Below are 63,080 nucleotides of genomic sequence, written 5' to 3' on the forward strand. Positions count from 1 at the left end.
CATGATATTTGGCTTCTTCCTACTAAAATTATTTTGATAATTGCTCTTAACTTCATTGGCACAATGCTTTGAAAGGCAGATCTAAGTGTATACACCGAAGAGGCAAACAGAGACACTAAAGAGCTGAAAATCTCAGCAGCTGCTAGGTGTGTAAGTATTTCAGCTACCAATGAGCCATTCTGCAGGGCCAGGTGAGTGCTGCAGCCCCCTTAAAACCTGCAAGCTGCCCTCCCTCAGAGGGGGACCCCACCACTGTAAGGAACAATTGCAGGTGCAGCACAATAGCTCATCACAAAAGGTTTTTGAACAGTGCTTTGCTGCCAAAATGTAGGTACCTCTTGTTTAGAAGAAGGAATCGAGAAAAGCAATTCCTAGTGGGGAAGGGAGAAGAGTGCTGAGGGTTAAAGTTTCCATGTGCACATGGAGAGCCCCGCTCTGACTGCTCCAGCGAGGGTTACAGACACCCTGGGGATGGACAGATGCCATCCACCACAGCTCCCCAGGGACACTGTCTGTGCCCCCATCACCTCGCTGTGCTGCCGTTCGGCTGTTCGATGTGTGCCCCTCTCACCTGCCCGGTGTCAGCAGGGACCGGAGGTGTCCCGGGACACAAAGGTGAGTGCCAGCCTGCGGCGCAGGGAGGAGCGCTTCCTGCGGGCTGCAGCAGGTGAGCGGGGAGATGTCCCGCCGAGCTCCCATTGTTCCACAGCCCGCCTTCAGCCAGGGCTGCTGTGTTTGTCTGTTCTTCCCCTAAATGCTCACTTGGGAGCCGTCAAATAAAATCTCAATTAGCTGGCTTAGGAGGCGGTGTGGGATGTGCTGGCTGGCAGGCAGCCTCCCTGGCAGCAGCGCTCCTCGCTCCTCGCTCCTCGCCGGGGAGGCGGGAGGGCGATGTGGGACCTGCTGCTCGCACACAGCCCGGCCCAGCATCGCCGCTGCCCCGGCGGGTTCCCGGCACCAGGCTGGGACACCGCCAGTGTACCCCGGCTGGATCTGACCCGGGAGCATCTCAAAACAGCTTGTGTCCAACACTCGGGCTTTTTGGAGCTTTTATCTCACGTGCAGCACAGGGCAGGTGCTGCAGTAATCGCCAGTCACAACAGGTGTTGTAGCAGTGCTCTGAACCACCTTGAGAGCATCCACGGGAGAGGTTTTGTTCCTGTTTCACTGCCAGGCAGTTACCAGCTGTCTGGCAGCAGATAGATGTCTGTCTGTGTTTTTTAACATCAGCTTTTCCAAGCCGTGGCAAGTGCCTGCCCCCTCTCCTCCCAGGCCCTCAATTCCCATTCCGTGTCGTACTTCCCAGCCTGGCTCTGCTGCCTGTGCTGGAAACCTTTCAGACAAGGTTTGTTTCAGCTCCCCCAGCAGGTTGCCCAAACAGGGGTAACAATTGGCATAGGAAGATGCAGAGTGATGGGTTAAGGATCATCTGTTCTGGCAGCAGCCTTGATTTGGATCCATCGCTGTGATCACCAATCTCATGTCCAGTGGTGATGCTGCAGAAGCTGAGACCCAAACCAGCCCTCCCTGGCCCATTGTTTAGCTTGACTGGTGTTGAAAAAAGAGAGCTTGCCACCCAAACCTTTCCTCCCTTCCAGAAGCTGTTCTGAATATTCTAGTCAGAGGCATCGTGACTAAGCCATTAAGCTTCTCACTGTATGCAAAAAGTCAAAATATTTTTTTTTTTACAAATACTAGTAAAATAGAAAAAAAATTTCTTTAAGTCTGATTATTTCCAGGACCAGAGCATGGGGCACAGGACAAACTTTTGACAGTGACTGGGACTAGAGCAGCTAAAAGAGTAACTCTTGTGGGTCACAGCACTAAACTGTCCTCAAATACAAGAGCATGACATGGCCAAAAGCCAGGGACAGTGGAAAAATAATTCCCCAGGAAGAGCAGCTCTGTTTGCCCAGAGTGTATGTATGAATCCCAACACTCATGGGCACCACTGAGCTGTTAGGGGCTTCTGAGCAAGCCCCACAATGTGTGCCTGCTGGTGAATGATGCTCAGCAGCTTTTATCCCTGCACACTTCACTTATGTGGGAGCAAGGAATGTGGTGATAAAAAGGCTGGAACGATTTCAGTGCTGGAGAGTTTCCATTAATGTATTTCTCGTTATACAACGCTGCCATGGCAGTACAAAATCCAGTTACTAGGTTCCTTAGGAAGGTGGAACTTTTCTCCATAGCTGCAATCAGGGAAGTGGGGCTGTAGAGCAGGCTGGGCTTTCATCAGACAATTTTTAATTGCACCGGATGTGTTTGGGCTATTGCATGGTATAAATTTTTTTGCCTTTAGGTTACAAGGCACCTTATAAATTAAAAGGTTGATGTTGTCAAATGCACGCCATTAACACTCCAAGCAGATAATCCTTCCCGTGGCCTCATCAGAGTCTATCTCAGAGCCTGTCTCCAGATAATGGCCTGGAAGAAGAACAATGGTGCTCCCAGCTCCCAGGGGCCTCCACTCTTCTGTTCTGTGCTTCAGAGAAGAAAAATTATCATTATCTGCATGGCTCAAGCTCTCTTTGAAATGCAGTTATTTTTTACTCATACGCTCCCAAGTATTTTTTACGTGATATCAGTGAGAAACTTGAAACCCCCTTTGAGAAGAGAAAGATTTCCTGCAGCCCTACTACTAAAGAAAATGGATAGATCAAGTAGTAAAGTTCAATGACTTACTTAGCGTTAAGTAAGAAAGAGAATAATGAATTGGATTTTGTGTGCCTGGTTTTCCTCTGCAGGGAGCAGTCAGGCTAATGGATTTTCATTGCCTTGTGCTTCTGTTCATCAGCCTAGGTGAGTTCAAAACACTCTTGCCTTTTTATGTTCTCCTTTCCCTGCGCACTTGTCACAGCTTCAAGTATTTGGAGATCAGCAAACACATAGATTTGCTGCCATCAGCACCATCTTGACAGGGGAGGAAAACACAGGGTTAACCCCCTGCACCCAGTGATGACTTTTGGCTGCATGGGCATCTGTATTTTATGCCTGGTAGCTGCAAGTAGACAATTCCTTACCTAGGGTGGACACTGATTTCCTACTATTATGAATTCAGGCTGTAACGTCCTTCAAAAAAGACATTATTTCCCCACTGGGTTCACCAAATATTTGTTGGGTCTCCAAACCCTCCTCTTTGTTTAGAGGATTTGCCAAACATGCCGTAGGGCTTTTATTGGGGAAGGAAGGGAGGTGGCGGAGGAGGAAACTATTACAAAGCAATTTAACATAAACAACTTTCTCCTGTAAACTCCAGACACAGCCTGGCACAGAAGAGGTTAAAGCTAGGGGGTGGATGGGGAGACAAAGTAATAAATGGCAAATTGAAAAGCCCAGGGAGGGACGCAGGGGAAGAGATGAGCTGACCCTACATGGGACCCTGCAGGGACTCTGGCTTGCTGGAAGCCCTCTCCTGCTCTGACCTCGGGGTTTGGACCTGGTTCCTCCCTCAGCATGCCAAAGCTGGGGGATGCTCAGACAGAAATCCTGCAGAACTGATTGGGAGTCATATTTCAAAGGTGAACCTGAAAGGTTTCTACAGAGCCAGAAATTGCAACTTCCTGCCCCAAACCTTTGCTGGGCCTGCCAGCGCTGCCCAGAGCCAGGGAGCTGCTCTCTGCCCACTTGGAGCAGGATTTCCGTTTTCCTACCAGCCTTGGTGCCTCAGGCTTTGAGGTCTGTTTTTGTCTGAGTGGGAAATGCATAATGACAAACAGTTTAAACAACTTATGGTACAAGGAAACTCGCTGGAGTAAAGCACAGGACTCCAGTTTGTTTCCAAGGAAGTGATGCACCCTCCAAAAGCACTCCACTCAAGCCCTGATATTCCGAGTGCAGGGTAATTGTGGCCATCCTCAGTGCTGCCCTCAGCCCTCAGCTGGGCTGGTGCTCAGGCACAGCTGAATGCCTGAGGTTCAGGGAAGGTCTGGCTGTGGGAGCTGTCCTGACTCTTGGTTTGCTCCTGTGGGTAATTCTGGTCATCCTGGTGCTGGGGAAGGAAAGCCCAGGAGCCACAAAAGCCACAGAAGAATTCTCTTGTTCTATTTCCAGCCCTGCTTTTTAAGACACAAAGGTTTTCAGAGCAGAAGCTTATCTGTGTGAATATTTGACTGCTTATCCAAGCAGAACAAAAACCTTCAAACCTTCTGAGGTCCATCCATCAAGAACCTTATCTCCCCATGTCACAATTTGTCTCCTGGCTGCTGCTGCTCGGAGCCTCCTCCTTGGAGCTTCCCATCTTCCCTCTCTGTGCTGCTCCACAGCATTCTCCACAGCCACCCTGTGGTCACAGACTGCCTGCCACTTCAGTGATGGCCTCTGCACTGCATGCAGGAGCTCTGCAGCCAGCCAGCATCCTGACAGGCTGCATTTGTGCATGTCTGCATCCCCCCCCCACACAGAGCCTGGGATGTGGCCAGAGCAGAGCACACTGCCTCTGCCTGGCCCCAAGAATGAGGAACATTTGCCTTTTTTTATGGGATATTGATGCAGCTTGGATACAGGAATGCTGTCTCCTCTATCTGAGGTTCCAAGACTGAGATATCCAAGGAGAATACTTCTGATCCTCTCCCACCTGGAAGCTGCTGCTCCTCTCTGGCAGAGGCACCACTGGCGTGGGGCTGCTTAGAGATCTCAAGGAGCCCCTTAAAAACCCAGGCAAGCTCTCCTCTTGTAGCTGAGTGTGGTACCTGAGCCCCTGGGAAGCACCAGGACCACGGCAGGAACACAGGAGAGCCACCAGCATCATCCATGTGGGAATTCCTGGCCAAGTAAAACAGCTGCACAGTCAGACTCCGTGCCCAGTCTGTACCCTGTGTTACTGGGCTGTGCCAGGAGAGTCTCTGCAGTGCCTGGGCACCAGGGCCACAGGACTTTCATTGCTTTGAAGCTGAGCTGGCACGAGAAGTTGTCTGCAGCCATCCTGTCAAAGCCATGGCCAAAAACAACAGGGTGAAGGCTTTGGAAAGAGCCACCCGTGCATAGAGTCACTGATTTAACTGGGGACCTGGCTGGCCCAGGGCTTGAGAACAGCTTTCATGCAGGTCAGAGGCTGAGATCCTGGGCACCACAGTGGGGATCAGAGACCTCTGCTGCTTGGTGCTGCCTGGACTCAGCCCAGATCCAGACAAGCTTTTCCACCAGGGACCATTTTCCTTTTCACAGGAGACTCTGATGTGTGGGCTGGTTTTGCTCCCCTCCATGTGGTTTGAATTTTTTTCTCTGTTTTGTTGGTCAGCGGGGTAAAGCTAACTCCCATCTCATATAAAACAATGAATTAGTCTCAATAACAAGAGGCTAAATGTACTTTTAATACTGTGGTGTATGATAAGCTATTTATAAATTTCATATCACTGCTGGATCGTAGTCAGGGTTTAAAATAAAGTTTTAATTTAACCATAGTTTTCCAGTGCTGACAGATATGATAAATACATTTTTTCTCTATAGAACCTAATTTCAGCAGTGTTTTGCAAAAATCATTAGAAGCTAAGGATAATTTCTGTGGGTTTTTTTCCTTTGTTTTTCTCCATGTTCCAGTGTTTAGTTTAATGTTACATTCCATTATAGAAAAAAAAAAGTCCCTGTGGTAATTTGTTCTCCAAGGCCTCTGCTTAAGAGATGGAAGGATTTTGCTTGAGAAGACCAATGGAAAGAGGTGTCAGCTCGTGTCACAGAGGCCTTGGGGCAGTTGCAGCACCCCTCTGAGGTAGAGCCAGCCCTCAGGGCACTGCTGCAAAGCCCACTGGCAATTTCACAGTGAGTGAGCAAATCTTGGTATCTCAGGTGACCCCACAGGAGAGCCAAGAGGGCACAGTGGGGCAGGTTTCACATCTGCAAGGCGAGTTTGAGACCCAAGCCCTCCATCTATGAGAGCGTTGCATTCCTGTTGCATCCACCCTTGAGCTGAGTCCCTTCAGAATTTTTCTGGACCCTCTCCAGATTTCCTGCTTGCCCATGTAAACAGCTTTGAGGAAGATGCCTCTTTCTGCAATCAATCATTTCCATTCTGCAGTAAATAGCTCTTACATCAGCTACCATTGTGTTGTTGGTGTAAAGGCAGCACAACAGAGCCCTACCGTGTTGTGAGGTGAGTGGGTCAGACACTGTGCTGGAGCAACAAAAAACCAGGGAATGTTGAGCAGGAAAAAAAGCTTGTTTTTAAAGTGTTTTAAAGCTGCTGTCTGTCTTCTCAGCCCTGCAGTTTACAGCCCATACTTCTCACACTGCCTCCCTGACAGACAAACAAGAGATGAAGCTATTTGGAGAGCAAGTGTGTGCTCTGCAGACGTGGAAACACTGACACTTGTATCTAAATGGGCTGGCCTTTGTCTGTGAGGAGCTTCCAGAAGCTGAAAATACCCAGGAAAGGGGCGTGCAGAAGGGGAGAGAGGTCTCTTCTGGTGGGCTGCCATGACACCCAGGCTGCTTTCATGGTGATACCCAGGGGATGTCATTGATGCAGCCAGCTATGATAATCCCTTCAGTGGGAACAGGTGCTGGGGGATAATCCTGCTGTTTTTCTTGGTTATGGTTCTCTTCAGTCACTAAGACAGAGCAAACAGGATTATCACAGCGGTGATTCAGGAGGTGAAGGTTTTGGGGCTGCGTGCCTGGGCTCTGGGGACATTTGTTTCCCAGGGAGGTGCTGGCTCTGCAGAGCTGCCTGTCCTGCTGGGGGCAGCCAGGTGGGCTTGGCTGGCTGCTCCCGAGGCTCTCACTCAGACTGGCCCTCAGGGATGAGGGCTGGATCCCAGATGGAAAACTCCTGCTCTCTACAGCTCTCCCAGGAAGATGCCTGTCCCAGAATCCCAGACAAAGTGGGATGGAGACTGCCCAGCTGTGCCTGGGCTGCCAGATTTACCCTAGTCAGGAAGGTTGGAGGCACTACAGACAGGGACCCAGAGACCCAGGTTCACAGGGACCCAGCCTGTCCTGACCCTGTGAAATTCCAGAGCAACTCTGCTTGAAGCTGTAAGTGCAGGCTCATCCTCCAGCAGACTCAAATGTATTGTCAGGTTTTGTTTCAAATCCCTGGAGTGCTGCACCCATCCACCCCCTCTCAGCCCAGCTCCACTGCTCTCAGCCCAGCCTGCAGCCTGGTGACTGTCCTTGCCATGCAAAGCCAATGCCTCTCTGCTCCTATTTCCCCACCTTTTGCCCTGCTGATAACAACCTCTGACCCCCCCCTATGATTCCCTTCTCCAGCAGCAGAGGAAGGGCACGTGAGGTTCTTGGAATCAGCCTTCCCAGCCTCTGTGCACAAACAGCTGCTCCCCACTGCTGGCTGGTTTCAGGGCTTCCCTGACCCCTGATTTCAGTATCAGCACAGCAATTGATCTTGGCTTCAGGGTTCTGTGGCAATCTGGGCCCAAGGCTATTTTAAATGGGAAGCTACAAAATAAACTCATGTGTACAGCATATAGACACTAACTGCAGGAGGAACCAGGGACGTGCAGGGTTGTCAAAGCTCCAGCTTGCAGTTGTGCTGATAAGGCAGTTTCCAAGAAATTGCCCAGCCCTTAAATTCTAGAAGCTCTCTCTTCCCAGGTCAACAACCCTCTGTGGACTGAATGCTGGTGTCACTCTACAAGCAAACACGGGCCAGGCTGGACCTTCTGCAGATGGTACAAAAAAGAAAACCTGTGCTGCTAAGAAGGGGTCCAGGCACCCTCTGGCATAGGAAACCAAAACACACAGTGAGAAGCACGTTGGTAACTCTGGTAGTTTGGGAAAACATAAGAAAATGTTCTTCAACTTCATTCTTGCTTAGCCAAGCCTCCTCCTTGCCTGAGAGGGATGAAGGTGGTGCTGGCTGAGCTGCTGCTCTCCCTGGGCCAGCAGTGGGCTGCAGTGCTGCCACACTTGGGCTCCCCCCAAGGTCTCCCCTCTTCTGGGGGAGCACTCCACCAGCTCTGCACCCAGCCTGCTCCAGCTCCTGCTCCCCTGCAGCTCCACACCCTGCTTTGGGCCAGCCTTAACTTCAGACAGGAGCAAAGGCTCTTTGGAGAGCAGATTTTCCACAGCATCCCACAGCTCCATGAGCAAAAATGTTCAGTGTGGCTCTAGTGGGAGCACAGGCAGGGCTGACTGGAGCCAGCTGTTTGGCTCCCTCCTTTCACAGGGATAATTTAAAATATCTTATGCAGGTGCAGGAGTTGACACAACAGAGCATGCACCGTGTTAGAGTCTGTCCAGCTTGTGTGTAAACACCACCAGTCCCCTTTTCAAACTCTTAGCAGCTGTTTCATAAACACAAAGTGCTTCACCTAATTTCCAGACCAGGTGGGGTTTCCTCAGCAGGGCTGGCGGTGGAGGACACAGCACCAGCCCCAGAGCTGGCAGCAGAGCCAGGCAGAGGGTACCACCTGCTGGGGCATCCTCTGTGAGCGCTGCTCAGCCCCTCTGCACCGTGCTGCTGGCAGGGGCACTGTGTGCATGGCACAAACCCTGGCAGGAGCACTGTGTGCATGGCACAAACCCCCCCTGTGCCACCAACAGCCCTGGGCATGTAAGCCTTGTCCCCAGGCAGGATGCTTACTCAGCAGCTTTGGGCACCTGACCTGTTTCTTGCTCATTTTATGTCTTCCAGAGTGTGTTTCTCTTCCTTGCTGACCCCACAGAACAGGGTCATCTTTCTGAGCTGAAGCAAATTGCTAAAATTTTGCTGAATTGGGGAACCTGTTATTTCCCCATCGAAACTTGCTCCTACCAAAAACCAAAATGACTCTTCCAGCAGTCCACAGAAAGGGGGAATGAAATTCATGTTTATGGGATGGGCACGTGCCAGAGTTTGTGTGGGATCCCACACTTGCATTGGGAGTCTGGAAATCTTCATGGGGAGCACCCTTGCACGTTCAGGGATGGTGGCAGCACGTGGCCTCAGCTCTGCTGTGCAGTGTCACCTGCAGTGTCACCATACAGTGTCACCCTGCAGTGTCACCTGCAGTGTTATCATTCAATGTCACCGTGCAGTGTCACCCTGCAGTGCCACCATGCAGTGTCACCATACAGTGTCACCCTGTAGTGTCACCATGCAGTGCCACTGTGCAGTGTCACCATACAGTGTCACTGTGCAGTGCCACCCTGCAGTGTCACCCTGCAGTGCCACCATTTAGGCAGCACTCAGGAGCAGCCAGGTCAGGTCACAGGGCTGCTGCATTTGTGAGGGTGCACAGCCAGGGCAATCCAGGAATCCCAGGGTCATGTTTGTCCCACTCAGACGAGTTCTGTGGCTGCCCCTGACCCCTGCAGCCTTGAGGTTAAGGGACTCGACCCTTTTCTGGATGGGCACTTTGTGGATCTTGCAGTGCTGAACTCTCACTGCTGCCAGCTCCTCCAAGGGGCTCGTGATGTTGCAGCATGTGCTTTTCTGGGGCAGAGACTGGTTTTGCACCAAGCTCACTGAATGCTATTGACACAGTTTCTTGATTGAGCCTTTTTTGTTTGAGCTGCTCTACCAAGCTGCCCTGAGCCTCCACAGGGCATGCTGACTTGTGCCTACAATGCATCAGGCTTCATCTTCCCAGTCAGCCAGGCTCTGTGAACGTCACTGGAAGGACTCCAGTGGCTTTGAAATAGGAGTTGACTCATGCCCCATGAGATCAAAACAAAATGTCTCTGCATATGAAAAAATATTATGGAAACTGTATCATTCATGCACGAAAGCCTCACTTCAAGTTTATCATATAAAATACATAATATTGTAAATGGAAAGAAAAGATTACACAAGGCCTGGTGTGCATGAAAATTATTGGCATGTGAAAATGTCTCTTCCCATAAACACAGCTGCGGTCTGGCACACCAGCGGGCATCCAAAATGGGGAATCTTGGTCCCTTTCTGCTCTTCTTCAAAACTCTCCCTTTCTGTAGGAGTAATTACATTGTAGACTCATCCCTTGTACTGTTTAGAATGACCCAGAGTAAAGGCTGGGGATGGAGTGGCCATCATGGGGCAGTGTGAAGTGTGACAGGTACTTCAGGAGCTCACTGACACAGCAGCAGCACCTGAGAGCGCTGCCTGGGACAGAGGTGGTGCTCAGAGCACCCCACAGCCAGCTGCAGCTCTTGGCTCACTCAGCTCTCCGTGGGATCTGAGTCTGGGGTCAAATCCTGCCCCACTGGAGCTGGCTGGGATGTGGCTGTGGTGCTCAGCAGTGCAGATTCCCTGCCATTCCCTCAGCCCACACCTGCAGCTTGATCACATTCCAGCAAGAGCTGAGTGCCATGGTCCAGGGAGCAGGATTTAGCATATCACCTTGAGGGAACGAGCAGAGGATGCTTCTGCAGGCACAGCAAAAGAACTCTGAGGGGAAAAATGAATTAATGTGGGTATTAACCAGCAATTTGTCATACAGCCTCTAGAGTCAGCTTCTGATGCTGTGAGGTGCGCTGTGAAAAGCAGTGGATGCTTCTGTGCCTCCTCTGGCTTCTCTGAAGCTCTTCAGCACTGGGAGCAGGGGGATCCCACCAAGCCTGCTCACTGCTCAGCAATGGGAGAAGCCAGGATGAACAGTGCAGAGCTGCTGCTGTCCCACCTCTGTCCAGGGGCCACGGGGCAGACTGCAGCTCAGCCTTTCCCTCCCTGGCTGGCAGCACCAGGAGCTGGCTGAGGGCACTGCAGAGCTGCTGTCTGTCCCCTCCTGGGCTGGACCTGACACACTTCCCATTTCTCACTCTGCAGTGCCTCAGTGTCCCCTCCCTGTGACACCCGTGGGGCAGAAGGATCCCACCACACACCCTCCAGCAGCAGGGCTGAATGTAAACACAGTCAAGCCCAGAGAGCCAAGTGAAATGACCCCACCTGCATCCTTTGTCCACTATTGCCACCAAGTGACCCATTTTGTCCCCAAAGCACAAGCAGTTCAGCATGTGCCCCATTTTGTCCCCAAAGCACAAGCAGTTCAGCATGTGCCCCATTTTGTCCCCAAAGCACAAGCAGTTCAGCACGTGCCCCATTTTGTCCCCAAAGCACAAGCAGTTCAGCCCAGCTGGCTGCACTGTGCCAGCCCATCACTGATCCCCATGCTCACAGAGAGGAGCTGTGGCATGGCTGAGAGGACTTCTGGCTCTCGTGGTCTCCTGCCTCAGCGTGATGGGGTGACTGTGGAATGTTCCCCAGCTAACTGGGCTGTACTGGTGCCCTGCTGGAGCAGGGAACTGGCTGACTGACCCCCAGCTGACATCAGGAGACATCCAGCTGCCATGACTAAACTCTTCTTACATTCCAGAACTCCGACAAATAAACGTTTATTGAAAATAAGCTGGTGCTTTGTTTGGGGAAACGAGGAAACCACCTTGCTGGTAGCTGGTGTGCAGAGGGCAGAGCCTCACAAGGACCTGCAGGGCACCAAGCAGTAACAGGAGCATCTTGCCTGCCTGCCCTCCCAGCTCTCCTCTCCTCCTTGGATGGGTTTGGAATGAGCTGTTGAGGTCTAACTGCCGAGAGTAATGATGTGTGAAAGCTCACTTTCATTTTTCACTCTACTTTTTTGGAAGGTGGAACATTTTAGAGTTGACAGTACCATGCTAAAGCCATATGAGGCAAGTAACTATTTTTAACCAGATGGAGACTATCTGAGAGCCTACTGCTGAATCATTTCGAACAAGGACGAAATCATGGGATCCAAAAGTAGGCGTGGGAGGGATGGGGGCGGGAAGGCTTTTATCAGACACTTATCCCAATAAATGTCCAGCTGCTTCAAAACTTAAGACCACTAAACTGAAAATGCCTGCGGGGTCACTTCAAGCAGTGGCTGCATTTTACAAAATGCTCCTGCTCTGGGAGAGAGGCAGATCCTCAGGCTAGAGCAGCTTGAGAGGCTCCCTGTGCTCACCAGCCTCCTGTGCATCCTGCACCACGCTCTGAGCTCTGCCAAGTGGGAGAAGACACTTGCCCATCTTGGCGCTGCCCTTCCCTGGGCCCCCATCACCAGGTACCTGATGGGTGCAATGTGCTCAGCTCTTCTGGGGCCACAGTCTGGGCTGAGAGGAGCAGGGGTGGTCTCAGCCCTGCTCTGGGTGTAGGGGTGATCTCAGCCCTGCTCTGGGTGTCCTTCCACTGCTTCTGCCTCCCCTGCCTATTGCAGCACAGAGGTGACGCTCCAAATAATCAGAGTTTGCCAGGTGAACTTGGCCTCGTGGATAAAGTGAGGGATTTTGGTCACATTTCCTTTATCTGACACACCTCAGACTTGCAACAACAGGCCTTTCTCCCTGGCAGCCATGGGCTGGGGCAGTGCCTCACTCAAGGAAAGGGAGAGCCAGGAAGTACAACTGAGTTAGAGCAGCCTGACAGGCCATGACCCAAATGCCTGCCACCCTTTGTGGGAATTCATGCACAGCCTAGTTATAGGCACCCAGAGCACAGGGGTGGAACCCCACACACGGTGTTTATCTTTGTGCTAATCTGTTTAACTCCATTGCAGGGGCAGCATTGACTGGTTCCAGGCAGGAATGGGGCACTGCTTGGGCACACCACGGTGCCAACACAAGGGCTGGGAGGAACATTTCTGCATTCAACCCCACCAAAAGCCAGGCTTGGTGGTCTGCAATGTTTTCTCACTTTGCAGTGGGAAATCAAACCTCCTTCCCTGACCTAGTTTGGTACTTGGCCACCAGCCTGTCTTCTCAGTATCGTTGAAATCATGATGCCCTTAGCCCCCTTTAGACAAATCTCTTGGCTCTGATTTTCCAAAATCTGCTGTTTCTGGGATCCTCTGCACTGAGAACAAAAGTCAGACTCTGTCCTGGCTTTGCACTTCAGCATGGGATGGGCAGATTGAGCAGAGAAGACACCAAGGCATTTGTGAAGTCCCTTGTCTGCTTGTCCCAACAAAACATAGCCTCTTATTTTGTGGAGACAGAAAAGTTCAAATTAACTTTCTCTTCCAAGCCATCAATATCATCTACAGAAGGAATCTTGCACATTAAGAGTACTTTTAGCTCCCAACTCAGTGGCACCTCAAATGAGGAGCATTGGCCATGGCAGGTAGGCTGCAGCTCTCTCCAGTGTCTGCTGCCCTGCAGCTGTCTCTGCAAACATCCTAAATGTGAGCTACGAGACCAGGGGGGCATCCTGGCTGCAAGGACTCAAGCAAATTTAGCAAAAGGGGAGGGACACATCCCCTTTAAAAGGGGTCAGGGTCAATGCCTTTAGCATGGAGAGTGGAGTTCAGGATAAAGGATACAGGAACTCAATGTTGTTAAGAGCAGCTGTGAAGTGAGATGGTCACAGCAGGGTCTGCTGCCACCTCCAAACCCCTCTGCACAACACCCAGGGCACCCCAGCTCCAGCCTGGCTGGTCACTGCTGTCACTGCAGCTGTCACCTCGTGGCTTTGCCCTCACTCTGCACTGCTCCCTGCCATGCTCAGTGCAGGACAAGCTGCTGAGCCCACGTGTGCGCTGTGGGGACAAGGCTTGCATCTCCCATGGGACTTGGCCTTCACTTGGGATCCCCATCCATGGAGAAGCTCAGAGCTTCCCTTGCAGACCTTCTCCTTCTTTCTGGCTGTTTCTGACCTCACCCCTCCTCTGGAGGCAGGCTGTGGGCAGGTGATGCTCCCTGCTCCCAGGCAGGGCACAGCCCAGCCCGGTGCCCTGCTGACCTGGGCTTTGGCTGGGGGAAGCGCCTGGTTCAGCTGATGTCACCAGCCTGGCATCCAGCACACTCACACACCACAGCTTGTCCCATCCCTGCCCCTGCAGTCTGGAGTAATGGGGACTGACACATGTTTTTTCCAGAAAGCAATCTCTTCAGATCGAATTAATTCTGTGATTTCCAGGTGCTTCCTCCTCCGCACAACTGATGAAACTTCCTGCAGCCACCGGCCAAGGCTGCTCCAGGCCAGGACATTTAAATTAATCTTTTGTTCTTGGGGACTTTCTGTGGCTGGGTGCTGCCTCTTTCCCTCTCACAGACCCAGGTCCCCAAGCTGCCAGCAGAGAGGCATTTTAGGGGAAGAGGAGGGCAGGGTGGGAAGTGGTTTGTCTGGGGGTCTGAGCCTGTGGGGAGGCTCCCCTGAAAGCTCCTTGCAGAGCCTCCCTGTGGAGCTGTCTGGGTGTGGGGTGAGGTGTGGGTGCAGCCTGGGTCCACCACAAACAGCCTGGAATGACCCTGCAGCTGCATCCCTCTGTCTGAGGGCGAGGCCAGCGGCCACCAGGAGATCCTGAGGATGTGGTGGCTGAAGGCTGTGTTTAAAGGCACCAGATGACCTCTTCTTCCCAGTTTGAGGGCCTCTTGAGCAGCATGTTTGGTTTTGAGCAAGGCTGCGTCCTGTAGGTTCTCTGTGCATTAAGAGGAACTGAGATTGTGATGGGAACACCTTGTGTTGTGCATCTATTTCCTCTCTCTCACCCATCATGGGTTGGATCATGTTGCTTATGTTAAAGTCCAAAATACAGATGAAGCTGTGAGGTGTGAACAATAAATGCTCCTCATCAGTAGATACCCCAGAAGCACATCCCATTAATGAGGGGTGATGAGTCAATAAAATGCCTTTTGCTCCCTGATGGAGAAATTTTTATTCACTGCTCCTTAGCATAATTTAGTGTTGGGTCTGAGCCGGAATGTTTTTATTTTTGTGTGGATCTAGATTTGCATTTTCTCATGGCTATTCTATAACCTGACTTCATTGCCAGTATACACAGTGCTGGCATCACAACATTTTCAGAGCCTGTAAAAGACATGGGGCAGAAATCTAGAGGACATACCTCACACCTGTGTCCTACCTGCAGTGCAACCACCAGTCCTTATCTCACAGGTACAACCCTTCCTGACACAGATCTCAAAGACCTATTGGTAAAGTGTTATTTCTCCTTTTTTCAATAAATGTTAAGCATTTCCTTATCCAGCTGTTTGAGCAAGGGGCAATGTCCTGGTGCTGAGCTGCAGCTCCCTTGCCTTGCCTTTCCCTCCTCATCAGGCAGGTCTGTCCTAGTTTGGTTTTTAAATGCGGTGGATTTTAAACTGTTTAAAATGTACAAACCTGAACACGAAGTCTTCGTGGTTACTGCAGGATTACCCCTCAGGGACAGGATCACCCCTTTCAGCAAGGTCAAGTCCCTCTTGTTAATTCTGGTTTTACTGGTGCCTGCTCTTGTGCCCTCCCTCGCTGCCCGCCGGGAGGGCGACACCCCTGTTACACAAGCGAATGTCGTCGGTGTTTTCCTTCTTGATTGTTCTGCGTGTAACTTGGATTCCACGAGCGGCGCTCAGCTTATGTCACTGCACCCTTTTAATGGTGTTTTTCTTGGCTGCAGCTGTGGTTTCCTTGGCCTTGCAGTCAGGGCATCTCTGCAGACACGGACGCTCCGTGGCCGCGCACGCCGCTTTCCCTCCGGCGCACCTCGCGCTCGCCGCCAGCCCAAACTGCGAAGGACTGGCTTTGCCATCCTGCCTTGCTGTTCACAGTGCCAGCACACTCCTCTGCTCCTTCCTTTTTCATCTATCAGTACTTGGAAAAGTTGTACTGTGTGAGATCTTTAAAGTTTTCGTTATGACAGCAGTGCCTAGAGGATGCCTGCAAGGATCAGGAAGAATTTCAGGCAAAACCCAACACTCCTGGTTGTCAAGTGCTTCAGCTCTGACCTTCCCATGGGGCAGCAAAGGGATAAGGACAGGAAAATGGGATCATCAGGAAATGATGATTCAAAGTTACCACACATGATAGGTGCTTGGCATCACTCATTTTCGACCTTTGTCAGCAGCTGTACAAAGGGTTTTCAGAGGAACTTGGAAGGATATCTAAGTACTTTGGAGTGGTCACATTTTGCTTGTCCTTTCCTGGATGCACATCTTCCCAACAGGATGAGTTTGGGATTGTATTTTTTTCCTGGGCTGTTTAGCAATCCCATTCCTTATTCCTGGTAGTTCTGCTCTCCAGCAACACAGGTATCCTAAATCAGTAGTGCAGGGCTCTTGATGGATTCATGCAAATCCTCATGGTTTTTTATTCCCAGTACTGTTATAACACAATTTGCCCTTCCCTGCATGAGCTGACAGTCAAATCATACATGTAAGTTTCGCCATTTCAGAGTTTTATTTTCCTATATATTACCATTATACTTGCCTGTGCTGTTTGTAAAAGAAAAACAAAGCAATCAGCTCCCCCCAAAACAACCTCTTTCTTCTCTAAACCCATCAAAAATTAGAATCTGCATCTTCCTTTCCTCTCCCTCTGCCCATGCACTTCTACTTCTGTGCTCTCTGCCCAGGGATGGTCCTGCACTGCTGTGTCCAGCTCCTTGGAGGAAACACAATGTCAGGGGTCAGGAAGCTGAGTGAGGTCTGGCAGGGGCTGGGGTCCCTGGCTCCCACAGAGGCACTCCCACAAGCATGGAGAGGAAGGAGGGAAAGGGAAAGTGGATGGGGCTGCGAGCTGAACAGGCAGACGCTTCCCAGAAGGAACCTCCAAAGTAAATACGGCTGTGCAAGCCATTCCTGGGCCATTTTCCAGAGACAGACCTTTCTGTTTCACGTGTAGCCACTCACAAGTGCATGTTGGATGGCCCAGGGTTGAACAAAGTTAAGATCATGCTGTCAGCTGCACTCCAGATCTGGGCATGCAGCCCCCTGAGCTCATTCTGCAGAGAAGGAAAGCCATGACACTCCAAAAGCAATGGGGTTTGCTCTTGTGCCAGGATGGCCTTTCTAAAAAAACTATTTCTCTTTCTTCACATCCCTCAGTCTTTAACCAGCTAGCCAGTTTCCTTCCTCTCCCTGTATGTTGATTTTAGGCCTTTTCTGGGGACAAGCAGCATCCCTGAGGAGAAGGACTTGGGGGTGCTGGTGGATGGGAAGCTCAGTGTGAGCTGGCAGCGTGTGCTGGCAGCCCAGAAAGGCCACCATGTCCTGGGCTGCATCTAAAGGAGGTGGCCAGCAGGCCAGATTCTCCCTCTCTGCTCCACTCTGGTGAGATCCCACCTGGAATGCTGCATCCCCCTCTGGGGGACCAGCCTGGACCAGCTGTTGGAGAAAGCTCCAAGGAGGACAACAAAAATACTCAAAGGGCTGGAGCACCCCTGCTATGAAAACAGGTGGGGAAAGCTGGGGTTGCTCAGCCTGGAGAAGACAAGGCTCCAGAGAGAACTTGGAGCAGTTTCCAGCACCTAAAGGGGCTACAAGAGAGATAGAGAGGGACTTGTTATAAATGTTTGTAGGGATAGGACACGGGGGAATGGCTCCAAACTGAACGAGGGCAGGCTGTGTTAGATATTAGGAAGGAATTCTTCACTGTGAGGTGGTGAGGAACTGGCACAAGTGGAACAGGGAAGTTGTGGATGCCCCATCCATGGATGTGTGCCAGGCCAGGCTGGATGGGGCTCGGAGCAACCTGGTCCAGTGGGAGGTGTCCCCATGGCAGTGGGCTTGGGAATAGATGGCTTTTAAAGCCCTTTCCAACCAAATGATCCTGTGATTCTGTGATATGAGGGATCAGAAGCCCAGCTGACCTCCCTGGCAGGGGAGGAAGGCTCTGAGGAAGGCTCCTCACCAGCCCCAAGGCATCCACAGAGGGTGGTGGCCAGACAGGAGCTACTCCTCTGTGCCTCCTCCGGCACAGCGGTGACAGGGCATCGCTGCAGGAGCCTGTGAGCCGGCTCTGAATCATCCTCTGGAAGGACTTCACTTCCTTGCTCTCTGATCCAAGGCTGCTGTCTTGGCAGAGGCCTCCCCCCAGTCTGTGGCAAACTCAGTGCTGTGGTTGGTTGGTGTTTTTCCAGTGTTTGCTCTGACACACAATTAATGACACGTAAGTACCTCCATTTATTGCTCTCTAGAGAATCCCTCGGATTGCAAGTCCTGGCCTTTGGGGACATTTCTATTGTTTCAGCTGCCACCAAAGCCAAGGGAAGCTAAATCACACTCTCTTCAGTGTGATGGGAGGGAGCTCACCTGCCACTGTGCCCTGGCATTGCTTGTGGCTGCTTGAACATTGTCCCTAATGAGACACTGCCACAGCGGCTCTGGCATTACAGGTGACAACCACCTGCGAGGTCTGGGCTCTGTCACCAGCCCAAGCAAGGTCAAATCACTTTGAAATAGTTGACTGATCTTTCAGCATCAACAAGCAGCCTTGGAAAACTGCAAGGAAATTCTGAGAGAGGGAAATCGTTTGACATAATTGAGATAAACAAAAAAAAAAGCAATCTGCCAGCCTCGTGCTACAGACCTACTGCCAACTCTGCCACTGCTCCTCTCCAAGGGCTTCACCTGCCTGAGGAGCAAAGGTGAAGCCCTTGGAGCCCTGTGTTTGGCCAGGTCCTGGTTTAGAGGTGTGCCTGTGTTTTTCGAGTGCCTGTATGGCAGTTGTGCCCTGCTGGCAGGAGACTTTCTTAATGCATTTGGTTTTGGGGTTGGACAGCCCAAGAAAGAGCCCGAGGGCTCCCCAGCACAGTGTCCAAGGTCACAGGTACCTGGACTGATGGCTGCTCTCTTTAGCAGCTTGGTTTAAGCAGCAGAGGCTTTCCTCTGCCAGTCCTTGCTGATGGGAAACACCTGCTTGGCACTAGCTGGATCTTTCTAGATCCCAGAAATGTCTGATTGAAGCCAAGCAAAACAAGGGGCTGTGGATTCTGGGGGAGGTTTGACCTGGATCTGTGGATGGGTTTCACTGCCAGCTGTCCTGCCTCCCTCAAGGCACTCTGCACAGCACAGGGGGTGTGGGAGCTGTGCAGTCACCTCAGACAACCTGCAGGTCACAGAGCAGCATTCCCAGGGAAAACAAATATCCTTGTTTGCCTCAAAAGGCTGAGCCATTACCTGCAGTGCTCCAGGAGCTGCTGGGACAGCTTTGGGAGCAAGTGGACAGGCAAAGACCTCCCTGGGGGACAGTCCTGTTCCCTGTGCCAGCCACCCCCAGGGCTTTGAGAGAGCCTTGGGTCAAAGCAGACATGTGGCAAGGGGAAGGGACCAGGGGAAGGACCAGGGGAAGGGACCAGGGGAAGGGACCAGGGGAAGGGACCAGGGCAAGGGACCAGGGGAAGGGACCAGGGGAAGGACCAGGGGAAGGGACCAGGGGAAGGGACCAGGGGAAGGGACCAGGGGAAGGACCAGGGCAAGGGCATCACAGGTCTGGTTGTCAGCAGCCTGTGCCACTCCACATGTTAAACCCATGAGGAGCTGACAGCTTGTTCTGATTTCTCATTTTATCTCATGGATGAAGATCCCTTCTCCAGAGGGGTGAAGCCCTTTAATATTTTCAAGAGTCCATCTAATCACTATTGCTCTGATGATCTAATTACTAAGGTGAAGCCAGGGCAGTTGATTAGTACAAGCCACTTAGAGCACGAACAGGTCAGAGCTCTGAGCCCAAGTTTGGTTTTTTTCAGCCTCTTTGAAGGTTGAACTTGAAAAGTTTTCAGAGAATTTGTAGGACCACAACACAGGTCTAGGCTGGCCAGCACAAGGTCTGTTTTTTTCAGACATATGCTGCTTTTACCCACAGCCTTGATATGAGTAATTCTCACCTTCTTCCTCTCCCCTGTGCTAGGTACTGACTAGAGTTAAATTATTTTAAGATCTATCCTTTTCAGAGAGTATTTTTAACCACTTCCTTTCACAGTGCAGCCTCACAAACCCTTCTGTGTGGCTGCAGATCGCAGCTTGAATAAACTGCCTTGCATTTGCACCCTGCTTCAATCCATCTCCAGAGGCAGCAGCAGTTCCCAAAGAACTGCAGGTTGGATGCCCAGGGCAGTGTTTAAGGACACACCAACCACCCCAGAGAGAGCAGCAGTGCCTGCCAGGCTGTGCTCACCCACCTTGTGTCACACCAGTGCACTTTGGTCAGAGCTCACAGATTTTGTGCTTTCATTTGCTGCTTTTCCTCATTCCACACACATGGGATTATTTTAAAATAGAAACTTCTTAAGAAGCTCTTAGACATTCATAGGACTCAGCCTGTTAGTGAGGAAGGTGCTTCCCTGGAGGCATTTGAGCAGCCCTGCTGAGATCAGTGGGCACCTGCACATGGTCAAGAGCCCAGAGAAGCCCAAGGGGCAGAGGATTTCCTGACTAGAGGGCATCCACTGGAGCAGAACAGCAACAAACACACAAATATCTAACAGCATATTTATACACACTTAGATGAGAACAACTTGTTCAGCAACACTCTGCTACTGCAACAGTTACATTTATGCAGGCAAAAATCTCACAGAATCTGGCACAGACCCACTGTGGTTTGATGCAAAATAGCCTAAAAACAACCGCAGCAACAAAACCTCCAGCAGAGCTCGCTATTAAAAATCCCCTTAAAATAAAGCAGAGAGAGAGAGAAATAGCAGTGATGATTTCCTCATTCACAATCAGCCAGAGGAGAGAACTGCTAGCATTTGGTTAGATATTTATCACACAGTAGCTGCAGCATCAGCCTGGCTTACTTCAGCACTGAGCATTTAACATGTGCCATGAGAGCCCTTCCTCTGCACACAGAGCTCAGCTGGGTCAGGCTCAGACACAGACCTAAAACAGGGCTGGGAAGTTGTTTGCCAAATGGCCACTTGCAAATTGCACCAAAGGCAAAATTAGTATTTGAGGAAGTTTAGCTTCAGGCTGTTGTTTCCAAGTGGCAGCCTTAAATACGCAGAAAGCACAAATAAACCTGATCTTTGGTCACATCTGTCACCAACAACCATACCTGCTATCAGTGGAAAAAGCTGGAAGAAAAACTGTGAGCTGCAAAATTTCAGCATAGGGTCATGCAGGTAAGTGTAACCAGAAAAATCACTGGGGGCCCTTGCCCTGGGAAGCTTGAGGCTTTTTGCCATTAAATTTCAGCAAAATATAGGACAGCCCCCTCTCTGATTTAAGGTACTCTGGGAGATACTAGAATAAACTCCATAAATTATCACCTTCACAGTATTCTTCTTCCCTTTTTCTGGCTCCCTGCAAGGACAGGACTACCCATATCAATCCATTCCCAGGTTTTTAAGAGAAGCACTGCCAGCAACCAGACACGATCACTTACTACTTTTATTTAAAAATACCCTCATGGCTAAAAAACTGAAAAAAACCCCTAAAAAATTAAAAATCAATTCTGTTAGATATCTACAAGAGAATGAATAAATAAATCAGAGGAGCAAATGTGGGGCTGCAGCCAAGGAAGCAGTCCTTGCTGCTGGGATTGTGGGATTCCCAAAATTCAGGTTATGGAAGGGAAAAGCACGGAGGGCACTGGCAGGGGCTGCAGTCCTTAACTGCCCGGCGCAATTCCCAAGGGCTGGATACAGCGGGAAAGGTGCTTTCCCTGGCTCTGCTCCCTCCCACCGCAGCACCGGAGAAGAGGCACTGCCACCTCCTGTTGAGCGGCTGCAATAGGCAAGAGGGGCTGGAGCGAGCACGGGAGGGGCAGAAATAGAAAGAACAGAGAACTCAGAACTAGAAGCAGCTGCAAAGTCTGAAAGTAGAAAAAGTTACAATAGTATAGGAATAAGGACATGAAACAATAGCTTGAGTTTTAGGCTTAGCTAAGATAGACCTTAAGACTGCAGAAAAATATGCTTAGTAAGACAGTGGAATGTTTTAAGCTTAATAATGAAGTATTGTATACTGTCAATAGAAGAAAAGTAAGCATTGTGTAAAGCAGGTGTAGGTGTACTTTTAGTAACTGGCTAAAACAACTGTCTGTAAGCTTTAGCAATGTGCTATTGGTTAGAAAGTTTTTAAAATGCTCCATAACAAAGAAATCGTCAGCTGTTGCTGGTTCTACATGGGCTTTTGCCATCCTTTTGTTGTCTCAACTATGTAATGAGGCTGATGCTGCAATAAAAGCTCACAGAACATATCCCAGCAGTCCCATTCTGTTAGTAAAAACACCTCCAAACACCACAGCAGGACAAATCAGACCCAAAGCAGGCTTTCATACATTTCTATGTTTATTATTTCAAAGTACAGTATATACATAAGGTATAGCAATACCTTCAAAAACTTTATACAGAAACAGGTATCTACAAAATGAAATCAACAAGACATTCTGTGTATAGGACTTACACACGTAGATTGGAAGAATCAACTGTTTCAGGTAGAACACAAAAATGGGAAGGAAACACCCATCCATCTTGGAAAAGCTCCAAATACCAGCCAGCTCCCTCTGCAACACAGGCACCTGTCCCTGGATAGGTGAGACAGGTACACCTGATTCCTTGTGCCACCTACTGCTGGGGTTCACTGTCACAGTGACTGGCACAGGAAGGGTGAAGGCCCCTTGCCCTCTGAACCCCTCCCTAGATTCAGGCCTCTGCAGCATGTGGACACTCAGGTTTACACTTGATGCACTGGAAGCCAGACAGACTGTTTTTAAATTTTTATTTTTTTTTTAGTTATGAACCAAAACGTTGCAATTAAAAATATTTTAAGAGAGATACTACAGGTGTTGCCAGCAACAAGTGAAGTTAATGAGAAAATGTTCAAGGAAGAAATCAATCTCCAGTTTTCTGGACACTATAATTAAAAATATTGCACAAGTCTGTATGGCAGCAAGCCAGTGATTTCTGTAGTCTTCAGGTCAGAGGGTCTGGCTTCTGACAGTGACAGTGCTGGAATTTATAGAGGGTGGAAAAGCATAGGCAGCTTTCTTGTAGGGCCTCTAACAACATCTGTTTGTGCGATGTTTGAATGAAAAGAGCACCCTGAGTATTTAAGAAACAGATGTTTAAGCTTGTAAGACACAACCAGCCACAAGCTTGGAATTTTCAAAAGCAGCCTGTGGCAATTCCACGTCTAATGGGCACTGAATTTCAGTGACAGGCATGTAGCTTCATGCTCCAGGCTGCCTTCATGATTAGTTTATGAATTCACCAGTTTGTCTCTAAATTCAGTTTATCTGAGGACAGTTTTCAGTTTCAGGTCCATAGTACAATTTCCACAACAAGGATGAGTGGGATGAGATCGCTCCACAAGGCTCACACCCACCCCTGCACCAGCTGGTGCTCACCTGTGTGAGCCACCCCACAGAAACACCTTTCCACAGAAAGTGTTCTCAGCATCACACTCCTGACGAGCCACCCCATGGGAACAGGGCCAGCAACATCTCATGGCTGATACATCACTGCCTCTCAAAAAGGAGGAACATCCTTATGCCAAGTTGCTGGCTGACCCCACCAGGTACTCATCACAGCCCAGGCTGACTGGAGAGTCACCTGCCAATGTGCAAGCCAGAATGACTTTTCCATCTCTAACAGATATGTTTAAAATAACACCTGTGGATGAAGCTTTGGTCCATGAAAACACCGTGCACAAAAAACAATGTGGTATTTTGGCTGCTTTGTGTGTCTCCATAACCAAGGGAGGAAAAAAAAAAAAGTCTGAGAAGTTATTAGTGCTACAAAGAGCCAGCAGCATTTCAGCAGGGCAGGAGGACAGCTAACTGGGTTTCTCAACTTAAAAGGAGAACAACCATGCCAAAAAGAAATAAGAATTTCCACAAAGCCATTGCACTGATTCCATCTGCACCACACCCCTCCTTCATTCACACTGTACAACTGGAGAACATACATTAAAAGATTACAATATTAACATGGTATCTAAAATACTGGAATCATTCAGCTGAATGCCTGAAAACATCCAGAGATCTGGTACATTAAAGCATGAAAACACAAGCATACAAGAGCTAAGCTATGTTTTAGCATGCAAATTGTTCTAAAAGTATTTTCTCTCAGCAGAAGGTCCAAGCTCAGTCATGAACAACTGTCTCTTTGCTTCCTGGAAGCTGTGACAAATCTGTTTCAGCAGAGCCAGGTATTTGCCTCTTCACATCACTTAAAAAACAGTAAAGCAGAAGTAGTCCCATGACTGGACTAGCCCAAATTTCCTAACATTTCACATAACCACTGCTCTCAGGAATTAGAAAAATAGATGTATAAAAACCCACCCAGATTAAAGGCTTGCAGTTTCTAATACTTGCTCAGGTTTTACACTATTTGCTCCCATTCTCCCTTTCCAAAGGAATACTTAATCCTTTGACCCTGAAGGGACCTGCCATCCCAGACTCTTGAAGCTCTCTGGACCACAAACCAGGTCTTGATCCCACAAGGACTTTCAGAGATGCCTATCTTTAAACTAACAAGAAGTCCCACTCTTGTTCCCACTATTCAAATCAAATTGGGCTCTTTTGCTCAATTTGTTTTATTACAAAGCTCAGGCAACTCAGTGGCATGTGGAAATGGAGTTCACATCCCTGAGTCACCCAGATGTCTGATCAATTCTCCTCCTCTGTGCTGCCAAATTCAGGTCCCTCGTTTGGTGTTCTATGCAAACAGTGTCTGCAGTAAGACAGATTCTCCCCACACCCCCCTTTTTGATTAAAGTAGCTAAAGCATTGCTATTGTAAATGTACACTGACTCTTTTCATAGCAATAGGAAGTTCAAGTATTTAATAAAAACCTGATGTAGGTATTTACAGGGTGATCTGATCAATTGATTTTGGTCAAAAGGTGATAGATACAGAAACTATGCATTTACTGCTGGAATAAAGATATTTCAGATCCTGTATATTACTTATCCTGGAATTAAAATGTGAACATGATGTTGTGACTAACCCAAATCTTGTCATATTGATACTCTTCCTCCATCACCCTTCTCAGCCATCGAAGAACCAAGTAATAGCTTTCAGTTATTTTCACTAACTTCTTCACAGCAGTAAAATCAAGCAGTTGCACAGATTTCTGTGCCACTTTCACAGTCCAACAATATATTAAAATCCCATTTAGATCTATTTCTTACCATTATTGTCACTAGTTGGTCTAGCCACAGCTAACGAGAAAATTTACTGGCTTCCATTTGTCTTTGCAAACAGATGCAATCACCATGTCTACATGTACTTACATAGATTTACAATGGGCAGCTTCAACTCCTCACATGCTGTTAGTTATGCAGAAGCCCAGAGAACTTTCTTAACCAATTATCTGATATCAGACTTCTTTTGATCCGTATATCTAAGGATCAAGGGTTTACAAAATTTGCTGAACTGAATTGGTTTCAACTACATGAACTCAAGAACTGAATCAGAACACTTTCTAATTCCTTAGTTTTACTATTGTTTCACTCCTCTGGAATAAAGAAATTGACCAGTTGAATGTTAATCTAAAGCAGAAAATATGCAATATCATGGTCACCACTTAAACCCCAAAATTTTGTAACAAAGCATTATTCCATGCATATGTCAAAAATGCATAATCAACCCAAAGATCAGAAATAATATGCAATAAAGGAAAGAAATGTCTTAAAGCCCTTAAAGCTCAGTAACACTGGATATGTTCAATAGCAACTAAGACATAATTGGCTTTATTTTTTTTTTCAAGCTCCATCATAAAGAGACTGATTAATTACACAGTGCAGAAATTAAAATCTCGTGGCAACTCACTCCAAACAGTCTGCACTGCAAAGCATCTGTATTTCAAATAGAAGTTTCAGATAAATGTAGTGTGCAGTGAATTTCAGCAGTGCCTCAGGCCGGTCCTGGGTAGACAGAACCACACAGATGCCAAACCCTGTTGATCTCTCACATGAGTGAGCCTGTGTGACCAAAGGCTGCTTCTGCAAAAACCCAGATGCTTGTGCTGGCAGGCAGAACGTAAAACAGTGGTCTGTAGCACCTGCCTTTTCTGCATCTTCAGGTTGGTTAGTCCCCAGAAGTTTTAGTTATGTCTGCTTTATTCTCTGTTCCAGTTCATGCTTGTGTTTAATAAGCCGTTCTATTTCTGTTCCTAGAGTCTGCAGGTTCTCCTTTGGGGGGGAGGAAATGATAAGGTAAGTTATACAGGGAAATGAGTCCATCAGCACAAAATGCACTAATAAGTCAAAATTACTGTTTATGTCAGCAGGTTGATACTTCCAAGTATCCAGAACAAATGCAAATGATTAGTCAGAAAAAAACAAACTCATTTCAGTAAGAAACTCAAAGCTCTTGGCAAGTCCTTTTTTGCAGTTATCAGTGTTCTACAGGATGTCTAGGAGGTAGAATGTTAGTTCCCCTAGCATTCAAGGGGAAAGACGATTACAGGAAGAGATATCCAGCTTGTGCAGAGCCCTGCAGCCCAGCTGGCAGCCTGCACACCATTTTCCAGCCTGCCACCTCTCCCTGGCAGCAGATGTGCCGCCCCAGGAGCAGAGCCTGCACTCCTGCCCCACAGGCCCGGGGGAGAGCACGGAGAGACCCTGCCCTGCTGAAGGCACAGGCCCTCCAGAACGTATTTCAAGCAGCAGCTCATTAGTGCAGCTAATGAGGGTCCTAAACTGGAGGTACATGGCATCGTGTCACATATCTCTCTGGTTAACCCTAACGCTACCAGTGGCACCAAATCACAAAGAGCTGACTTCTGAAAAGCCTTTAACAGCAAGCAGCGAAGGGAACATCTGAGAACCACAGGAATGTGCAGAAGAACTGGCACACTACTCACTTTCAATGTAATATTCTTCAGTAATGTATCTTCTAACACAGCCTGAAGCTTCCTGTTTATCTCTAAGGAGAGCTCCAAGGTGAGCCCACTGTCTGCAGGGTGAGATGTATACAGAGATGCCATGATCCCCCCACGCCTGCTCAAGTGCACTTTGTTGAAGTCAGAGGCCTCTGATGACAGCGTTCCGGCTTCTTCCCGCAAAATGTAACTCTGAATAATTCTGGAGTGAAAAATAAACCAGCAACATCACAGCATTACAAGGCAGAGAAGAGTCAGATGCTGCAGTAACTTCAGATTCCTGACATGAGTAATTTTATTTTCAAGCAGTACTGTATTACCAAAAAAGCAGTAAAAATTTACTCCCGCAATTTCTGTGTCAGAGGAAAACCTGAGATACCAACAGCGATATCAGAAATGCTGGTAAGCCAAGAGACTACAATGTGCAGGGTTTACTTATTTAAAAGTATTTTGAAAAGCTACTGGGACAAGAAAGGTAATTTAAAAAGTCTACTTTTCTTTGCTGAAGAACTCCAGACATGGAACCTTAAGCTTTCTACACATGAGAAAAAAAAAATAAAATTACAAAGCCACTTCTCAAGAGTCTTCCCAAGCTGTGATCATGTTCTGTGAAATGGTACCAGCTGGGCATAAATGTATGGACTCATCAAGCAAGGGCTGCTCCTGAAAGGCAACTGCACCTTGCAGAAGCAGCTTTATGCCAGCATTTCTTACTCTCCTAACTGAAGTTCCAGACATTACCCTGCAAGATGAGATTTTCATTGAAGTGGAATCTTGTCTCACACATTAACCACTGACCGCCTTTGGCTCAGATACATCATTTGTTTGATGTGCATACCAGAGTACCATCTGGAATAATGCAGATTCTCCTTCCAAAACAAACACAATCTTTTAAGCACATGAGGAGAACACTCTTCTGTTAGCCAGCGGCAGCAGTCCACCACAAATCAGCTGCCTGCTGACCATTTTGCTACCAAAAACCCACTTGAGCCAGTTTATTCCTCCTGAAACAATTCAGTAATAGTACTAATTGCCAAAAACTTGGCAATTACTATAACTGCTGGGAAAAGAGAAGGAAAAAAACCCCAAAACTAATTCCATCTTAGAAATCTACTGTCACCGCAATATTCTTACTGTTTTAAACATTTCCACTAAGACAATTTGTTTCCTCACTTGTCTGGTGCATCAGCTCAACACTGAAAACCTGCATGAACAGAACACACAACATACTTGGTTTTTTTCCTGATTTCCTCCACCAGCTGTTTGATGTGATCCTCCATAAACTCCATCTTCTCATTTTTTCGAGCATGTGCCTTCTGCAGCCTCAGTATTCTTTCCACCAAGACAGCCTTGTCCACCTCTGGGAAGCTGTCCACAGCCACTGCAGAGCCAGTGTTCTCAGGGGAGCGATCCTCGGTGCTGCTGCGTGCGTTCAGGGACCCTGCCAACACCACAGCGTTTGTGAAAGCTCCTTTGGATCTTACATCAGGTGAAGTGCCCCCAGCAGAGCAGAGCATGCACTCACTACATGTCAGGAGCTGAGGGTACTTGTCCCAGAATGCCAGTTTCCCTTTATGTTAGTGGGGTTTTCTCTAAAGGATCCTTGCAGTGTTTAAATGAGACACGCTGGGACAGCAGCGCAGTCCCCTCCTGTGGGTGCACTGCCTCTGGTGGAAGTGTGCTCCCTTCAGGAATGCTTATCCCCACTTAAACACCTTCATGTCCATTTACTTTCCACAAGACTGAGCTGATTTTAAATGTGTGCTTTAGAGTAAACTAAAATTACAGTACTGTGAGAACTGTACAGAGTTACAGAAGCCCTACATGTGCAGCACTGATCACTTTGAGCTTGCAGTATTTACCTAAGCATTTGTCTCTCTCACACAGTGAGATTACAGGAGATCTGGACAGAACTAACCCAACTTAAAACCTGAAGATATCAAGAAAGGAAACATGCTGTTTTCAGTGGTAAAGATCACTCCTTTACTTCTACAGGATAGAAAGTAATGAATATTACATAAACCCACTGATGTCTCTAATGATGCTAATTGATTTCTCATTTACACAGTCACAACTGTCAATAGGGCAATTAAACAATGCTGGAAGCCACTGCTCATTTTTATTTTGCCTCTAGCAGCATGTAAAAGGAGCATGTATAAACTGGAGTCCTCTTGAGCTTCCTCTAAACATAAAAGCAATGAAATAAAAAGGCAGGTATTTAAAAAGAACCAAACTATATAAACATCACAAACATTACACTTTAATCTTATAATAAGCACCTACAACTGCAGTCAGTCAAATGCATTTTGGTGCTTAGAGGCTATTCTGTCAGTTTTAATGGGAGGCTGCCCACACACTGCATATGCACAAACCACATAAAGAGCAAGCACACTGTGGCAACCTTGTTAAGACTGAAGGGCTGTTTGGCAGCCCTGCTATGTGCTCTATTACCTGATGAACTGGAACGGCTCCCCATGCTGCTGACTTCTTTGTCATAATTACCATTTTCCATCTGATCCAATTTCCTCCGTGCTAAAAGTATTAACAAAATGATGATTAGCAACAGCAGAGTAAGAACTAAAAATTACAGTGTTACCCAACATGCAGAACCTGTAATCATCTCTGACCTGCACTAATTTAACATGATGTGACAACTGGCAGACAATGGTAGCAACTAAAAGTAAATCCCAAACAGCCATGCAGCACCTGGAGATAACACCACCCATGATCCCTACACACTGCTGTGTTTGCCAGTTGAAGGGGTAATGTCATATATAGGATTAACTGGGACCAGTGAGACTTCAATTTGATGTTACTTTTGATTAGGTCTGCCGTGTAAATCACTACTGATATTGCCAGCTCTGTTCCAGCATCTCATAACTGCGTCACTACAGCAGTACTTGTGCCAGAAGCAACACTCACTCAGGAGGGATAGCACACAGCTGTTGTTATAAGCACAAAAAAGGACATGGAACTTGTCTTGCAAAGTGCCAATAGGATTTCTTCTTTCAAACACATTTGATTATCTTCAAATCTATTTTCTATTCATGCGTTGTTGAGTATTTGATGACTTCTGTTTGTAGACAAAATTAGTCATCAGTCTCTCCATATCCAGCTTTAAAAACTGAACTGTTCTGTTAAAAAAAATAACCAGCAATTCCTGATACAGTCAGCAACTAGGAAACCTCTGGCAGCTTCTGAACTCCTACACAGACCAGGATCCACAGATACCTACGGTGACATTTCAGTCGTCAGATATATCATAACAAAGACTAAGCTCTTTTGAAATATTTCATTTTAAGTCTAAACCCACTTCAAAAGTTACAATTTGGACTGAAAATTAACACAAAGGCTTGAAACTGCAGTTTCCACAAGGTCTAACTTGCTCACTCTCATTGTCTTCAGGGACAGGGGGAGCTTGAAGGGTGACACTCAAGCAGAGAGCACACACAGACGGGACCTGGATCTCTACCAGACACTGAGGGGGTCATAGATGGGGCAGTCTCACAAGTGAAAATAATCTCCACCTAGCTGAAGTTGTTTTGTGAGGTCCTTCAGGTTTGCTGCGTGCTTGCGCTTCTGGGTAGCCAGGTCATCCTTCAGCTCATCCACGTGGGTCTTCAGGGCTGACACCTCTTCCTGCTCGGAGGCCAGCTGAGCCTGCAGGGCCTCAACCTCCGACTTTCTCTGATCCTCCTCCTTCTGTAACTTAATGGCCTGAAATAGGGGTTTTATTTTCAGTCATACACAAAAAAATTCTAGCCTAACCATAGTGCATGCTCAACATCCCTATCTGCACTTTTCACCTGGAAATCACTGACATTTACATTAATGATTTAGGCTGAACACTAGCATTTCACATGAATAGTAAGATTTCTCAACTACCTCCAAAACTTCTACATGATACAGTACAAAGTCACATTACTTTCCATGACACACTAAATTTATTTAAAATGAAATTTATCTCATAGTAAAAACAGGACCAGAGGAACAATTTACAGTAACAAATTTCACAAGCAAATTAGAATCTTTTGTCTGTTTCACTTCATCTGAAAGTGAACAACTCCCTGCTCCCAAAAAACCAGAAAGAGCAACACAGTGACACCTCCTCATTCCAGTGCAGTGTGCCTCAAAGTTTCTTTCAGCCTGGGGACATGAGGTGTTCATATCCCACTGCTACTAATAGCAAACTCAAGGAGAAATTGCAGTCAGCTAAATGAAGACATAAGGTGGTATTCATGTGCTACATCTTTATCTGCATCAGACATCTCACTAGAGCCGAAACAAAAAGCCCACTGTACTCACCAGATCATCCTTAGTCTGTTGAGCACACTCCAGCTGATTCTGCAGCTCTCTTTCACTGTAAGAAAGCTTATCCAACTGGCTCTGTAAGGAATTGTTTTCAGACTGAAGCTGTGCATTCTTACTGGTTAATTTCTCAGTGAATACCAATAGCTCAGATTCTCTTTTCCGACTACCTTCAATGTCCTTCTGAAGATCAGCAACCAGAGAATTGAAACCATCTATTTCTTCCTTTAAAGCATTGATTTCTTGTTCATCTCTGTCAAAACAATTGTATCACATTAGGGATAACTTGAGCTTAAAGATACGAAGTTTACTGCAATAAAAGCATTCAGGTCAAGTCCAAATAAGGCAGAGGAACAATTAATGACCCTGGGGTATCTGGTAGTCACTGGATCATTTTAAATGTCAAGGGAGTTTTCACTTTGTTCCACAACACGCTGCAGTGCTGAAATGACAGATTTCTGCATCCCACAGAGGACACTCAGGCATTAGCTCCTCAAGGAAGGCCAGCTCTCCATTTTCAGCTTCTCCATATGACCTTCAGATCAGGGCACAAACAAAACCCTCAAAACCAGACCGAGTGGGTGAGAGGAAAGTTTGCAAACAAAGTGGCCAATCTGTAATAGGCCTTCTCTTTAGGAAACAGGGAAATAATCCAGATTGGATTTCTCTAGGACAGCAGTATGGAGATTCCCTACCTTACGTCCTTATCCAATTATCTGAATCAAAGGGCCTGTCCTACTCCACTCCTCCCCCCCAAAACAAATCCTTCCCCTCTACAAAACAAGTTTTTGTTTCTACTGAAAGACTCTCACACCCAATCCATCTGAGTAAAAAATGTTGCACCTTCAGTTATCACCAACATTCTACAGAAAGTATTTGAAATTAATTCCAAAATTTAATAGCTGTTAAAAATGTTACAGACTAAAAACCTCCCTCTTATTTGCTCTTGGAATATAAGTTCATTAATTCTTCCATCATTGAATTTGATAAACCTTTTCTAAAACTTTACTTTCTAACATCAGCAGGAAAAAAAACTCACCTTTCTCACAGGGAGTGTGTATATTCAAATTTAAAACTCAAATTACAGCAAGAGCACACATTTCATTTAATTTCCTGACAGACAGTGTAATTATGAGGAAGATAATTCACTTTAAATCAACAATCCTGTACTATTTGCTTCTCCAAGAAGAGCCAAGACCCAGTCATTTGTGCTGCTAAGTATCTCACCTGCAGCTCCCACTTAAAACCTGTGCCAGAAGGTTGCATGTAGGTTTGTGTCATGGTTTGACCCGGAAGAGAGTTTTTTTTTTTTTTTGGAAAGTTATGGTCAAACCAATCAGTGGCCAGATGTGAAATTGGCATTTGGTGTGGCCACTGAGGATTTGGGTACGCCTCCGAGAACACACTCAGTGGGTTAAAAAGCAGAGGATTTAGAGAAGACCTTCCTCTTTGGAGTCCGGCCGGTGAGTTGCTCTGACCTCTCCCCTGCCCAGCGGCGTCTGGGCGGGGGAGGGGAGGCCATGCGGCCTGGGAAGGGAGGCCGGAGCCCCGGCAAGGTGCAGGGGTGGAGGAGTCCTGGGATGGTTTGGGCAGCCCCCCCCTGGGAGAGAGAATGACAGAGACTGTGCAGGCTGGAAATTTGTTATCTGGTGCCGGGAGCACAGCCAGGAGGAGAAAGTGGGGGGGGGCAAGGTGCCCAGCCGTCAGCAGACCAGGCCGAGCTTGTAACCTTTTTGAACCTTTGGAAGCTGTAAAAACACTGATCCTCCCCAGCTGAGGAGTGAGAGGAGAAAGAGGATGGGAAAGAAGAAGAAGTTTGACTAGGTGAAGAAATGCTTGTAGATGAGAGTGCCCTAGGTGGAGGAGATGAGTGGAGTGGCTTTGGCTGGACTTTTCTCTTACACAGCCACGGGCGAAACCAAGTTCTTCTGATAATACAGAGACTGCTCCTTGGGGGAGGCGGTTGGCTAGAAGCCAGGAGTGACAAGGCCGCGAAGAGAAGCGGAGAGAACAGAGACTGAGGGGGAGGGTGTGGTGGAGCCCTCTGCCTCCAGGGAAGGATCTCTGTTCCTGAGAGCCCCAGGCCCCAGGGGAAATAATATGGGGGGGACAGGTGTCCCAAATGGTGAGAGGCGGCCACTTCTTGGAACTAGGCAAAGCATTCTTAAAAGGACCTAAGGAGCAGTTTGGATCCATGGACAGTGGTGAGAGCGCTGGACATGGAAGGAAGAATGGTCACCGCTACAGATTTTCTTCGGGCGGCTGCAGTGTGTGACGTGGAAGCACTGGGGACTTTGCAGTGTTTTCCTGGGGAGGCCCATGGTGTGAGAGGAAGACTCCTCTCTCCTGATGAACTGGGGAGAGTGTGTGTGAAGGAGGGTATTGGAATTGAGAATTGATGTGTTAGAGGGGATTTGTTTGTTGGAGAGGTGGGGGGAGGAGAAGTGTTTTTGAAGATGTTCTATTGTGGATTGTTGTGTGTAGTTTTTTTCCTTTTCCCTTTTGTGTCTATGTAGATTAATAAAATGTTGTTTTTTTTTCTTTTCCCCTCCATTCCCAAGTTGGAGCCTGTTTTGTTCTGTTCCTGGGTCACATCTCACGGTAACCATTTTAGGAATCCACCTTTCATGGGGGCGCTGGCACTGTGCCAGGGTCAACCCTTGACATTATTGGTTCCCTGACCGGGAAACGAATGGAGAAGATGGAAACTGTGAGATGGATCAAAAGGAATAAGAGCAAAGCATGTAAATAGATTGATTATAAAATGTAGGGATGGAGGTTTGGTGTATGTCACTGTTGTAAGCAGAAATGTCTTGGATGTAGTTTTGTTAATATGTTGGAGTGAAATGTGTGTTCTCGGAGGCGAGAGGTGGATTGTCATGGTTTGACCCGGAAGAGAGTTTTTTTTTTTTTTTGGAAAGTTATGGTCAAACCAATCAGTGGCCAGATGTGAAATTGGCATTTGGTGTGGCCACTGAGGATTTGGGTACGCCTCCGAGAACACACTCAGTGGGTTAAAAAGCAGAGGATTTAGAGAAGACCTTCCTCTTTGGAGTCCGGCCGGTGAGTTGCTCTGACCTCTCCCCTGCCCAGCGGCGTCTGGGCGGGGGAGGGGAGGCCATGCGGCCTGGGAAGGGAGGCCGGAGCCCCGGCAAGGTGCAGGGGTGGAGGAGTCCTGGGATGGTTTGGGCAGCCCCCCCCTGGGAGAGAGAATGACAGAGACTGTGCAGGCTGGAAATTTGTTATCTGGTGCCGGGAGCACAGCCAGGAGGAGAAAGTGGGGGGGGGCAAGGTGCCCAGCCGTCAGCAGACCAGGCCGAGCTTGTAACCTTTTTGAACCTTTGGAAGCTGTAAAAACACTGATCCTCCCCAGCTGAGGAGTGAGAGGAGAAAGAGGATGGGAAAGAAGAAGAAGTTTGACTAGGTGAAGAAATGCTTGTAGATGAGAGTGCCCTAGGTGGAGGAGATGAGTGGAGTGGCTTTGGCTGGACTTTTCTCTTACACAGCCACGGGCGAAACCAAGTTCTTCTGATAATACAGAGACTGCTCCTTGGGGGAGGCGGTTGGCTAGAAGCCAGGAGTGACAAGGCCGCGAAGAGAAGCGGAGAGAACAGAGACTGAGGGGGAGGGTGTGGTGGAGCCCTCTGCCTCCAGGGAAGGATCTCTGTTCCTGAGAGCCCCAGGCCCCAGGGGAAATAATATGGGGGGGACAGGTGTCCCAAATGGTGAGAGGCGGCCACTTCTTGGAACTAGGCAAAGCATTCTTAAAAGGACCTAAGGAGCAGTTTGGATCCATGGACAGTGGTGAGAGCGCTGGACATGGAAGGAAGAATGGTCACCGCTACAGATTTTCTTCGGGCGGCTGCAGTGTGTGACGTGGAAGCACTGGGGACTTTGCAGTGTTTTCCTGGGGAGGCCCATGGTGTGAGAGGAAGACTCCTCTCTCCTGATGAACTGGGGAGAGTGTGTGTGAAGGAGGGTATTGGAATTGAGAATTGATGTGTTAGAGGGGATTTGTTTGTTGGAGAGGTGGGGGGAGGAGAAGTGTTTTTGAAGATGTTCTATTGTGGATTGTTGTGTGTAGTTTTTTTCCTTTTCCCTTTTGTGTCTATGTAGATTAATAAAATGTTGTTTTTTTTTCTTTTCCCCTCCATTCCCAAGTTGGAGCCTGTTTTGTTCTGTTCCTGGGTCACATCTCACGGTAACCATTTTAGGAATCCACCTTTCATGGGGGCGCTGGCACTGTGCCAGGGTCAACCCATGACAGTTTGTATTTTACATTTTCAAGTATGTTGTTTCATCATGACAGGAGAAATCTCTGCCTAGTAGTCAGGACTGGATCAAACAAAATTAAAGGTTTAGACCATTCTAAAAGAGATGTCTAGACTATCCTTAAATTTTGCAAATGAAGGAGACCAGGGAACACTGGAGGTGATCAGTATCCAGTTCAGCCATGAAGTTTTTCCCAGCATTCAACCTAAAATCATTCCTCCAGTGAACAAACATAGCTGAACATTCAGCATAATATAGCCTTTATACATTACAGGATGTCTGCACTGAAATTGAAATAAAGGACAATATGAAATTTAATGTAGGGAGAATAACTGTTGTATGGGAAGGATACTGAAAAAAAATCCAAATTGAATAGGAATGAGAGACATATTTAAGCATGTCTCAATTACTGAGAGGAAAAGATAAGTGGAAACACATTTGTAGTTTCACACTTTGATCACAGTGACTTTAATTAATTTGGCAAAATTCCAAGTGAAAAATAACTGTTACTGATCCAAGTGCAGGCTCCAGTAGTTCCCAGCACACAGCAGTTTCCCTGGAAAGGCTGAGGACACCATGACAATACAGGTGACAGGCACACAGCAAATGGAAAGTGGCTAATTTGCTAAGCCTGGAGGAAAGCCTATAATTATGGAAATACTTTATACTGATAAATAAAAACTGTTTACCAGAAAGGGAGGGACAGACACATGGGAAGTTCTGCCTATCTGACATTTATTTATATCCATTTATGCAGCACCACTGGAACCAGCAGAGTGGCCAGCATTCATATATCCTAGTCCATGTGTACCCCACAGAGACAGGGCCATGCTCAGACACTCCTGAATCGTGCATGAGCCCAGCCCTCCCCTGAGATTACTTCCCTCATGTTCTTAAATGAGTGACTTCAACACAGCAGAACGAATTCCAGCCCATCAGAAAGACAAATGCCTCACACTGCCTGAATACAGAATCTCTCAAGTAAGTAAAATTCTTTCCATTAAATACTTCCATTCATCATCCATCACAATTTTAAAGCAACTTATCTTTCCAGTTTAATTGCTCCCCTCCATCTTTCAATAAAACAAGCACTGAGCAGACACCTAAAAGACAATTTCCTGTAGAGCATGCTGGAAATCAGAGAGTTGTTATTCTAATAATGAGAGACACTAAATTAGATTTATCAATCTCAATCTTCTTGTTTTGTAAGAGGCCACCAAGGTTATCTTCAATATTAGCAACACTGATGTAAATCAAGACAAGCATTCTTCAAATTACAATACATATAAGGCATCAACAACTTCAATAAAAGAAACCCTTCCCCATCTCAGATAATCTTTTCAATCATTACTCAAAGTGCACAGCTGTACCTCTGATGCTGATCCTGCAGCTGATCTACAGTTTTGACTCTGTCCAGCAAATTCTGAATTTCACTTTTCTGTCTATTTATTATTTCTTTATACTTGGATAACTCATCTTCTGTTCTTAAGCGCTCATCCTCTAGACACTTTACCTAAATGGAAAAACAAAAATAAATAAAACCAAAAACTATTTAGTTTCACAAACTTCAGAACTAAATTATTCTGACCATATGTCTAGACTGTAGTACAAAGTTCATGTGTTAATTTTTTGGTGGTTCCAAGTAATTTAGACCAATATCCCAAAGTATTTCAGATCTAATAGAGTCAGAAAAACAAACAAACAAAATTAAATTCAACAAGCGCGATTAACATTAGTTTTGCCCAAAGGCTCACATATCAGCCTATTGGATCAAGGTCCACAGGTATGACACTTCCCCAGTAACCAAGGCAACCCCTAACTCTGCCTCCCTCCCTTTTTCCACAGTCCTATTGAGCTGCTCTGGAGAGAGGGACTGGCATGCCAGTCTATAGACTGTCCTGGAGTTAGGGACAGCATTACCTCTCTACCAGAGGTCAAAACTTATGTCACAGGTAGGAGAAGCTTACAAGTATTTTATTTATACTAAATTTAGAAGATTTAAAATACTTGCAGGATTACAAATCTAAAATGTTTCTCAACTTTTCAGCCAAATGAGGTGCACACAATGAACCAAAATTCTGATGTGTTACAGATCAGTTCCTACTTTCTAAAAAAGTTTACTTATGCAGAGTCAACAATTAGAGATCCTTTCTAGCCTCATGCCAGCCAATCTCTACTCACACTGCTTATTCCTGAAGAAATAAAAGTACAATTAGGAGTGGAATGTATTCTTGTTCCAAAAAGCCAGCACTGTGCTTTCAGCCCCACCCCAACCCAACCCAGCACACTTTACCTTTGTTCTCAGTGTTCGAAGCTCATCCATGCCTTCCTTAAATGTTCTCTTCAAGTCTTCCACTTCTTTTATTTTTGCATGATGCACCTTTTAAGAGGGTAAAAAGCTCATTAAGAAAACTCAATTAACAGTGACACCACAAAAAAAAAAATAAATCTAGGCCAATACAGGCCATGACAACAGCTGAGAGGGCTTGAGGCAGAACAGGCACACCCCAAAGGCTGGGTTACTTCTTCAGAAAGGAAAGCAAACCCTCAAAACTTCTTTATTCTCAGGAGAACTGAGAGGAAACTGAGTCTGCACACTCTGGTTTTGGTACATAAATCCAGGGCACAACAGGCCCAAGGAAAGCTCTGAGCTCTGGCACTTGGCCCCCTCTGAAGAGGGCACTGGCACAGATGAGCTGTGAGCACACACATCATTAGAGAGTTTCACTTTGGGGCGAGCAGATCTCTACAAACAGCAGAGGCTGGTCCTTGTCTCTCCTTCCCATACATCTTGGCAAAATACTGGTCAGAGAAAGGCCTGATTCAACTGTATTTGTGCTTTTAATTACAGCAACATTCATGTTTATAAATGAAAGAGAAGTTATTTCACCTTCACTATACCATATTTTCCCCCTAACTTTGTTTCTAAAAAGTGAATCCAAGGTAGTACCTGAAGATCCTCCAAAAAAGCAATGCTGGAGGGCAGACACCTGGGATTTAGTATCAGGCCACCAAAAAAGACAAAACCCAAAGAATGTGGCATAACTAAGCAGCTTAAAATAAGGTTTTCAAAATTATAATTTCATGGAATTCTTAACCAGAAAGTGGACTCCACATGTTCCAGAACCACACAACACACATTTACCTCCAGGTTATCAGACTTCTCCTGAATTTGTTTCTCTAGTTCTCCTTTAGTTACTCGGAATTTTGCATCCAGTTCATTTAATTTGATTTCTTCTGACTCCTGAAGGGATTGAAGAAATGTGAGTTTTATATTTCCCTTTCTATTCTATTCTTTTCACATCACTGAGTCTTTCCTGTAAGTACACCCCTGATAATCCTGACTATGCCAAGAAAGACCCCCACATTGCATGCCAATCAAGATTAACAGTTTCCCTTTTATTATTTAACAACTTAACTGAAAAGTAAAAAACCCATCCCTATTCATCTCAACTTTGGAGCTTGCACAGGATAATTCTTTCCTGCTACAGCTTAAGCTAGAAATAAAAAGAAGACTGAGGCACTAAACAATAATTTGACCTCTTAAGAAAATGTGCCTACTTGATATGATTTTATCATTTCTTGACAGTTTTTCCTTATCTGATCTCCTTCTTCTTTTGCTTCAGTTAATTTTGTCATTGCATCTTTGAGGCGTTCTTTGGTTTCCTACAAAAACAGTAATTAAAAGAACAGGTTAGACCTAGTAAAATCCATTCACTTCATCTGAGAAACACATTACTCATAATAAAACTGCCCTTTCAATCTGAAAAGAATTAACAAAACAAAAAGTCCAACGCTATTTTTCCCCTTGCCTCCATTCAGCTGTTAACTTATGTAATTCCATTTGACCCAACACTGAAGGCACAATAAAAGGATCTCTTGTTTATGTGCCATGCACATTTTCAGACAGCAGATTTAACTCTATCATTTAAAAACTAAGATAACATTATTTCAAATAAATAACCCCGCCCCCCCAAAACATAAACTTAACAACAAATTAAAATCTGATGACCAAATTAAAGAGAATGCCCCAGTACATCCTCCCTTCACATTCAACATTTCCATTTCAGTATCACTGTTTGAGAGCACTATTCTGATTTTTGCTGCAGGTATTCAAATTAAACAGAAACACCACATTAGGAACAGCACATAAAAAGTAAATACTGTAACAATTACATTACTCTATTTTCATATAATGATATCAGCATCACTTCACCCACCTTGTGTGAATCCATTTCTGTTTTCAATTTGTTCTGAGCCCATTTTACTTTGATGATATGAGAATTGATTTCTTCTTTCAATTTTTCTATTTCTCTGTTGAGTCGAGTGGCTTCACCATCCTGAGAAAATTTCATAGGTTTTTTAAAAAATAAAACCATCTAGTGTTTCTAGAATAAAACTTCTGACCAGTTATAAAGTTGGGTTTTTTTCTTAATGTCTGGGTTTTGAAAAATCATGCACATATTTCAGAATGCTTAATAATACTTAAATCCAGTGGAAAAAAAAACCCATTAGTGTTGTGGTTTGAATAGCAAGGTAAGGTTGCATTAATGTTAGTATATGTTAATATTATATATCTGTGAAAAGCACCACAGAGGCAATTTTTGTTTCAGTCACTTATTGATTTTTAAGACTTCCACAAGAATTGTAAAACAGAGCTGTGAAGGACTACCAAAAGACTTGGATCATTTAATAATTATCTTACTGCTTTCTAAAAATGAGTGGCAAAATTTTGGATGAAAAATTCTATTGCTTCATTATCAATTTTTAGTAGTAAAAAGAGGAAATACAGAGTGAAAACATAGAAAAACAAAACCAAAAAAAGACAGCAATAATTTAATGCCGCTGCAGCCTTTAAGAAAAATCTGAAGCTACAAATTACTTCAAAATCTAGACAACTGAAACAAGCTGTCTTCTCAGTTTTGTCAAAAAAACAAAAAAAAAATCCCTAATGTTTCACAAATTAATATTCAGGGAAATATTAAAGGGAACTTCAAAAAGATTGCAATGAGAACTGAGTAACTTTTTCCCCTTCCCTTGGAAGACACTTTCACAGCTGTGCAGCAGAAAGTAAACAAGAACAGGTTTCTTTTACCAAGTACAACAGCAAACAAGTGATCAGGCTGTCCTGACAGTGCTTTTAATCACGTCACACAGCAGCACTCGGAGTACCTTTGTTTCATAGAGCTGGTGCAATCTTCCTTTTTCCTGAGAAAGTTGTTTGATTTTATTTGTAAGCTTTTCTATTTCTTTGTTTGCATCTCTCAGTCTTCTCTCCAGGCCCTCCTTTTCCTTTCGCAGGTCAAGGGACTCCTTCTCCCCGCGGACGTATTTCATCACCATCGTCTCCTTCTCGTGCCGAGCTTCCTCACACTTCTTGTTTGCCTTGAGAAACACCAAAACACAAGGAATCAAACCTTTATTTCATAACTAACCAGATATTTTTAGTATTGCAGTAGAGTAGCATAATGAGGCAGCTCCAGTTTGACAAAGACTAACGTTCAATTCCTCTTAAGCACTGAAATTACTCCTGCTTCTAACAATGAATATTGTAACAGCTGCATCTTCACAGCTGAACATCTCAAATGAGTTATCAATACATGAGTAATTTGGTTTTTAGAAGGAAAAAAGTATTATATTTAGGAACAAAATTTTGCAAATACTCAGTACTGGTACTCTGTTTTCCTTCATCCCCATGCCAACTGCACAATCATTATCCAGTGGCTTATTTTTCAGTTGGATCACTTCCAGTGGCTTACTTTTACAGACTCCCCCCACCCCAGCACTGACAAGTTCTATCTCAAATTAGGAAAAAAAAAGAAAAAAAATCAGACACTGACCTTTAGAACACATGCAGCTGAGGAAATACTTGGTATAGTATGACATTAAAAAGGGGAAAAAAATCCCAGATTTCAGTAATACATAAAGATAAAATAAAAGCTTTGTGCTGGAATTGAGAAAAATATTAATTTTTTGACAGCCTGTCTGAAAACAGCTACTGCCAGCTTTTAGCCCCTTCTGAATCAAGTTCAGCTTACAGGTAAAGAAAATGAGATTTCCATGAGAGCTGAATTCAATACATATAAAAATAGGTATTTTCCAAAAGAGTTATCAGGCACTCTGAAGTGTTAACAGCTATTTGGAAATTCATTGCTGACAGTTATCCAAAATGCATATATAACTGTACACTAGCAGTTCCAATTTGGGAAAATTCTGTCTTACTTAGTGATCCAATATGTTTCCTACAAGAACCAAGTTTGTTCAGTAATGTAGATATTTAATAGTTTAAGTTTTTCCATATTACCTGTTCCATCCGAATGGCCATCTCTTTATGCAACTGCTGAATAGTATTTTTGGCTGCTGCATCTTGAGTTACAAGTCTGTCTTTGCTGGCTTTCACTTCTTTATTAAGCTCTTCTATTCTTGCTTCCAGCTAAAATACAACATCATGATATAATTATAGGGAAAATAACTCTTTGATCATGTTTTATACAGGCAGGCATATTTCACACAAAATTAGATGCTTCAACAGATATTTACCTGTATTTTACACTTGTCAGGCTGCAACCACCCATATCAACATCCAGCTTTGCATGAGTAGCAAAAGCATGAAAGATGTCAATTCTCATCTTCAGTGAGAGTGAAGATGCTTCAAACCAAGTAAAATACCAGGCACAGTAATTTACTACACAACATAACAGCAAGTCAGAGTTGCCAGAGACAAGCTGGCTGCTATCAGAGGTTGCTTCACCTTCCATCCTTTTGTTCTTATCCTTGTGCCATATCCTTCACCATGCCAGCAAAGCAGCCATGCAACCATATGAAATGGACTGGGAATTAATTCTTTGAAAACATCACTCAGCAAATAAAGATGAGCTTAGTCATCATGCTGGCACTTTTTCTGGCCACCTAGTGAACCAAGTCAGAGACCTGATCCAGCTGAAGAATAATTCCCAGTGTTAACTGGAACACTTCCCAGAGTGTGCTCCCTGCCAAGTCATGCAAGTCCAGCAGAAGCAGCGTGGTGGCTGCAAAGGCTGTGACACTGCCCAAACCTTGTTCAAACTGTGCCTCACAACTCTCCTCTTGTCCCAGGGGAAAGCCAATTCACCCAGCTTGGGGGTTTACTTTGCTTTGGAGGAGAAGGGGCAGGGTCTGAGCATTGGTACTGCACACTCTGTGCAATCCCAAACTACTGTGTAAGAGGCAAGAACCACCCAATCTGCTTCTGTTACCACACCATGCCTTGACCACACTTTGTTCAGCTCTGCAAATGCATCATGTGCCAAAGAAAAAGCTTCACATGTACAAGCAGGCAGGTACAGTTTGTCTAGAGCTGTGAGTGCAGCCAAGCTTTCATTTACATAGAAGTTACCATAAAGCACTAATACAGAAATTCCAACAATAAAACACTACCTTCACAAATGAAAAAATGCAAGTGATTCACTGCAATGTCTCTTACAGCTCAGGTGCTATCAACAGCCATATAAAACTAGCATAGTCCAAAATAGTATTTTCTGAAATCACTTGCAAGCATGTAGTATCACAAACACCCTCACAAATACTTTTTTCAGAATGGAATAAAGCAATTGCTGCATGATAGAGCTTCAAGAAATCATATATGACTCATGACAGAGCTATCATGGAAATACAGACAAGAAAGAACGAGGGAGCTGCTCATACTAGTTTATTCAGGCACAAGCAATTCCAATTTGTAGCCTAAAAATAACACTTTTCAATCACATCATGGATTTTCAGATATTCTCTGAAATCAACCATGAATATATGAATATATTACATGAATATATTCCTCTAGAACACTTCAAGCCTGACACCTGCTCTGTGAACAGATTTCTGTGTGATGCAGACACTAACAGAGAAACCTGACAACCAGGATAGTCACCAGCACATGGACAAACAGAAATTAGCATTTTAAATGTTTCTCTTGCCAGATTTCCAAGACATAACCTGTAATCAGTTTATAAAGCTGGCCAGCCAGCTGCAGGCACATCAGCAGAGAGCTGATAACAGCCAAGCAGTGACACCTGGTGTGAAACCTTTTCCTCCCACACTAAAACCAGCCTCCACCATGCACACACCATGGTCCTCCTTGGCCTGCTGTGGTTCTAACAAGCCCCTGAGAAAAGGCATTTATTTAGTACCTGCTACTACCACAGCAGAGACTTCCAGATACAGAACATTTAAGGGATGGGAATCCAGAAAGTCAGTTTATCCAAATTCACTAAATTCACTAAAGGCATTTAGACAATTTCTGGAATACAAAAGTAGATTTATCCTCTTAAAAAGCTTAGGATAATAAGCATGGGAATCAACAGTGGCAACAGCAACATTATACACAGGTGAAATAGTAACCAGCACTTCTGTTTTGTTATCTGTACCTGTTTAATAATGCTGAGGTGCTGCTTCTCTGTTTCTGTTCTTTTTTTTAATTCATCTTTTAAGTTGTCCTTTTCTGAGCAAATTTCCAAAATCAGTTCCTGATGCTTTTTATTTTCTTTAATCAATCTGTAAAGAAAAAAAAATTAAAAACAAGGTACATCAGTACTGGGGTTGTTTGGTTGCTTGTTTTCAAGCTCAAAACACATGGTTTTAGCTCATCAATCTGCAAGCTTTATTGGAAGCCAGAAACCCTTAAAAAAATCCATGAAAGCTTTACAAGAAAAAAAAAGGAAGAATGTTGTGCATGTGGAACATAACTCCAAAAGAGCAAGCAGCAGCCTCCTTGTGAGGAAACTGCTCATTTCCAGCATTTTAGGGTTGTTGTGGTCCATAATGACATGGGACATTTGGTAACTCTAGGAAACTACAAGATTGTAAACGCTAGCAATTTTTAGGTAATGTAATACAGTAACTTCCAGTCAAGATAGTCTCACCAGTCATTTGTCTGAAAACACTGAGATTGTATTAATTCCATGGATTTCTCAGAGTACCCATGAAGTTCACAACCTGGTAAGAAACAGAATCCTGATTTTTTTTAAGTCCTAAGTAGGTAGCCCATGCTCTTTATAAAATGTTCAATTTTCAGCAATAGTTCCAGTTCAGCTGTTTGAAGCCAATTTAGACCTAGTTTGACATTCTAACATAAAACTCAGAAGTTACACTGTCAGAACTGCTGAATGAACAGTCTCACATGTATTTACATGTTTGCAGACACTATTACATAGTGGGTATTTTAGACTACTGAATGCATGAATTTGTGGGAGGCATGCATTTACCTGAAAAAGATACTTAATTATCCCTTTATCCTCCCCTTTGTTGAAAAAAAAGATCTCAGAACAAACTGGTCTCCTAAATTCTAAGGAATTCAAAACCATCAGTTAACAAAGAGCTTAGCACTTATGATCTGCTTTTTAATCTATTAATGAATATTCCAGGATTACAAATTCTTAATTCATGCCACAGCTGCTGACATATATATTTAGATTTGATCACAGGAGACAGCTGGGCTATTTCCAGAACGATGTTACAAGAAATTCTGTTGATCACCAAGCAAGGGACAAAACAAACACAACCCAGAATACCCTTTGGAACAAACACAAAATGTTCCACAGCAGTTTCATACTCTTCAGGTGAGTTCCCAAGTGTCAAATGGTTGCAGCTGGCCAAAAGAAAGAGACATGTTTTTACATAAATTCTTCTGTATGGATATATAACATACATACATATAAAAACACTTGTCACTGAGGAAGTAATTGATCCATGGCTGAAAATGCTGCCCTGCCTCCGAATTTACCATGGATAAATAAAACTCTTTTCCTCATGATCTCCTGGAATTACCTCTCTCTACACACCCACTGCTTCAGATTCCCACTCCTCCTCTGTAACTTCTGAATGTCTAACTGTGCATTCTTGAGCTTTCCTGTCATCAGCTGACCTTCCTCACATGGATGGTTTCTGTCAGAGGTTAACTGGTGAAGTGCAACAGAAATCTTTCCCTATTGGGACTCTCCCCCCCTGTCTGGTTTCCCTTCCTTTGATGTCCTCCTATATCATGGCACTGGAGAGCCTTATATGAAAAGCAGACTCTCATTTCCAGCTCTGCAAAAATGAATAAAGTTAGAGGCTACATTTTGTTAGCAAAAAAACATTTTTAAAGAGGCAACAGAGTATTAAATGCCAAGCAAGGAATGTTGAATACTGCCTGGTAAAACTATTAAGCCCAGTTAATTGTAACAACACTTATAAGTCATGCATTTCAGAAGTCCTCCTAAAAATGTGCAGAGTAGTTTATTTATATATGCCACTCCCAACTCAAACAATCCTCTCATCTGATTAACAACTTTGCTGGATGACAACAGGAGATTGAATACCACTGGAAAAAGAAACAAGCCATTCTGAACATAAATAAAATGCCCATTGTGGGAGTTAGTACTTTCAAAGATTCATTTCTCCACAGACCCATATGGACTGAATGAATCCTGGACTATTTTTAAATCACCATTACTGCTGCAGCATTTAAGTAATTCTAGACATTGGCAAGCTATTCAATGACACAGTTGGCTATTCAGTTCCTGCCAAATCCTGCAACAATTCAGACATCTAAGCACACAATTTTGTTTACAAGTACATACCACAAGTAAAAACTATTCCTTGGGTTAAACAATTTAAAAAAATCTCATTAACTATCCTCATGCCAACTCAAGACAGCTTGCTTCATACCAAAATGTTGTATGCAGGTGCACACAACATGCAGCCAAAATTGTTCAGCACATACCCCCAGCTGTGAAGCACATACTCAAATACTCACTTTGTAATAGTTTGTTCTTGCTGTAGGTATTTATCTTGTACACATTTCTCAAACACAGCCAAGGCATGTTCACCCTTCTGCACACCGTTGGGGAGCTTTGGTTCTTTTGAAAAATCTGTGGATAACAGTTCAGACTCTATTTCCTTCAGCAAATCCTCCTGTGAGGAAGTCTGATGTATTGTGGAAATAAGTTTCTTTGTGCAGTCTGTGTCATAAGGGCTTTCTGAATAGATTTTATCACTTGATTTTTTCACAAAGTCAGACTCCTCCCTTAGATCCTGTAATATTTCCATTAATGATTGTTCTGTCTGGTTAGTTTTTGGATCAGGTTGTTCAAGTTCTTCACTAGGTAGATGTTCTGGTTTTGTGGAGCCTTCTGCCTCTCTTTCACAGTAGGCATTGGCAGAGGAGTCTGCCCCTCCACACTGCTGCTGTCCTTCTGCTGCGGCCCCACTGCTGTTGGTGCCAAGAGCTGCTGCACCCTGAGCCGAGGGCAAGGAACTCAACTCCCTCTCCGAGACACCAGCATCCCCTCCAGTGCAACTGATGCTTGGGCATTCCTCCATCCCAGGTGTTTTATCAGTCTTCTCGTTATCTGGGGACTTGAAAGAGGCATCATCTGACAGATTGACTGGCTCCAGTGTGCTCTGCATTTCTGGGAAATGCTCCTCCATAATCTTCCTTTGGAAATCTAGATGGAAAATTCATATTACGACATGTTATATACAATATCAAAAGAGATTAAGACAGATGAAATAAAGGCTACTAGAAAGTAAAATTCAAAGTGCAAAAATATTTAGATACATGTTATACAGAGTTTGTTGATCTTTCAGCCCAACCTTTAAGTAAATGCTCCAATACAAGTTTTTCTAAGAGAAGGTGAGAAATGAGGGATAGCAAACAGGAAGCAGAGAGATAATAAATGCCAAGACAATAAAAAAGCAGAACTTTTTAATTCTACCATTTAAATCCACAAAAATTCCAAGTAATCACTTCTAAAAAATACTTCATGACAATAAATAACCAAAAAAGATTAAGCATCCAGGGTCTTACAGCTTTCACTTCCCTATACATGATTTGAAAGCAACAATATGTCTTGACTTACTCATTTTCACAACATAGGGTGACTCCCTGGTCCAGACAGAATATCCAATTTCCTCAGTGTCATGTCCTCACTGAGCATCCATACAGCAAAATGCATCTGTACCCAGGAAACTAAGGGAAGGGGCTGGGGGAGGATGGGGGTGAGATTCTCTTTCCCCATCTGTTTCAAGCAACCAAAATCCCTTGAGGAAGAGCACAGATGGTCTGTGGCAGACCTGCTCTCTCAAACAGTAGCTTGCAGAGCAAGGACTTGAAAAGCTCAGTAGAAGCTCTCTAGAAGGACAGCACAGTGAGAATCAAATAGCCAGAATAATTATGGAAGATTCTGGGTATAATACTTTTTGACTTATAATACTTTTTCAGGAATACCAGATGGTCCAGTATCTGAAAAGACTACTGGCATTTTTAGCAAGCACAGGAAGTTCTTATTTCCATTAGGAGAAATTCATGACAGCAGTCCTAACTTTTATATGCAACCCTATCCTCCTACACTGGATAATTTAGGCTATTTATAAACAAGGCAAACTTTTCATTTATAAATTCAACTCTGCTATTCCAAGATCTATCTCAAAGGAAGTGCATACTTGCCACATCAAACTTGTTTCCATCCTCGATTTCTGACTTGTTCAGCTCTCCCCTACACAGCCAGACCATCTGAGCCACTTTCTCCATGCTCCTCCCTTTGCCTCAGCCTGAAAGGAAACCCCTTTGTGCTGTTTGGCTTCACTCCACTCCTCCGGAGTGTTCTTTATTAACCAACACTTCCTACTGAGGCTCCCATTGTTAAAACAGAGGGGATTAGGAGTCCCATTAGGCCTGTCACCAACTGCTACCACTGTCACCTTTCACTGCTAGGCACAAAAAGCAGCTCCAGCCCAGCTCTTCCTACCAGGAAACAGCATCCCACAAAACACCTCCCACAAGTACCTGAAACCTACAGCTGGGCTACAAGTGGCATTCAATCAACAAGAGGGAAGCACATGGAAAACTGAGCATTCAGCTGAGAGAATGGAAGGAAACCTATCACAACTGGACAAGAGTCACAAATCAGCAAATGAGAATCACACATTTTTTAAGCAACAAACAAACAACTTTTCCTTTTTTTGGTTTCCAAGCAAAAAAAAAAAAAATCCCCAATTTTAGAGGCTACAGCCTCTAACCCAGTACAAATCAGCAGGAACCAGAACACAACTGGTAAGGGAGAGGTACAAACAAGCACAGAGATGGGAAATGAGAGTCTATCCAATGTGACAAGGATTCCCCATTCTACAAACAGATCTTCTCTGGTATTAATAAAATCCTGGACTGCCCTTAGCTTCAAAAGATTTATGTTTAGGTCAACACTGGAAGCAGCAAATCCCACCACTTGGTTCGTGCAGTCCAAACAAATGCTCTTTTGGAACCCATTTATCCTTTGATAACTTCTGCTAGTAATTAAAGTTCACAATGTACTACTATTATTCTCAAACAAAACAAACCCAACTGACAGTCTCAATGTGAAAGTAAAAGTGAACATAACTGCAAGAAAAAGTACTCAGTTTGATAGTCACAGAACACATTAGTTCCTACTTAATTAAAATGCTGTTAAAAACTAATGCTTTCAGACTAGTGCACTTCAAACAATCAATAAGAAGATAATTTGCCAATTATGCAGTTAAGACAGAAGAAAAATTCACCTTCTATTATCTGCTCCCTCTTGTCAAAAGAAGTTTATAATCCACTTCACACTCAGCTGTAAAAGATACTGTATTAGCATAAAGCTGAGGAACAGGTTTTTTCTCTAGTAGTTACTCTAGTCAAAGTTCTTGACAATGCTTTCTCTGGAATGATCAGAGGGGGTTTTTTACATAAGAGGGGGTTTTAAGCCTTTTTAAGGTACTTTCTGAAGTATTACAGAACATCCCAAAATGTGCAGTTGTTTGATGTACTACTGCCTCAAACCTGCTTGTGACTGCCCAGCTGCTGCAGTTCACCTTTACCACAAGAAAGGGACAGGTAAAAGTAGATACACGAACTTCCATGTTGGTTGTTACACATAAAATTTCCAGTCCAGTCAGCAAGCTGGAGGGTCTTTATCTCCACATGAAAGCTGTGAAAAATACAGCCCTGTTAAAGAGCATATTAGGAAGGTCACTCAGTTTTCTTTTCATTGTGTTACTTCCTTCTGTAAATAATACTGTGAATTAGCATTGCAAAGACTAATCTACATGGAAGCAGAAATACAATTATTTGCACAACAGTCACAGAGAAAAAAAGAGCCAGTGACTCCATATCCAAATAACTTAGTTATTATTAATCCTAAATAAAGTGTAGGTTTTATATCAAACACATGAGGAATTTGAGTAATGATTATACAAATCAGTTAAAGCATGAAAAGTAAATTATGATGATTCAATGTTCCCTGCAGTTGTACTTCTATTTTCAGTGGTACCTAGAATATAATTTACCACATTATGTTCACAGTCTTTATGATTCCAATACACTGGATTTAGCCTTATCTGCCCAAGTCTACCTGCACCCATCTGAACCTGCTCATGACATACACAGATTTTTTCCCCCCTACTGTCAATGAATAATATTAGCTTTTACCTTCTAATTACTAACTCTTAAACAGAAATTAAATAATTGATCACAGGATCACAGTTTATTTTCACACCAGAAATGTGCAGACAAAGAACTCATGTGAAGCAGCTGTCAATGCAAATTTATACTGATATTCAAATGTCTCTTGAATATTCAAAGTTTGTTCTGCCTACCTCAGGCAACTGAATAAAACAGCTACTTCCTATATAATGTCAGAGACAGAAAACTGCAGTGATGCCACTAGAGGAAAGGTTCATGGTTTACAAGCAAAACATTTTGTGTGGCAGAAGAATCAATCAGTCTGGCAACAGCCAGTTGAGATGAAACATGCTAATATTTGACTGTTTCACATCAAACACACAAATCTATCAAGCTCCAGATAGTATTTGGACACCACCTGATAGGAGCTCCATGCCTTCCCAGGTTTAATATCCATCTTTTATTACCCTACTAAAATTACTATTTCAAAATCAGGGATGTACTAAGGTTATGTATACTGCATTAAGGAAACAGAATAGTTTAGTGCCTCTTTTGATGTCTTCAGAAGGCATCAAAAACAATCAAAAAAGGCAAATCTTGACTGAAGCAAGTGAACTGGCTTATGTAATGATATGCTTAAACATCAAACAAGCACAGTGTGTTGAGTGACAGCAAAGTGCTGGATTCTTGCACTGTTTTGCAAAGCTTCTACCTTCAACCACCTGCTCTGCTCCTTCCTTAGGCCAGCCCATCATTTTGACAACAGGGCAAAAATGTGATGTTTGTCTCACCCTGAAGTGTAAGTCCCTCCTGCCGCCTGTGACACAGGAACTTCTCAAAGCAGCACTCAGAGTGGCCCAGCCCAAGCCTGCTTGCCCACATGCCATGAATGACTGCCATCCATCTAGGGCAGCATGAGAAAAGCTTTGTCACTGCCCTGTGACACTGTCTGCAGCTGTGTCAGGACTCTACCTGACTGGACTCATGTAACTGGTCTGACCAGCTGTCCTGTTTTACAGCTCACAATTAGTCTGACACTCAACACATCTTGCCCATGCTCCTGTTCCACAGCAGAGGAGGCAGCTGGCTGTGCTCTCCCCCAGTGCAGTGACACAAAGCCATGCAAGTGGAAATACATCAGTTCACATCCTGGTGATGAGAGCAGCAGGAATGAGGAACAGGAGCACAGCTCAGCCACGTCTGCAAAACATCTCCCTACACATCAGAATACAGGCAAGCTGCACCCTGCAAAACCAAAACTGCCTTTTCTTTAAACAGCCACTGCTTTTTCTCATCACAGACAAGTTCTTCAAATATGCAGAGAGCATCCATACTTTTCATCATTACTCACAAAACTAAGTTTAAATCTGCACCAGCACAGATGATCTCCAAGTTCCAATGTAACATCTCAAACGAGTAAGCAGTTAAATAGCTGGCACAGGACACACAACATTAAAGGCTGGTACTGGCAAGGGTTACAGCCATTTATCACACTACTTAAACTAAGATGTGCTGATCTGCTAAATTGCTGACTGGAATCAGAGGCAGGGAGCAGAGAGCCTGCCAATGGAGCACGTGAACAGCACAGCAGCTTTTGAATACAAATGTCTCCCAGGTTCAGCAGTGAATACACAGACTCAGAAAATAGCAATTTTTATTTTGCTTTCTGTTTCACAACAGAAATGTCTTCTATTAACTGCTAAAAATAAGAACAAATACAACAGTGAGTCATTTACGCTCTTCAAGGGAGTATCTGACACAATATAAGTATTGATTATCCTGGGAGAACATCAAAAATCTCAATACACACTCCTGTAACATGTCAACAAAAGGAAGAAAAAAATTTCCTGTAGCTATCTTCAGCAGCAGTCCAGAGAAGCTTATGCTGCAACAGCAAATTCTCACTTCAGAGTCCATGCACTGGCACAGAGAAAAGCAGTTTCTGTAACACTCAGTTCTCCTCTTTCTTCTGCTGAGAGTACTTGCACTCCTAACTTTTAAAAGAAGCTGTTGGCACCATCCTTGGCTGGTCATCCACTGTACTGGTTGAAAATCCTACCATGGCAGTACTGCTCATTCTGATAAGGAGCACCACCTTTCCCAGCTCCAGCCTGCTATCCGATGAGTACAGGCATGTGCCAAGGTTCTGGTCTGCTTTAATTCAATATTATGCCATTTCAAAATGCTTGTCTTTTCAATCTTCCTACTGAATACAAATGTGATTCTTTTAAATCCCTGCCTACAAAGGCCTTTCCTAAGCAGATGCAATACTAATGCTGGAATTTAATTTCATAAAATGGGCAGAATTTGGCCCAAACTCTCAATACTTATGTTGAAATATTCAAGAAAAAAAATAATACTTTGTTTCAGCCAATTTCAAAACAGCTGTGAGATGACAGCTAAAGAAAGACATTAAATGATAGCTATTGGAAACTTTTACTGAGGTGTGGCTGCCTAGAAGACTTCACTAAAAACAAGGGAAAAAAAAGAACGTGCGCCTTGTCACCTAGTAACTATCACAATGGGGTTCTTTACAACAAACAGATTAAAGAATGACAGAAGTGTGTGCCTGGGGTGGTTCTGTAAGCAAACTTAAGGTCAAGGTCCTGAGAAACAAAAATCACTGCTTAAAGGGAAAAAAAAAATATACTTGCACCTCAATGCCTAAAAATACTGCAGAGAGGGGGGCAAAAAAGGGCAGGAACAAATAATGCTTCACAGGTGTGTGCATATACAAAACCTTGCTCAACCCAGGCTTGAAATGAAAGTGAAGAGCATTGAGCTAAGAGACCCTGAGGCAGAAAACCTTCTGAAAGGGGAGTAATAAAAACTTAATACAGCAAATGCAGTTTACTGGACACCAGACACATTCAACTACACATTACATAACATAATGGCCAGTAGCACCCAATTCTTTTCGTTCCTTTCAACAAGAAAGGGCTTTGCATCATCTTTGGGCAGATGTTTTCCACTCCTGGCTGTGCTCAGGAATCATCTACTCTCCAAAAACTATACATGCAATCCACAAAATTGTGAAAAAGCAGTTCTCACACCAGCTCACACCGTACTTGCTGTTTACCTCTAGATATGTAAAAAGCATCCAGACAGGTTTTATAGGGCATGAAATAAGCTCATTTTCAAACAGAAGTACAAGGTAGCTTTCCTCTTTCCATTTCACATCAGTCACAGCAGAGCATTTAAATTTCCTTTAGTAATGGACTGAAGTATCAAAACTACTCAGAGATGCCATAGAGTTGTGATGCATATCAGAGAGCAGGGGGGGGACAAGCAAAGGAGTGATGCAGTGCTCCAAGGAGTGATGCAGTGCTCCAGCAGATGCATCTGCTCCAGGCAGATGACTCCAACACTCAGCAGGGTCCTAAGTACCATGACATGGCCTGGCAAGCAGCTCAGTGACAGAAAAACCTGGTGACACCAACACAAGCAGCCCAAGTTCCCAGAAGTCCTTACTGCTCTTATTCTGATGTCACCTCAGGACTCAGAGCTGCTTTGTCACTGCACTGCACTGTGTGCTGTAAAGTTGCTAAGGAATCACTGCACACCTCTAAACAAAGTCCATGTATTTACAGGAAAAGCCTATCTAGAAAATAAGGCCCTTGAAATTGCTTCAGAGCAATTCTCTTCATGCTGTAATTTGTGATCCATACTTCCTGGTTCTTTCTCAAGAACTGGATGATAACTCACAAAATTCCTGCTATTACTCTTTATTTTCTTTTCCAAGATGGCACATTCTGAAGATAAGTTCCACTGGAAACTCATCATAAAAATCCAAGCAAACATCCTTAAGCAGTAGTCTCTTCAAATGCTCTCTAATACTCACTATGCTTCCATATTGGCTCTGGTTCCTGAACTCTGCAGTTCAGGTTTAGAGTCCAGTGGCAGCAACAAGGAGAAGGGATGCTTGTCCTGTGGAGAGTTTCTTAAGGAGACAGCTAGAAAAGGAGTTTATTCTTAACATTCTCAGGCACCCCAGTGAGAGCTACTAATGACTTCTTTTCCCTAGTACCACACCAAAAGACTAGGCAGCAACACATAGCTGAAATAACCAGCTGTCTGTCCCAGGCACTGTTACTGCTCTCTGTAACACATTCTAACTGATTTTACAAACAGCTCTGCTCTTCTGCACCCTTCTCTCCAATTCAACCAAAAACGCCTGTTTATGGGTTTACAGAGATTTTTGTTTGCTAGCTGATCCCAATGTTGTGGGAGCAAGAAGGGTAAAAATAGCTCCATTTTGATACTGAAGGTGCTGGATGCAGACATCCATGAATCACTCCACTTTTGGCAAAACTGAATTTAGGAAAGCAGACATACAGCCTGCCTACGTACATAGAAAGTTGTGGAGTTTCTCTCTGCAGAGCCCAGTACAAGACTAACAGAAACTTCTACACCCCAGCTAAACCAGGTAGAAATGTAATGCTTTCACAATGACCTCCCTGTTTGTTCACCTGCAATACTTCAGAAACCAAAGTAGAGCACTGAAGCACCTGAAACTGTAGCTGGCCTAAAGAGATACCAGGAACTGTTCACTTTCATTACTCTGGCTTTCTAACTGCCCTGCAATCAAGAAGCCTGTTCATTGATACGTGTGATACCTGAAAAAAGAAATACTTTTAACTTAGTTGTACAATCTTTCAAAGATTACTCAATAATAAAATAATAAAGGTTAAAAAGCCAAGGCTTTTTAACACCAAAAGGCTACTAGAAACTCCAAACTACCAGCTAAACCTAGAACTGGAAGGTCTGGAAGACAGATTTTTTTTTTTTTTTTTTAATTTTTTTTTTTTTTTAACAATGAAAAGCATTATCCTCATAAAATTTTAACTGCAAAGAAAATACTGATCTTTTTTTTCCAGTATCATTCAATAGCAAATTAAAATGCAGTCAGGTGAATTTGCAAGAGGAAGTTATGTGCATTTTACAGCTATTTTAAAGATTCACATTTACACCTCAAGTCACATTGTAGATCACTCTCCCATTACTCCAGCCCTCCAACTACTAGTTAAAGCTCTCAGCATCCTGCCCAGACACACCCATGGACTGGACTCAGCTACAAATAAAACATCCATTAGGTCTTACAGTGTTCTGTGTCTTGACCTGTAAAAGCACTGAGAACAAGTAGTTCCCCATCTTAGCAACAACTTGGAGGTGAGATGAGACTTCAGGTCTTTCTGCTGGAATGGAATCTAGCATTTACTTCACACGCAAGCAAGGACCGCCTTTTATTCAGTAATACTGTTTCAAAACACACCTTTTTTCTGACATGATTTTCAAAATTTCTTACAAGGATCAGCAATGCCCTAAACCTATCCTGAGATAGCAGTTTTACATTTAACCCTTGGAAGTTGTTATTCAAAAATAATTGTGATTTTAAAAAAGGAATCTAGTGTACATGCCAACTCAGAATCAATATATACTCCACCATTTAAACTACTCTGCCTCCTTCTCATTCACATTAAAGAATACATAGTATTAAATTCCAATCCACAGACTGATTTTTATGCATGGTTCATTACACTCAAGAATCCCATCTTGGAAGCACCTCTCTTCATGTAAGCAGCTGCTGAAGCTCATGAAGCAAATATAAATACATAACTTTACCAAAAGCACATTTATCATTTATAGTGCAATAACAGGTTGGTTCTTATCCCAATCACTGCAGTAAAGACTAAAGGCTCTGCTGAAGAGATTTTTTATATTGCCTTACATTTCCACTCATGCATCCATGAAATGAAGTGACATATGACTGAAATGTCAACAATCAAAAGACTTTCCCTACAAAGCTCTGATGCTCATCAGAAGACCCCACTAAAAGCAAAAGCTGCACATGAGCACCATTTGCACAGTTCAGTTACACTTCCTTCTTGCAGGTTCCTGAGCAACAAAAAGACAGAGTACAAGTGCTTTAGCCAGTTCAACTGCAAATTCAAGAGTTAATGTGAGATGCAGTATAATCCAGTCTAACACCAGAGATGGACTTTGTATTTCAAGGACTTAACCAGGATTTATTGGCTGAAGAATACTGAAGAGAATAATAATAATTTGTAGAGTTTTCTTGACAAGTCACACACATATGAAGCAACCATCAACCCAATGTAAAAAAGCTTCACAAATGCCCCAGCATTTATTAGAAATAACAAAACTTGCCTGAACAGTTTGCTACACAAAGGTCTCTTTGTCTCCTTTAGCTATCATGCTATAAAATATTCCATTAGAAACACAATCTTAGATGAATCACAATAGAAAAATAAAGTACTTTCTATTATCTTTCAAGATATTTTCCTAAGCCAGAGATATTAAAGCAACCATTAAGAGCCAGACAACTGTTATTATCAGTTGCCATTTTAATTCAATTTCCAACCTATGACACTCAGGTAAGAGATGAACCTGTTAGACAGTTTATGTGCTACCCTGTGTATAATGGCAACCCAGCAAGATTGCTTAAAGAGTAATTTTGGGGTATGAAAACATTTCTAGCTTCTTACAGTTGTGTTGCTCATTGCAAAACCCAACATGCCTTTCTTCAAGAACTTTTCACATCTTTATTACACAATAATCATTACTTAAGCAAACTAAAATGCTTTTCCAAGTCAGTGCCAACTTGTCATTGCATCAGAACTCTTGGTAAGAATTTTACATGACAGTAAGACTAAAAATAAAATTGAAATTTCATAGCTTGTTTTAACTCACTGTAATCCTAATAATACTGTTACCTAAACTAATCTGGACAGACTGACTACACCTTTTTACTTCCACTGTTGGGTGAAGTTTTTGGTTTCTTTTTCCTAAGGCTACTTTTTCCATAGCTACTGTCTACTAGTCAACACAGTGATCAGCACAACACACTTTCCTATTGTTTCCAGTTAATACCCAGCTTACCTGTGTTTTGCATGGTATCTTTCACAAGAACTCTGTTACAAATGATTTTCTCAGACTAAGCGTTACATCACCAGGTAACACTGCAAAACAGGGAAGCTCAAGTACTAGAGAGAACTCTGTTTTCAACTGAAGTTTGTTTAAAAAAAAAGGATTCTGCTAAAGAAGTTCTGGTTTAGATAGATACAAAATGCAGCTCTACTGTACAGCAGCTGTGTAGAGATACAAAACAAAGGTCTGAACTAAATTGAAAGGGACTGAGGTAAAAAGATCCCAAAAAGCAGATATTTTACATAATCTAATGTGAGATGAATTTTAAACTTCTTCCAGCTTACAATTCCACATCCAACATTAATCAGAGCAGCAACTCATACAAGTTATGAAACACACTAAAAGGAGATGAAGTGGATTGGAAAGTATCACACAGCCTAAGAAAAAGACAGAATTCTTAAGCTGAAGAAGAGATGATGCTGGTCACCACTGCTTGTACTCCATACAAAAAAGAGGGTGGCCATAGGTCTCACACACTCCCAGCCATCCTGTATTTACAGACAGCACATACAGGAGGCAAAAGAAACATACCAGAGTCCCACCCACACTAGGTGTCCCAATATTAATTCACTTTTGCCCAAGATCAAACAGAAGTGAAAAGCTGGCTGTACACTGGGACACTGAGTCCTCCAGCCCAGGCAGAACTTGACACAGCTTCTGACTCAACTCACACAAAGACCTGCTTTGATGCATGTGCTTGAAGGGAAGGAGTGGAACAGTGAATATACACAGTGGTACTTGCAGGATTTCCTTGCTTTTATCAGTTTAACACTTCAACTCAATTATTCTTCTCAGGTTTTTAATGTGACTTCATTAAACATCAATGGCAGCGCTAAGGTGCAAAGCTCAGCATTTCTATCTATTCTTTGAACATCAGACAAGTACTTTAGAAGACAAGGTTTACTCAAACTTTATATTTGCTTTCCTTTGCTTACATCACAGGTTAGATAGTTGAACAGAAATGTACAATTCCTTCAAGGCAGCACCAGGTTTTCTATCAAACTCATGCATATGGTTAATATTATGGTCATATTAACTCCATCTTTGGAGTTAACAATACCAAAATAAAGTTCATCAGTTAAGGTTTAACAAGTGAGGCTGGATTTGCTCCCATCATAACACAAGCCATGGGGTACACCTTGAGAGTGTTATTTTTTTGTCATAGGAGCCCCAACATTTGAAGCTCATGTATCAGGAAAAAACAACACCTTAGCAACAGCATCCTTTTACTGTGAACATCACATGAGGCTTAGATACTTCAGGGTTTACACACAGACTTGCAATCTTCTGTGTGTCTTCAGCACAGAGCAACTCTTACTCTACCAAGTCAGTAAAATGAGTCTCTACTTAGCAACCAATGAATTCAATGCCAGCAGCAACAGCACTACTGTCACCTTTCAGGTTTTAGCACCCTGGCTTTAGCTCTGCTTATAACAAGGCCAGGAGCAGCTCTGTCCTCACTAGAACCCTGTTTCCATTCACCTTCTGACACTGATAACATCACCTGTGTAAAGAAGAATGTCTTAAGGGAGGGGAAGAAATCAAATTTATGACTGAGCACACAACCTGGACAAAGCACACATTCTATGACAGCTCTTCCATACCTGTAACAGAGCCATAACTCTTGGTCACACTACAGAAGCCAGAGCTCTGGCAGACCTTCTTACAAACCTGTAGTGTCATGGCACTGGTTAAGATATGGCTCTTGGCATATTTGGCACTGCAGATTGCAGCAAGTTTGCTTTCAATGGCTCTTTTCAAATGTTTTTTCCAGAACATGCCAAAAGCTGTAAAATTCCAGCCATGGAATTACTACATACTGAAAAACACCATTTGGGGGGATTGTAGAGTTCTACTGTTTTCAAACCTGACTTTCCTAGTTTCTCCAGTATCCCCCAAAACAAATAAGTAAACATTTCAATTCTTCAAGATGTAAAAAAGTCAACTGTGAGCTCTACAAAAGACTGTAGATTAATTATTCTGTTAATTATTCTGTTAATTAATCTAAGATGTAGTATTATAGACAATATTGTTATAGTATCAGTATTCCATGTCCTTCTTGAATTTAGGGTCATGATTTTCCCCTCTATTCTGACATTGATTTCTTTCTGATGAGGTTTTTTTCACACTCAATTTCAGGCAGCAGGTCTTGGACTATGACTTGAAGGTAATTATTATCCATGAGGCTATTCAATATTGTCTTTGGCAACTGGAAAATAAGTTCAGAACTATCCAGCCCAGAACTAAGTACAGGATATTGCATCCTGGACCCCACATCTACTAATTTAACGTGCTTAATAACACAATTAAATCCAGAAAAACATTGCCTTTCTATTTTTCATAGCTCTTTTAAAAGCCAGCTTCAGGAAGTTCAGCATTAGCTTCATATAGCATTAAGCAACAAAGCTGCTAATTAGAACCAAATTAACCACTCTCTGGATGTGGTTCTTCAGTCCTTTTCTCAACAGTTTGAAAGAGTGAACCTCACAATGCCAACAAACATCTGTCAACAACTCCAAATCAAGTCTTATAAAATGACAGAAAAATACTGTTCTAAAACCAGAAAAGAACAGATGACTGAAGATTTTCAGAAAGAGCTCAAGGCAATATTCAACTAGTTCTTTATTTAAAATAAAACAAATGACATTTCAAAAGTCATATAACACCTTCCTGAAACATCTTCATACTTTCAGTTTCTCACATCTCCAGAGCTTAACCATCTCCTCCCTGAAGTCAAGTGCAACATAAGGATTCAGCGCAGGCAGTGATTACATTAGAGAAACACAGCTGAGGCTCACAGTTTCAATCATTTCCTTATACAACAAAACATACTGGGATAGGAGCCATACCTGGATTTTCAGTGTATTCTGTTTGCAACATTCTAACTACTGAAAAGCAGTTCTACAGTAAGATAAAGCAAAGCAGCACTAAAGCTGGAATGCCATACTTCTCATCTTCACACATTTCAATTCCCTATGAAATCTCCTTTTGGTCTGCACAGAGTCTCGCTGGAAGTATACATGTATCAGACTCACCTATGCAGACTATTTTCCGGGACAAGAGCCAAAATACGCAAGCCTACATCACAATCATTTTGTTGAAGTCCTTCTTTCAAACCTAGAAGGGCAGGCAGCTTTTACAAAAACCTTCTGCAAAAACAAGGACACGTACCCTACCGCAACACCGCGGCCAGCTCTAAAAAATAACCTTCATAACAGCTGCTGGGCTTTGTTATCTAATTATTTACCCATACAGAAAATCAACACGCAGTCAATGAAACATCACAACGTAATTAACACCACGGAAAAGAAAGCTGTACAGAAACAAAGAGACTGCGAGCCAGCACAGGAGCCTGCGCTCCCCGCTGGGAGCTCCTGACCGGGAAGGTGTTGCTCAGGCAGGAGCTCAGCCCCGGCCCTGCTGTCACCTCGCTCCCTCCTCCTGCGCCTCGCCAGCGGCCCCGGCGCGACCTCTGCCAGCCCAGCGCCCCCACCTGCGCAGGGAGAGCCCCTCGCCACCGGGGGAATTCTGCCTCCCGCCCGTCCTTCCCCCGCCCCGCGTCCCCCAGGGTTTATCTGCCGCTGACAGCGAAGCGGATCAGCGGCCCCGCGGCCCCTCCCCAGCCCGACGGGCAGTGCCCGCCCGGCCCGTCCCGTCCAGCGCCGGAGCCCTCGGCCGCTCCGCGCCAGCCGCTCGAGGAGCCCGGCAGTGCCCGCGTGGCTGGGGAACGCCGGCAGTACCAAGGCGCCGGTTCCGAGCATCACCCACCCACCCACCCACCCGCCCGCCCGCCCTTGCTGCGGCTCGGCCCTCACCCGGTCGCTACTCGGGCGGCAGGAGCGGCGGCAGCGCGGCCATGGCGGGCACAGCGCAGTCCCGCTCCCCGCCGGCCGCCCGGCCCGGTGCGCTGACACATCAACAAAGATGGCGGCGGCGGGCGGGGCCCCGCGGCGGCGGGGGTGGGACCGGGACCGGGATCGGGGCAGCCCCGGGCGGCGGGGCCGGCCCGGCCCCGCGGGGGCCGCGGCTCCTCGGCATGGGCCGGGGGCGAGCGGGCCATCGCGGCAGCCATGGCAGGTGACGCGGGACCCATCTCTCCGCCTTCCCGCGCCCTCGTGCCTTGCTGCCGAAAGCCCGCGATCCACTGACGGTGCTAAAAGCTCCGAGCGGCTGGATGTAGGACGTAATGCTGCGGTATTAGTGCACTCGGCGCCAGGGGACATTTAGGGTGGACATTAGGAAGAATTTCTTCACGGGAAGGGCGATCAGACACCAGAACGGACCGCCCGGGGAGGTGGGGGAGTCACCGTCCCTGAGGTGTTTAAGGAAAGCCCGGCCGTGGCACTCGGTGCCCTGGTGGTGTTGGGTCACAGGCGCGACTCGGTGATCTCAGAAGTGTTTTCCAACCTAATTGATTCTGTGATTTCACACAAGACAATTTCAGGCACGCGTCTATAAATCGTTTCAATCTGGATGGGTTTTTTTTTCTCTTATTTAAACATGATTATGTTAACCAGGGATGTCATGTCAGACATTCCATGGCACTATCCAAACCCACAGCCCTGAGCAGCTGCCTTAAAGGAGGGATTCTTCACCCCAGCAGTTTTCAGGGAGATGGTTACGAAGATGCCTCTCCTTTTTGCAAGATCCAGTGCACAAGTAATGACAAATAGAATCTTCTCCCTTAAGTAAACAGCATCTCATTCTCCATAACCAACCCCTGCACATTATGTCAAAACCTTCTGCACCCACATACCATACAAGAGTCAATCCAGGTATGTTAATAAACAGCTTCACTTAGCGCCTGCTGGGACTTCATTCTGATTGGATTAAAAAAAAAAAACGTGAAAATGTTGCTGGGCATCAAAAATCTGGACTGCATCTCAGTGCTGGGATCAGTGGAATTCAAAGCTTTTTGGAATCCAGAGCATGACACAAATGCCATTTTATTTCATAAAAAAGAAATTGAAATAATACCTTAGCAGACAAGCTACTAAGTGAAAGCAGTTGTATTTGCTATAGCAGCTCAGCTAAAATGAGCATTGGCACCTCTCCTGAAGTAACATCTTAAAGATAATAATAGAAAAGCAAGTTAGAATTTCTGCATAATTCAGGTTGGAAAGGACCTCAGTAAATTATCTAGTCCAATCCCCTACTCATAGTAAGGGTAACTTTGATGTTAGAACAGATTGTTGCTTTACTTTGGCTAATTTATTTTTATATATGTATAAAAGTCTACACACACCTACATGTATGAAAACATCACCTACCCAAAGATGCAGTGATGATTTCTTCACTTTGTATCATGGATGACCTTCAAAGTAGCATGTGCTGTATAACTTCATTTACAACCATTAATTAAGAGAGTTATTTCAGAACAAGTTCTTTTTCTCCATATTCTTTCTAGGCTTTTGGAATTTCAGAGGGGGTCCTAGAAAATGCTCCTTCAAACCTGTAGTTTAACCCCAGCCAGCAACTAGGCCCCACAAAGCTGCTGGCTCACTCCCCTCTCCAGCAGGGCAGGGGAGAGAACTGGAGGACTGAAACTTGTGGGTTGAGATAAAGACAGTTCAATGTGACAGAAGATAAAATAATAATCATGATAATATATACAAACCCAGTGATACACAATGCAATTTTTCACCACTTACTGACTGATGCCCAAACAGTTCTGAAACTGTTCCCTGGTCAGCTATTCCTCAGTTTATGTACTGAGGGTGATGCCATTTGGTATGGAATAATCTTTGGCCAGCTGGGATCAGCTGTCCCAGCTGTGTTTCCCCCCCTCTCCCACCCCAGCTTCTTGCTGGCAGGGTATGAGAAGCTGAAAGGTCCTTGACAATAGCATAAACACTATTTAAAAACAACTAAAAACATTAGTGTGTTATCAACATTGTTCTAAATCCAAAGCACAGCTCTGTACCAGCTAGTAGGAAGAAAATTAACTCTATCCCAGCTGAAACGAGGATAAAACATTTTTACTGATCCTTAAAAACAACAGTGGGATCTTAGGATAATCAATCTGTAAACCTTTCAGTGCCATAATAACTATAAATCTTTCAATGTCCATAATTCTGGGAAACATAACATTGCTTCAGGTAATTAAACAAAGTCCTAGCCATCACCTCTAAGCAGCAAAGGAGCCAGTCATGTGTCTTTAAAAACATTAATTTGAAAGGACAAATGGAAGTAGGTTGCAGAGAACACTCATGCCCTCAACTTTAACCTCCAAATAACACTTTAAAGGCAAATGTCTAGCCCTTGCTTTGCTCAAATTATACTGTGCATTCCGTCTTTCTAAAAGTACAGAAAAAATCAGGTGTGGAACAGAGATAAGTAAAAATTGTCTCTGTTCAGAAAGCAGTGCCATGCAACACTCCCTTGCTAATTGCCATGCAGCACAAGTCTAGGTTTTGCTTTCAGAAAGGGTTCTTTGCCACCACTGCTGCTGTTCTGCAGCTGAGCTGCAAGGTTCACACAGCTGCTCTGTAACACAGTCATTTCAGTGTCCAAATGCTTCTTTTCTTATTTGGTCTTCTAGTTGTTTAAAGACAACTGCAGAGACATCAGTATACTCTGGCCCCAGTCATTTTAAGATGTGTGCTTTTACCTTGTTGTACACTTTGTCTGCAGTCCCACTGATGTTACCTTTTTGTGTTTAGTGTGTTCCAACAGACCTGGCAGAATTTAATCAGATTTTTGCCTTT

General features: G+C 44.5%; 1 protein-coding gene across 1 annotated transcript; it reads right to left on the reverse strand.

Moving 5' to 3' along the window:
- Positions 1-21,952: 21,952 nt before the first annotated feature.
- On the reverse strand, positions 21,953-60,300 carry CCDC186 (coiled-coil domain containing 186). The gene is made up of 16 exons (XM_084210508.1): positions 60,189-60,300; positions 45,760-46,450; positions 43,391-43,517; positions 41,296-41,424; positions 40,164-40,376; positions 39,212-39,331; positions 38,553-38,657; positions 38,137-38,235; positions 37,285-37,371; positions 36,362-36,504; positions 30,717-30,972; positions 29,939-30,128; positions 28,863-28,943; positions 27,642-27,852; positions 26,394-26,613; positions 21,953-25,719 (listed from the first exon to the last, which is right to left on the reverse strand). Exons 2-16 carry the CDS (start codon positions 46,431-46,433, stop codon positions 25,636-25,638), a joined length of 2,739 nt encoding a protein of 912 aa, XP_084066634.1. The 5' UTR covers positions 46,434-46,450; positions 60,189-60,300; the 3' UTR covers positions 21,953-25,635.
- Positions 60,301-63,080: the final 2,780 nt, after the last annotated feature.

This window comes from Fringilla coelebs, assembly GCF_963513975.1.
Source record: "Fringilla coelebs genome assembly, chromosome: 8".
In the NCBI taxonomy this organism is placed as follows: domain Eukaryota; kingdom Metazoa; phylum Chordata; class Aves; order Passeriformes; family Fringillidae; genus Fringilla; species Fringilla coelebs.

Bases quoted from the DNA above. Each gene is read 5' to 3' on its own strand.
- CCDC186 (XM_084210508.1), bottom strand. From the start codon at position 46,433: ATGGAGGAGCATTTCCCAGAAATGCAGAGCACACTGGAGCCAGTCAAT. The intron at 38,658-39,211 runs GTGGGTGAAGTG...CTGTTTTTGTAG, and splicing joins CAGAAATGGATTCACACAAG to GAAACCAAAGAACGCCTCAA. The intron at 37,372-38,136 runs GTAAATGTGTGT...CCCTCTTAAAAG, and splicing joins AGAAGTCTGATAACCTGGAG to GTGCATCATGCAAAAATAAA.